This window comes from Aegilops tauschii, chromosome 3, assembly GCF_002575655.3.
Source record: "Aegilops tauschii subsp. strangulata cultivar AL8/78 chromosome 3, Aet v6.0, whole genome shotgun sequence".
NCBI classification, from domain to species: Eukaryota; Viridiplantae; Streptophyta; class Magnoliopsida; order Poales; family Poaceae; genus Aegilops; species Aegilops tauschii.
In genome coordinates this window covers 511,011,590-511,083,678 of record NC_053037.3, presented here as the reverse complement: position 1 = coordinate 511,083,678, position 72,089 = coordinate 511,011,590, and the positions used below count along the sequence as shown (strand labels likewise).

At 49.8% G+C, this 72,089-nt stretch overlaps 1 protein-coding gene across 1 annotated transcript; it reads right to left on the bottom strand.

The window, feature by feature from the left end:
- Positions 1–42,610: 42,610 nt before the first annotated feature.
- Positions 42,611–68,588, bottom strand: LOC109781102 (uncharacterized). The gene is made up of 4 exons (XM_073511982.1): positions 68,430–68,588; positions 44,107–44,536; positions 43,869–43,995; positions 42,611–43,027 (listed from the first exon to the last, which is right to left on the bottom strand). The coding sequence occupies exons 1-4, from the start codon at positions 68,586–68,588 to the stop codon at positions 42,889–42,891; spliced, it is 855 nt and encodes a 284-aa protein (XP_073368083.1). The 3' UTR covers positions 42,611–42,888.
- Positions 68,589–72,089: the final 3,501 nt, after the last annotated feature.

Genomic DNA, 72,089 nt, shown 5'->3' with positions numbered 1-72,089 from the left:
TTATTAAAGAAGAACGAAAGAGGAACATGCTAAAGAAGAGCAAGCAGATTTTGGATAATAAAATGTTCATTGCGCAGTGCCCACACATGATGAACCAGAGCGCATTAAGAAAGCAACTCACTGCTGTCTCTCTATATGTGGTGCACATGCTTTTTTGAAAGTAAAGTAGGAACATTAGCTGACCAATTAAATGTTATCTGTTTTAGTAATATCAGCATCATATCAGATTCGTACTTGAGCAACAAGTTTGGAATTATGACTGGCAAGTTGTTTAGCTTGATGGATTCAGGAGCAGTGCTAAGCAGGTACGATGATGGTACTGAATATAAAGGCATGTCTGCATCTGGGTCAGTCAACCATTTCAGGCTGTTGGATGAAGATCCTACGTCTCCTAACCCTTCTTCTTCCTCGTCTCATATTCTTCCCATACAGAACACCGCACGGGCCGCCGGCCGGACCATCGGCCCACACCGCCTGTGTTCCTCCGCCACCCCCACCCCTGCCCCCACCCGCGTCGAGTTTTCTTCGTTTGGCGAGGCCCCACCACTGCCCCCACACAACCAAAGTCCCCACCCGAACCCCTTCATTCACACCGGCAAACTCCGGCGAGATCTGAAAAATCGACTGACCCAATTTTGAAATTTAGTCTACTGTGATTTAACTAGTGTGGAATATAAAAGGGGAAAACCATAAGCATTCAAAGTATAGTGTTGAGCGTGCCATGGCGGATCTGAAGGTGCAAACCGGACAAAGGCAAGTTCGCAACCAATGTTTGATCTCAACTAGCAAGTAAGTGATGGACAAGAAATCAGAGTAAAGCAGTGGCGATCTATTTTCTTGCTGCGATAAATAAGTTGAGCAGATACGAAAGAGTACCGCCTCTGGTGCGGCGCCGTGTATGCATCTGCTGAGAATTTGATGGTGTTGCGGTAGCGATGGCTGTTAGTGGCGTGGAAGCAGATCTAGGAGGGTACACGGCGGCGGCGGGGCGCGGTGGACGAGACGGCCATAGGAGCGGCGTCGGCAAGGTGGACGACGGCGGGGATGAAGTGAGAGGACGGGATGCAAGGATCCCGGTCCGAAGCCGTGGATGAGAGAGGTCGATCTCTTGTAATGGATGGCGGCGTCGGGGTATCAGCTCCGGCATGGTGGAGGAGGACGGCGGTGGATGGGGTGGCGGACGGAGGAGGCTAAGTTGGAGAGGGTGTTTTGGCGCCCACGGAGTACGAATGGGAAATGGAGGTGTAGAGGAAGGGAGGAACCATGTCTTCACGGCGCGCTTGTCTCAAATGCGAGGAAATTTACAAACTTAGCCCCCGTTTCAAATTTCCTACATCACAGCAATATTAGTCGGTTGGGGACAGGACGGTAATCTCGCATACACCGAATATTTGCTGCCGAGAGTTTGTTTTTGGCTCCCACCATGTATGAATCGGGGAGGGAGTCGATTTCAGCCGACGACACACTGTGTTTTGGCGCCCACCGTGTATGAATCCAGGTGAGAGGCGGTTATGTCATGTTTGAGTGAAATTACAAACCTACCCCTATCGAAACCTATAGAAATCGAGCAGATAGGCTTTGCGTGGCAGGGATAGGCAGTAGTAATTTCCATCTCGCAGATTTTGGTTTTGGGCGGTTACTGTGAATTTCCCCGCTTCGTTCAAATTTTGCAGAGTGCACACGTTTACTGTGCCAACTCAATTCGAATCCCATTTGTATTCTATTTTTTTCGGGTGGGATCCATTTTTGATTGGAATAAAATTCTATATACATCAGTTTTTTATATATACTTTCAAAAGCACAACAAAGAATTCTGCTCCTTTATATGTATAATATGATTTACAAATACAGTGTCTCAAAATCATAAGGTTGAATTCAAAAAATTAAACCAAATTATGTTCTACTAAACTGTATGGATCAGTAATATCTACATATTAAATAACATAGATACGCGTGAATTCATATGAGTATGCATGTTTGATAGATCAATTTTGGTTCGAGTATGGATTACATGTATCATCATGTCGAATTCAAATATTTGAATCCCTTTTATGTTCACTCCTTTCATGGCCATCTCTCTCGCATGCATGCTCCTTCATGTAGCTATCACTCTCTTTTCTCCAGCTCACCCGCACGCTCACTTCATGTTTCTCCTATCCTCGCAAACATGGTCTCTCGACATCTCCCTTGAGAAGTGTCACACTCCCCCTATCATTATACATTCACGGTTTTCATTATCTCTCACGTCTCTACCATTCTCTCGTATCACTAGGTACCTAAGCTTTCTTTTTCACTGCCACACACACAGTCTCCACTCGTCTTTCACTTTGTGTTTCTCTCTATGGGATTCTCTCACACACCCTATATGTCTCTAGATATGACTCATAGCACTATCGCTATGGGATTCTCTCACTCATGCTTCCACTATCGCATACATGTCTCTCTCACTCATACATGACTCATACCACTATCGCATACATGACTCATACTATCGCTATGGGCTTCTCTCACTCATGCTTCCACTATCGCATATATGATTCTCTCTATGGGATTCTCTCACTCATGCTTCCACTATCGCATACATGCCTCTCTCCCGCTCCTTGTATCTATGTAGATTTTTCTTCCCTTCTTGAGACACGCCCTCTTGATCGTGCACACACACACTATCGCCTCATTTTAAGCTGATACCTGTTGCACAGACACTCTTTGTGTCTTTGTCACACATGCACTCCGTCCTCCTCCTCTCTCCCTCTCTCTCTCTCACACACATGGGCTTTTTCCAACAACTAGCAAGATGCCCATGCGTTGCACGGAACATGAAGATGCATTTGTATTAGTAGTTTATCTTGTGGGAGAAAAGGATGAACAAGGGAAGGCCTTATTTGCAAGTGTGGAGAGGGGTGTAGGTATCTTTTTGCAAAATTGCCATAGTTTCCTTCCTATCCGTCAGATGTAGATCGGACGGCCTATATTGCAGGATGGCAGGCACACGATCATCACCGACTATGCTTTTTATAAGAGTAGGGATAAAAAACAGAGTTGGTGATGATGGTGGGCCTGCCATCCTGCAATATAGGCCGTCCGATTTATATGTGACGGATAGGAAGGAAACTATGGCAATTTACCCGCACTCCTCTCCACATTTGCAGATAAGGCCTTCCCTCGTTCATCCTTTTCTCCCACAAGATCTTGATGTCTCGTGCAACGCACGGGCATCTTGCTAGTAAGAGTAGAAATTAGACATATACCACTTCTCGAATCTTGAAACCAACAACATTCCTCCCTTATCTCATCAAAACCGCCAAAGGAATAAATTTTGAGTGAAACATAACATTTTTTTAGTGATATACGTATTTCAAAACTAGACTTTTTTTCTATCAAATCAGTGAATATGTATTAATCTACTCTGATCGTGTGGCAATGCATTGGCACATTGCTAGTAGTTATTATAATCTTTTGGACACCATACAAACGGTGGAGTACATATACTAAGAGAAGAGGCGCACGCAAGCAGTCGGTCTCTCGATGTCTCGCACACATGAGTTATACGTAAAGGCAATGTTAACAAATAAACCCTAAAACCCTAGGTGCACGATTGCTGCATTCGCGGGTACCGGGTACGTGGTGGGGCGCACCTTTGTAGGAATACTCAGCTCGCGTGATAATTTGATCCGTAGGAGTTGATGGTCGGGACCACAGGTGAACGACTTGGAGGCGGTGGCTCGCCAGTTGCCACAGATCGAGTAGCCACATTTAAAATATCATTTTTAGCGGGGTTAAGGGTTCCGATTTTCAATGGCGCGTTATAAGTACTAAGTAGTTTTTAGAACGATTGGTATGGAGCGAAAATGGAATTCATAGTACTACGTACCTCCTTGGCGTATGGTTGTATGGGTTTATGTTGCGAGATGTTGAACCTGGTAGTTCTAGGGCAAATACTATGTTTAGATTTAGATGTTGGTTTTCAGTAATGAAAATCGGAAGGGGGAAACCCGTCTTTGATTAAAAAAAACTACTACCTCCGTTCGGGTTTACTAGTGCCCATCGTTTTTTGGGTCAAAGTTTGTCCACGAATTTTACTTGTAAAATGTGAATGGAAAACGAGATTTTGTTATACGCAAATAAAAAAGGACTGGAGGGAGTGATTGCTCTGACACGGACACGACCTCTCATAGCGTAGGCATTGAACCGGCGCGCTGTCCAAGAGGGCCCCACTCGCTGCAGGCCCGGCTGAACACGCCTCCTCGCCGCATGCAACCGGCTTCAGACTGCCCCGCCTGCCTTCATTGAATCCGCGCATGTGCCGGCAACACGTCCTTCCGCGAGCCGGCCAGCATTTTAGAACACAAAAAGTGACCAAAATATAATTAATTACGCATGGTCTTGACTTGTTGTGCTCGCACTGGTAGTAGGAACTAGAAGTTTTTCTTTATTCATAACTCTCCTCAATTTTTTTGGCTTTGAAGTGAATCATGGTTGTGGACATTATGTATGAATGTGGAGATATCTGTGAACATGAGTTTGATGTGGAAGTTGAACTTGGAATGTCGGGCTTGCGCGTGAACTATACCATGTCCAATGCTTCGTCTATTATTGTTTGGAAAGTAATTGCTGTTATTACATGACCCGAAAAAAATATTTTGTGCCACATCAGTAGATGCACGGACATCACAACAGGCATGCTGACTGGATAAACATTTGAACCTAGATACTCTGAAAGAAATTTTGTATTGACAACAGTTTTAGATAGCATGAGACGCCTAGCCTGCTCTGCCTCTGCTAGCTTATTTCTGGCTTCTTCCATCTCTTCTTTAGCATGGGTGAAGAGAGCATCTGATTGCTCTTTTCGCTCCTTCAGGAACTCAGCTACATTCTCAAGGGCTGCTGCATGCTTTCTTTCAGCCTTTACTAGAGCCACGAGGACACGAACAAATGACGACTCCACCTGGCTTGTGTGTAATCCAGCATCATCTGGGAATTTGCACCTTGTGTCTAATCTAGCATTATTAGGGAACTGGCACCTTGTGTGTAATCCAGCCTCATTCTGGAAACATGATCTCGAGGTTGACCATACTTCCCTCCTCGCAGGAACTACATCCTGACATGAAGTTACTTCTTTTTTAGATAATTACTCAGAGCAACCCAGATCCGTTTAGTAGAAGCCAGATAAACAGAACTAGGAGAAGTGAATTCAAAAGGGAAAAAATATAAAAACAGACTACAAGGTGAGAACACCCACTTCCTACATCAAGCTAAAAACGAAAGCATTAGGACGATTAAGACTCTTCTTATGACACATCAAAGAACACGAGGCTTAAGAGAAACAGAAACTACAACATATACACATCGAAGAACACGAGGCTAAACGAAAGTAATTGAAAGGGTGTTACTTACCAAAGCTCGTTTTACAGGTTCGGTGCAGCTCCTCTTTAACTTGCCACGCTCCTTGAAGATGTCCCCAATATCCCGTGTTTGGTCTTCATTGCTCCTCTGCATGTTCGCACTCGTGGTTTTAAAATCTCAACATGGCAAGAAAAATATACTACTAGTAATACTCTCGCATCTTGTGGGCAACATTAAAGCACTCGTCTGCCATGTTAGAGCATCTGCAACAGAATCGCAACGCGCAGCGCTTTAAAAAAGCGTTTACAGTGCTGAGATCGAGAAGTAGAGATAGAGAGTAGAGGATAGTTCTCAGCATAGATAGGTAAAAAATAGATTATTCAACTACTCCTCGTTGTCCGACTCCTCGTCGGTTATGTCCTCCTCCGACGTCTGACAGTAGGCGTGAAGATGCCGATCATCGTCGGATTCCCAGGGCAACGCTGCTCCTAGCCTCATGTTGAATTGAGCGTCCGCTTTTCGCCTACGCTTATGCTCGCGATAGGCGGCTCGCTCCGCCCTCCTTTGCTCGTAGAACTCATGCTCGTTGATGATGTCCTGCGGGAAGCGTTGGCGCCACAACGCCATGGCTTCCTCGTCCATCTCGGCGATGCCGAGACAGTGCTCCCGCCTCCGGTTGTCGAGACGATCCTCGTCGGTGATAAGCCGCGGCAGAGGCGCGAGCTCCTGTGCCCGCTCCCGCGTCGGCACGTTGGGAAAGTTCAATGTTCTATGAGGCCACCAGAGCCGCCACGCCGTCGCGTCGTACGCACGGGCGGCCTCGTTGGCGTTGTCGAAATTGCCGAGGCCGAGGCGCATCCCGCAGAACCGGATCTCGGCGGAGAAGCCGCCGGAGGGGCACGCGCGGACGCCGCGGTATCCCCAAGTTTCCCGGCGACGCGGCGGCATGGTGGCGCGGCGGCGGCGAGGCGAGAAAGAGCGGGGAGAGAGCGGTGGCGAGGCACAGAGCGGGGAGAGAGCGGTGGCAAGGCACAGAGCGGTGGGAGGGCGTTGGATTTTATAAAGCGCGCCGGACGCCGCGCGCCAAAACTAGCGCACGCCCGGACGCTTTTTCCCGCGTGCGCTCAATCCTTTCCCGACGTCTCTGCTATCTCTACTCTCTTCTCTACTGTTATATTTATTTTATATTCAATATGTATCTCTACTTCTCTGCTCTCTATTTTTTTCTCTACTTTTTCCCTACTCTTATTAAAACAGAGTTGGTGATGATGGTGTTCCTGCCATCCTGCAATATAGGCCATCCGATTTATATCTGACGGATAGGAAGGAAACTGTGGCAACTTTGCAAAAAGATACCCACACCCCTCTCCGCATTTGCAAATAAGGCATTCCCTCGTTCATCCTTTTCTCCCACAAGATAAACTACTCATAGAAATGCATCTTGATGCGTGCAACGCATGGGCATCTTGCTAGTTCTAAAAAACTATCCATCATTTGCCACACTACTGGTTGCACATGAAATACCCAAGCACAGCGCGATACAGGAGCGACGCACAATTACAAGCTGATATTCTGTTGGACAATGGAGGCTATAACCAATTACTTTTACGGGAACAATAGCACCCAGGAAATTTGAAGGGTAGGTATGAACAAAATTGGAACTACACATGTACTGCTAAGTGATTCAATACACACATTACCAATCGAGGAGGAGAACGATGGTCGCGGCGGCCTCTGTGAGTCATGGTCGGCAACGGCAGTCAGTTCATTGTCCACGCCGGTGGTGCTTCTGCGCTTGGCGTCGGCTTCCGGGAAGCAGATCCGAGACCGTGGAAGACGGTGCCGGGGAAGAGGCTCCGTGTACGACGACGACGGTGGACCGGCTCCAGTGCGGCGTACGAGGTCGTCGATGAGGCAGATGCGCTGCGGTGGCCGAGTGCGCCGATGTAGAAGGGGTGGAGCACGAAGGCTGTGGTGCCGTGGAGAAGTCTATTTTGCGGTGGGGATAGAAAATGGGGAGTATTCAGGTGTACTACTCTGGGTGCCAGGGTGGGATTGGCTGGGTAGGGTGAACCTGAAGTTACGAAAACAGCCCCCTACCAACCGTCATCCGTAGGCCTATTCCGAAGGCTATGATGGTAACTTCCCACTGCTCGAATCAGGGTCGCAGGAGATTTTCCCGCCGACCTCAAAATTTTGTGACACTGAACTCCCCGTGTGGCGTGTTGGGTGATTCGGCTAAGCAACTAGCGAGTAGTACTAGTAAACTCTGCATATTAGGTTTGACCGAAGTCAAACTTCCTAAAGTTTGACCAAGTTTATAGAAAAATATAAACATTTACCATAACAGATATGTATGATGTGAAAGTACATTCAATAATGAATCTAATGGTATTTATTTGTTATTGTATATGTTAATATTTTTTGTTATAAACTTTCTGAGAGTTTACAAAACTTGACTTTGACAAATGCTAATACGCAGACTTAAATAAAAATGGAGGGTGTACACATTTGTTTTCTTAGTATGTAGTGAATTAATCATTTGCTGAAATTGTGAAATAAATATATTAGGCTACTGATTTCGAATGTAATGGTCTATACAATTCAATAGTTACAATCATTGTTGAATTCCAAGATGTATACGAGGTCTATAGTACTTCACAACATGCTCAAACTCGCATAATCCCAGTCAAATGACAATCCAAATGCATTTCATAGTTATTACTTTGTAGGATGCAGCAAAACCAACAATAACTCTACATCAGCCATTATAAAAGCAACATTTTGAACATATCCCAATGTGTGAATGAAACGTGCAGAGAGAGCTTGCAAAGATGGAGCAGATAGGGCGGGAAAGATTGTATGTATGTGGACTCGGAGACAAACCTAACGAAACAGAGAGAGGGAGATAGAGAGAGAAAGAGAGAGAGGAAGAAGTTAGGTCTGTGAGAAAGATGGAGACATGTAATATACGTGAGATGCATGTGCATACGGATTCTGTACACGTGGAAGGAGAAGAGACAACAGGTTTGATGAGAGAGCTGGAAAAACATGGACGAGAGGGGAAGGATCTCGTGGGTTGAGGGATTGATAAATTTGTGCAGGGGAGGGAGGGATTGGTAATTTTGTGCGAGAGAGAGAGGGTGGGGGGAGGAGTCAGTCAGCCGTCGTCACATCATCCTGCTTCCAAATGGCCCCGCATTCTCTAGCATAGTGTGGTCGCCGTCTTTGATCTCCTCGACACCCTCTTTCAAGATTGAGGTGTTGTGCATGCTGGGGTGCAGAGAAGCACAAGCGAGAGTGGTCGCCATATAACCTTGGATGGGGATGAATTGTGTGCTTGGGGGAGGGTGTGTGTGTGTGCAGTGTGCTGTCTGTGTGTGTGTGTGTGTCAGATATTGAGAGAAAACAAACCTAAGGAGAGAAATGTGTGTGTATGTGACGGAAAGCTAATTGCTAAACAGGGTATTCACGAAGAGATTGTGCGTGTGAGATAGAGAGCGGTGTGCGGGCCTTGAGGTGTGTCGGAGTAAATGGCCACGGGTAGCCTAACCGACTCCCCCTGGCTCTTTGAAAAATTATCAGGCCGATCAGGCCTTCAAACATCCAAAACACAGGGCCGCCTTCCCCTGGTCGGCTATCTCACAGGCCGACTACCGGGGGCGACCCGACCTCAAAAAACCTCCCCGAAGATAACCATAAGCTGGCCGACTCCCAGAAGCCGGCCATGAGAAGACCGACTCCCAGAAGCCGGCCACAAGATGACCGACTCCCGGAAGCCAGCCATAAGAAGACCGACTCCCGGAAGCCGGCCAAGACTGCACCCACAAGGGCTGCACCCACATAACGGTGATGAGACGGGGCGTGGCCGCAGTACAGCCTGCCACCCCCGAATCCCGGAGCACGCATGGCCACAGTGCGCCGTACGGGTCAGCCATCCCCCGTCCGGCGCGGCACTGTTGCCATGTTGACCGTGACGCCACCCACGACAGGCGCCAGTACGGCCCACGGGCGGCGGGCCCCTTCAGCCAGAGAGACGCTCAAAGGCGGCCAGTCCTCCCCTAGTCGGCCTGGGGCGTAGCCGGCTCCCAATATCCGGCTACCTCCCTCCCTCGAAGTATGTGCATCATTAAGAAGACAAGATGAGGTAAGGCTACAGTGAGAGTCCGCCGGACGGCGGCACTGTAGCCATGCTTACCTCAACAAAGCCCTCGTCATCAGGGGCGAGGCTATAGTAACCAGTAGCCGGCGGGACCCACCAGTCGGCGGGCCCCAACGGTCGGCGGAGAAGCCGGCGAACACAGACACTGACGGCTGGGACCCGCGCCCAGCCGGATTACCATTGTATCCCTGGGGGGTAGGCCTATATAAACCCCCCCCCCAGGGCACCCATGCAAAGGGTTGATCTCTGAGATAGTTTTACACACCACGTAGAGGGAAGAGGAGAGCTAGCCTTGCCCTTCTTCTTCCTCTAGCCAAACCGCTCAAGGAGCACTTGTAGCTACTTGTGTTGATCTAGTGATCATGTGGAGACCCCGCAGAGCAGGACTAGGGGTGTTATCTCCACGTAGAGCCCCGAACCTGGGTAAGATTCGACGGCGTGCATGTCTTCGCCTTATCCCGTTTCCACGCACCGGCGATGTCTTACTGGCTCCCACAATGATAAGCCACCCGTTGGCATATGTCGCACCTACCACCCGACATTTGGCGCCCACCATGGGGCCAGGTGCACCGTCGTCCGGAGACCTGTTCTGGACGGGAACCCTTTTCCTCCCCCGCGAGCGTAGCCAGCCCGCTACGCCCGATGGCGCTTGCCCCGACGCGCTGCACGGCGTCGACGATGCCTGCGCGGTGAGCTGCCTCGCCGATCTTCTTGGCGAGGCTCGCATCTCCAACGAGCCTGCATCCGACGCGGGCACAGACTGCCCCGAGAGCCGCCTCGTCAGCCTCCTCGACCAGCTTCACGTCTCCAGCGAACTTGCTGTGAACTTGGAGTCGATCGGCTCCACCGACCCGATGCTGGTCGACTCCGACACGGCATCGGTTGACGCCTTCCCCACCAACATGGTGATCATCGACGACCCTCTCCCTCGAGCCGACAGTGGCAGCAGCGCTATCACTGAGGTGCTGGTCATCAACCACGGTGCCGTCTCAGGCGAGAACACCCACGACGCCCTACGAGCGGCGCTGCACGACTTGTCCGTCCCCATCCCGGCCGACGCCGACGCCGAGACACTGGAGGCACGCCGCCTCGCCCTCATCGCGGAGGGCCAGAAGATAGCATCCATGAGACGCCTAACAGAGGCTCACCAACGCGAAGTCGACCGCGCCGCCTTTGGTACGCCACCTCCTGGCGGGCCGAGCCAGGTCGGCATCGTCAAGAAGCGCGGCACGGCCATCGCCAGCATGCTGGGGGCAGACCGCCCATTCTACGCCACGCCACTCGAGAACCTACGTGCCGCTCAGGCGGCCGTAGACGAGCTGAACGGGCTGGGGGCCGACGAGCTCCCCTACATGACTAGACGCATCCAGCAGCTGATCGATGCGGCCGCAGAACGGCATGAAGCCGGCGCCCGTGCTGGAAGTCCTCCCCCACGCCGAGAGCACGGCGCGACATCCCGGACGCCGACTGCAAGCGGCGCCCGCGCAAGAAAAGACAAGGAGCCGGCTGCTAGCCGCAGTCGGACTCGGCTCACCATTGAGCGCGACGCAGAAGGCCGCCCCCGAGCGGTGGAACGACAAGGCAATCCGCCTCCTCCCCCGCCTCGTGAAGCAGTCGGCGAGAATGACGCCCGCCACCGGATCGACCGCCTAGCGCGATCCCTGGTGCTAGAAGAAGAAGATGATGTCGGCGCACCTTGCTTTGGCCCCCGCATCCGCGACGAGCCCTTCCCCAAAGGGTTCTCACTCCCAAGAGACACGCCAAAATACAACGGCTCCGTGAAGCCGGAAGACTGGTTGATCGACTACTCCACCGCAGTCAGCATAGCAAACGGCAACAGGCGCGTTGCCGTGAAGTACGTCCCGCTCATGCTTCAAGGCACGGCACGCACTTGGTTCAACGGCCTCAAGCCCTACAGCGTCAACAGCTGGCTAGACTTCATAGAAGTCTTCATCCGCAACTTCACCAGCACATACAAGCGGCCTCCCAAGCCCCGCCAGCTCTCCTTGTGCCTCCAAGGGCCCAGCGAATCAACTCGCGACTACCTCATGCGTTGGGCCGAGCTCCGCAACTCCTGCGAGGGGGTGCACGAGGTTCAAGCCATAGAGTACTTCACCGCCGGGTGCCGAGAGGGCACCCTCCTCAAGCACCGACTCCTCTGCGATGAGCCGACTACCCTCGACGAGCTGCTGATCATAGCAAACAAGTACGCCACGGCCGACTCTTCGATTAAGACTGAGCTTCGAGTGGACGCCTCTGGAAAGGTGCTCGCTCTGGCTCCCAAGACGCCGGCTGGTGACTCCAACCGACGCCCTTACCAGAATGACAAGAAGCGCAAGGCCCCTATGCCGCCTTCCACTAGTCGGCAAGTAGCCACCGTGGAAGACGAACAGCCCGAAGAGCGGCCCGCGCCCAAGAAGCAGAAGGGCGGCAGGCCGGTTGGCAGCCGGCTTTCTCCTACGAGCAAACTCTTGATGCCCCCTGCAAGTTCCACAGCGGCGCGAAGCCGTCCAACCACATGACCCGGAAGTGCCATTGGCTCACGCGGATCTCCAAGGGCGAAGGGCTGCTACCGCCTCCACCTCCTGGCCCGCCGCCTCTAGCCCCTCAGCAGCCGGCTGTTTGACCAACAGTCAGAGCCATTCAAGATGAGTTCCCAGATGAGCACGCCGCCTACGTTGTCTTCACAAACCAAATTGAAGACAAGCGCAGTCGGCGCCGACAGCACCAAGAAGTCAACGCGGTTGCCTCCAGTAGCCCCGAGTTTATGCATTGGTCTGAGAAGCCTATCAGCTGGAGCCGGGCCGATCACCCAGAGGTGATGCCGTCTCCCGGCTCCTATGCATTTGTGTTGGATGCCACCCTCGCGACAGAGAGGCGAGCTGCCCGTTTCTCCCGTGTGCTGATTGACGGTGGAAGCAGCATCAACATACTGTACCGCGACACCATGGAGTAGTTGAACCTCAAGACGAAGCAACTCATGCCAAGCCGGACTGTGTTCCATGGCATCGTACCCGGCCTGTCCTGTTCCCCAATCGGCAAGATCAATATGGATGTTCTCTTCGGAGACAAGAATCACTTCCGCCGAGAAGCGATCTGGTTTGAAGTAGTGGATCTAGAGAGCCCTTACCACACATTGCTTGGCCAACCTGCCCTGGCCAAGTTCATGGCTGTGCCCCACTACGCCTACCTCAAGATGAAGATGCCGAGTTCAAAGGGGATCATCACCATAGCCGGAGACTACAAGAAATCCTCCGAGTGTGCTGCAGCCAGCAGCTGGCTGGCCGAGTCCCTCGTGATTGCTGAAGAGAAGAAGATGCTGGACCGAGTCATGGCCATGGTCGGCAAGCAGCCGGCCCTATCCCCTAACCCCAAGGAATATGATGCTCAGGGCTCCTTCCAGCAGGCCAAGGAAACAAAGAAGATACCTCTGGACCCGGAGAACCCGGAGAGGTATGTTGTCATTGGTGCAAACCTGGACAGCAAATAGGAAGGCGAGCTCGTCGACTTCCTCCATGAGAATCGGGACATCTTTGCATGGTCCCCAAAGGACATGCCGGGTGTTCCGAAGGATTTCACCGAGCACAAGCTACACGTCCGAGCAGACGCAAAACCAGTCAAGCAACCTCTCCGCCGACTGTCAGAGGAGAAGAGAAGGATGGTAGGAGAAGAGATAGCCCGGCTCCTGGCAGCCGGCTTCATTATGGAGGTGTTTTTTCCAGAATGGCTTGCCAACCCGGTCCTGGTGTTGAAGAAGAACAATAAATGGCGTATGTGTATAGATTACACCAGCCTCAACAAAGCCTGCCCCAAAGATCTGTTTGCCTTACCAAGAATCGATCAAGTGATAGACTCCATAGCCGGATGCGAGCTGTTGAGTTTCTTGGATGCTTACTCAGGTTACCACCAGATCAAGTTGGATCTAGCCGACCGCCTGAAGACCGCCTTCATCACACCATTCGGAGCTTTCTGCTACCTGACTATGACATTCGGCTTGAGAAATGTCGGTGCCACTTTTCAGCATTGCATGCAGAAATGCCTCCTCAAGCAACTCGACAGAAATGCCCACGTCTATGTAGATGATATTGTGGTGAAGACGGAGAAGCGCGGCACCCTGCTGGAAGACCTCAGAGAAACATTTGCCAACTTGCACCGATTTCAGATCAAGCTCAACCCTGAGAAATGCGTGTTCAGAGTACCAGCTGGCCAGCTTCTAGGCTTTTTGGTCTCCGAACGCGGCATCGAGTGCAACCCAGTGAAGATCAAGGCCATAGAGAAAATGGAGATTCCCACCAAGCTGCGAGACGTTCAGAAGTTTACCGGGTGCCTGGCCTCCCTAAACCGCTTTATCAGCCGGCTAGGGGAGAAGGCTCTCCCCCTGTACCGACACATGAAGAAGTCCACCCACTTCGAGTGGAACGACCAAGCAGACCAAGCTTTCCACGAGTTGAAGAAGATGCTGACCACACCGCCTGTCCTGGCAGCGCCGACTGAGAAAGAGCCCATGCTCCTTTACATTGCCGCGACTAGCCGAGTGGTCAGTACAGTTATCGTGGTCCAGCGCCCAGAAGAAGGCCAGGCTCAGTTAGTCCAGAGGCCGGTATATTATTTGAGGGAAGTACTGTCCAGCTCGAAGCAAAACTACCCGCACTACCAGAAGATGTGCTATGGAGTGTACTTTGCCGCCAAGAAGCTGAAGCCCTACTTTCAAGAGCATCCCATCACGGTCGTATGCACTGCCCCGCTTGCCGAGATCATAGGCAGCCGGGATGCATCCGGCCGGGTGGCTAAGTGGGCCATTGCGCTGGCTCCTTACACGATCTTCTACCAGCCCCGCACCGCCATCAAGTCCCAAGCATTGGCCGATTCCTTGTCGACTGGGCCGAGACCCAGTACCTACCGCCGGCTCCCGACTCCACTCATTGGCGGACGCACTTCGATGGATCCAAGATAACTGTCGGCATCGTCCTCACCTCTCCCAAGGGCGACAAACTCAAATACACACTGCAAATTCATTTTGCCGCCTCCAACAATGTGGCTGAGTACGAGGCGCTCAGACACGGGCTCCGGCTAGCCAAAGAGCTCGGCATACGCCGGATCCTGTGCTATGGCGACTCGGATTTGGTAGTCCAGCAGTCATCCGACGACTGGGACGCCAAGGACGCAAACATGGCGAGCTATCGATTCCTCGTCCAGCAAATCAGCGGATACTTTGAAGGATGCGAGTTCCTCCACGTGCCACGGGCCGACAACGAGCAAGCAGATGCCCTGGCACGGATCGGCTCCACCCGACAAGCTATACCAACCGGCGTCTCTCTCCAATGCCTCCTCAAACCGTCTGTCAAGCCGTCTCCAGAATCCGACTCCATCTTCGTACCGCCTGCCCCTGATGCAGTCGGATCCGACTTGGGGAACCCAGCAGGCGGCTCGGGGACTTCGAAAGGCGGCTCGGGGACTGCCGTAGTCGCACCCGGCTCGGGGACTACAGCAGTCGGCCCGGGGACTGCAACGACACAACAGGCGGTGGCCGACTCCAACTCTTCACCACCCAACCCACCCACCAGGGTCACAGTAGCCGTATTGACAATAGAAGAATTCACAGCTCCATCATGGGCCCAACCCATCCTCAACTTCCTAGTAAACAGAGAGCTGCCGACTGATGAGATCTCGACAAGACTAGTTCAACGCCGAGACGGAGCATACACAATAATAAACAGAGAACTTGTCAAGCGTAGCGTCACTGGAGTCTTCCAGCGCTGCGTCGAGCTAGAGAAAGGCATAGCAATCCTCAAGGATATCCACCAAGGCGAATGCGGCCACCACGCGGCCTCAAGATCACTTGTCGCCAAAGCTTTCCGCCACGGTTTCTTCTGGCCGACTGCTTTGGAGGACGCCAAGGAATTAGTCAAATGCTGCAAAGGGTGCCAAGTCTTCAGCTCCAAGCAACACCTGCCGGCTTCTGCACTCAAGACCATCCCCCTCACCTGGCCCTTTGCCGTCTGGGGGCTGGACATGGTGGGCCCATTCAAGACGGCGCGCGGTGGCATGACACATCTGCTTGTCGCCGTGGACAAATTCACCAAGTGGATTGAAGCGAAGCCAATCAAGAAGCTGAACGGGCCGACTGCCGTGACATTCATCGCAGATATCACCACCCAGTATGGTATACCACACACCATCATCACCGACAACGGCATGAAATTTGCCAAGGGAGCACTGGCACGTTTCTGCGCGACACAGGGCATCCGACTGAACTTAGCGTCCGTTGCCCACCCGCGGTCAAACGGCCAGGTCGAGCGAGCAAACGGCCTCATCCTCTCCGGCATCAAGCCCCGACTGGTCGTACCACTGGAGCGTCCGGCCGGCTACTGGCTCGATGAGCTGCCGGGTGTCCTCTGGAGTCTGCGTACTACCCCGAACAAGTCAACCGGCTTCACTCCTTTCTTCCTTGTATATGGTGCCGAGGCTGTCAACCCAACTGACATCGAGTGCGACTCGCCTCGGGTCACCATGTACACGGAGGCGGAGGCCAAGGAAGCGCGAGAAGATGGTGTCGACCTGCTGGAAGAGGGCCAGCTGTTAGCACTCAGCCGTTCCGCCATCTACCAGCAGGGTTTGCGCCGTTACCACAACCGGAAGGTCAAGCCAAGATCCTTCCAAGAAGGCGATCTTGTGATGCGGCTGATCCAGCGAACAGCCGTCCAGCACAAGCTCTCGGCCCCTTGGGAAGGCCCATTCGTCATCGGCAAGGCCCTAGGCAATGACTCCTACTACCTGATCGACGCACAGAAGCCGAAGGCACGCAAGAGGAATGATTCCGGCAAGGAGTCGAAACGACCATGGAATGCCAATCTCCTGAGAAGATTTTACAGTTAAAAGCAGTATGTATCACGCTACCTTTTGTATTAAGTACAAGACAACGGGCCCCCCGAGGCGCACTCGGGGACTACCCTCTTTTATTTATGAATGACGAGTGTCATACCTATGAATGTACTATTACATTTGATTTTCTGTCCGGCACCGGGTTCGACCAGTCGGCCCGAGGACTTGCCGCCTTGAGTTATATTAAAGTTCTACCTGAAGTCAGACAAGTAGTGTGCCGGCACCCGAGCCCTCTCTTATTGAAAGTCGCAGCTCGAAGAACCGACTGTCCGACTGGCAAGAGCCATAGGCAGGAAAGGATGCCCACACGAAAAACGGCTAACGACTAACGAACCTATATAACACAAGCCGGCCTCCCACCACGCCTACCGGCTGACAGAACAGCCGGCTGGCCGGCTTCCCATTCACTTTGCTACAATCCAAGAAAGCTAGAGTACTCGCCCTCCCAACCGGCCAAGCACTTCTCCAGCCACAGACTGCAGAGCAGCTGTCTGGCTGGGAAGGCGGCGACCAAGGGAGGGCGGCAAAGGAAACAACCAAAGGATGAAAAGCAAGAACAATGGGAAGCCAAACACATGCATGATTATATTTACACAAAAGGCCTTCAACAGGCCGGCAGTCAACATAATTTGAATACACCCCCAGTGGGTGGAACTGCGCAAACTTAACAAAATATTGTTCGAAGAGCAATAAACAGGTAAGCAAAGGCGGCGGATCAGGCTAAGGGCGCAACAGGCGAGCCGGGCTGGTCGGTGGAGACGGCAGTACCGGCTGGAGGAGTGGTCGGCTGGCGAGTCTCGACTTGATCGACGCCGGCTGCAGGCGGCGCGCTCGCACGCGCTTCGTTGCTGGAGGCACGATCAAGTTGAGGCTGGCCGGTTGCTCCACCGTCTGGCACGACGTCTTCACCATCCTCTCCCTCCTCCTCTTCGCCCTCGTCGCTGGAGTCGATCTCCTCCGCCGAGTCCTCACCATCCGCCGGGTTCAGCCCGAACCACTCCTCCGGCTGAGCAATGCCGTCATCATCCACCTCAGGAGCAAAGGCGCTGGTCTCGATGTAGTCGGCGATTGCCGAGGCGCGCTGGATGATAGTCGGCCGCACCGCCTCCAACTCCTCGTCGGCCTCCTGCCGCCAGGTGGCCAGCTGGTCCAAGCTCAACTCGGGATACCAGGCTTTGACGAACTCCAGCGCCCGCCTGGCGCCTGACCGAGCTGCAGAAGCCTTCCAGGCCTCGAAGCGGCCAACCGCTACCTCCAGCCAGTGGGCAGTCCGACTGGGGGTACGGGGAATCGCCTCGCCGGGCCAGAGGGCGGCCAGCACTTGTGCCCCAACGCGTTGAAGACGGCGGAGCATGCGGTGAGCCGGCTGGAGGCGGGCTTGGATCGCCAGAAGCTGCTCCTCAAGCGACCGACGAGCATTCGGCGCGATCTCCACACCGGCTTGCCTTCGTGCCTCGCGGTGGGCCTCGATGACCTGGTTGGCGGCGGTAGAGTAACCAGGGAAGTACTCTGCACAAGAAAGAAAGAAAGAGAAAAAACACAAAGTCAGAGAATGGACCAAATGGCAAGCGGCAAGAAAGAAACGAAGAAGAAGGCGGCCTACCGTCAACCAAGTCTTCGATCTGGCCGTAGCCGCTGATCAGCGACTGCATTGCCTCGGCCCAGCTCGCCGCCTCAGTCTCGTACTCGGCCTGGAGGGCGGCCTCGCTGTCCTGCACCGCCTTCAGGGCCGCCTTGTGGCTCTCCTCCTGGTCGGCCAGCCTCTTGACCAAGCGGTCACGCTCCTGAACCAAGGCGTCGAACTCGGCTTCCTTGGCGCGAAGGGCGGTCTGGGTCCCACCCAGCTGCTCCCTCAGGCTGGCATTGGCCTCTGCAGATATGGCAAAGAACAAAAAAGAAATAAGAAAGAAGTCGCCAGGAAAGATCCGACCCGACTGCTCAGCAGTCGGCCCGAATCTCGGGGACTACACCCAGTGGGTGCGCTGACGCGCCCCCATGTGAGATAAAAGTTGAAGCACTTACTCCGGCTCACAGTTAGATCAGCGGTCTTCTGGGTCAGCTCCCGAGCCTGGTAGTTGAAGGCAGCCGCGCGGAGGTTATGGTAGTCCTGCAAGTCGGACAGAGAAGCGAACAAGAGCAAGATAAGCAATCAAAGTCTACTAAGAAGTTCCAAGCCGCCTGCTCAGAAGCCGACTCGGAACTCGGGGACTACACCCAGTGGGTGCGCTGACACGGCCCCACGGAAGAAATCAAGATCAAGAAACAGAAAAGCGGGAAGACTCACCCGAATGGCCGCCCGTGTCGCGAGGAACTCATCATTGTACTGCCTCAGCACGGCGGCCTGGGACTGAAGCCGGTTCCGAACTTCTTGCGCCGCCACGTTCACCACGGCCGTCCCACCACCCGGCGTCCACCCCGAGCTGGCGCTGGCTGTCTCCAGATCCTGGGTCGACGAGCTAGAGCCCGCGGCCTTCTGCGGGTCCAGCGTCGAAGTCGCCTTCCCCGCGCGCTGGCGTGATGGCGACCGGACCACCAGGTCCGTCTTCGCAACCGGCTCACCTCCAGCCGGCCGCACGGGCGGCGCGTCAAGCAGGCCGCCTCGGTCCGCCCCAGTCGGCGATGGCGGTGCCGCCTCCCTCTCCCAGACGACGGCGTCGTCCTCCTCCCTCTCCATCCCCGGCAGGTCGCCACCGGCTTCCTCCGGCGGGGGCTCCGGGATCTCGGGCGCCACAACGCGCAAGGGGGTGACAAGCAAGGCCCCCGCCGCTGTCGCTGTGGCTGCAGCCTCCTCCTGGGCCTTGGCCACCGTGTCGGCTTGTGCCTTCGCCGACTCCTCTGCCATCTCCTGCGCTGCCTTGGCAGCGGCCGCCCTCCTCCGCCTCCCGCTCCTCCCGCGCGTTCCGCTCCGTTGCCGCTTGAAGCTCGGCACAGGGGTCCACGCGGCGGGTGCTTGCTGATCCTCCCGCCGATCCAACAACGGAGGCGGCAGCGATCCGCTCAAGAGAGAGCGGAGCCCTGTTTGATAAGTCAAGACAAGGATTCAGAAATCGACAAGAAAAGAAGAAGAAATATGCAAGAGAATCGACACATATGCCGAAACCTTTTGCGGCTGCTTCACCATCTTGTGGAAGCGGGCCGCCTTCGCGGCCACCTCATCCCGCCTGGTCGTCGCCGCCCCGCTCTTGGGCTTCTTCGGCCGACTGCCGAACAAGCCCGACGCGGCCCGGCGCTTCTGTGCGCCGCCTCGAGCAGGCGACGCGGCGGATGAACCCGCGCCATGGTCGGGCGCCAGCTGGCGGCGTGGGACGATTTCCGCCTCGTCGTCTTCCGGCCAGTCGTCGAAGCTGGCTCCAAGCCCGGAGTCGCCTGCTTCGCCGCCTCCTGCCTCGGTGTTGTCGTCCATAGCGGCTGCCCCCAAGTCGGGGTCCTCCAAGTCATGCTCCGCCCGGTCGGGGATAAATTGGCGATCCGTCCCCGCTGACCCGGCCGCAGGTCGAAGGAGAGGGCTCTGCCAAGACATGCCGACTAGTCAGAGTCGGCCAAGAAAAACTTGGTGACAAAACTAAAGAAGAGAATATAAAGAAAGCATACCATAGGCGGGGGATTGGCACGGGAGTACGGCTCCTTGCCAAACTGCCACTCTGCGGAGAGCTTGCAGTTCGCGAGATAGTTCACCATGTGAGCCACCTCGTCATTAGGCATCTCCTTGGTGCACATCCGACTCGGATCAAGTTGGCTGCTCATTTGACAGATCAAATGAGGGCGGCCTTGAAGTGGGAGCACCCGGCGCACCACGAAGGCGGCCAGCAGGTCGGACCCAATCAGGCCCTCTGACTGGATCATTACCCGGAGTCGGGCGACGGCGGCGGCTCCAGCCGGCGACAGCGTCCTGGCCCGATAGGACCACTGGGGCCGCCTCCCAGCCGGCGGGCCGGCTACGTAAGCCGGCAAATTGACGTAGTCGCCTTGCGGGGCGACGTTCTTCACGTAGAAGTACGATTTCTACCAGAGCTTCACCGACTGGATCAGCGTGATGGCAGGGAATGGGTTGTCGGCTGCCGGCCTCCGCACCGCGATGAAAGCGCCGCTCTGAGCCGGCACGCCCTGCACGCGGGTGCCGAGCTTGGATTGGAAGAATTCCCCCCAGAGCTCGAGGGTGGGAAGGACGCCGAGGAAGCCCTCGCACAGAGTGACGAAAGCGGCCAGCAGCACCACCGTGTTTGGAGTGAGGTGGTGCGGCTGGAGCCGGTAGAATTCGAGGAAGGAGCGGAAGAAGGTACTCGCGGGCAGGCCGAGGCCGCGCAGGAAGTGCGAGCGGAAGATTACCCACTCGCCTTCCTCCGGTGCCGGCGAGATCTCCTTCTTCGGCGCAAGACGGACCCGCACCTGGTCCTCGCCGGGCAGCCGCCGCGTCTTGCGGAGGAAGTCGATGTGATCCTCGTGGACGTTGGAGCCGTCCCAGTCTCCGCGGTGCTGCATGACGGCTAGAAGCTGACGAGAAAGGGCGCGCTGACGACGAAACCACGGCCCCGCGGCGGCGAAGCTGCGGGGTAGTGCGAAGACTAGAGGGACAGCGCGGCAGCGAAGGGCTGCTGCGGCGGAGAAGGACAGGAAGAAAATAGCGGAGCGAGGGTGAGCGTGCGAGCACCTGCCGCTCCCCCTACTTATAGCCTCGTGCGGCGAAGCCGAGGAGGCGAGGCGTGGGGGGAACTTGGGATTAACTGCGCCCACTCCCCCACGTCCCGCGATTATTGCGCCCTAACGACGTGCAGAAACTGCCACCGGAAGGCGTGCGGCCCGCTTTGGGCCACAGAGAATCCGCGCCTGGACCTAGGCGTGGGAGTGGTGGGCCCCGGCCTGCGGCGGCGTCCCGTCGCGCGCGTGGGCTGGCAGGCTTTTTTTCAGCCGGAGGGTGCCACGTGGCGTGCGGGCGCGAGCGGCCGGCCCACAACCCGGCGTGCGCACCAGCCGACTCTCGCCTTCAGACTTCAAAATCTCTCCAAAACGGCGCACCCAACCGAAGCCGGCTCCTAGCTGCTTGCACTTCAAGATAGGAAGCTGACCGAGCTTCTCGTCCTCTTCTCAGCCTCAAAGCCCAACCAGCTTCGGGGACTACTGTCGGAGTAAATGGCCACGGGTAGCCTAACTGACTCCCCCTGGCTCTTTAAAAAATTATCAGGCCGATCGGGCCTTCAAGCATCCAAAACACAGGGCCGCCTTCCCCTGGTCGGCTATCTCAGAGGCCAACTACCGGGGGGCGACCCGACCTAAAAAAACCTCCCCGAAGATAACCATAAGCTGGCCGACTCCCAGAAGCCGGCCATGAGAAGACCGACTCTCAGAAGCCGGCCACAAGATGACCGACTCCCGGAAGCCAGCCATAAGAAGACCGACTCTCGGAAGCCGGCCAAGACTGCACCCACAAGGGCTGCACCCACATAACGGTGATGAGACAGGGCGTGGCCGCAGTACAACCTGCCACCCTCGAATCCCGGAGCACGCATGGCCACAGTGCGCCGTACGGGTCAGCCATCCCCCGTCCGGCGCGGCACTGTTGCCATGTTGACCGTGACGCCACCCACGACACGCGCCAGTACGGCCCGCGGGCGGCGGGCCCCTTCAGCCAGAGAGACGCTCGAAGGCGGCCAGGCCTCCCCTAGTCGGCCTGGGGCGTAGCCGGCTCCCAATAGCCGGCTACCTCCCTCCCTCGAAGTATGTGCATCATTCAAAAGACAAGACGAGGTAAGGCTACAGTGAGAGTCTGCTGGACGGCGGCACTGTAGCCATGCTTACCTCAACAAAGCCCTCGTCATCAGGGCGAGGCTACAGTAACCAGCAGCCGGCGGGCCCCAACGGTCGGCGGAGAAGCCGGCGAACACAGACACTGACGGCTGGGACCCGCGCCCAGCTGGATTACCATTGTATCCCTGGGGGTAGGCCTATATAAACCCCCCAGGGCACCCATGCAAAGGGTTGATCTCTGAGATAGTTTTACACACCACGTAGAGGGAAGAGGAGAGCTAGCCTTGCCCTTCTTCTTCCTCTAGCCAAACAGCTCAAGGAGCACTTGTAGCTACTTGTGTTGATCTAGTGATCATGCGGAGACCCCGTAGAGTAGGACTAGGGGTGTTATCTCCACGAAGAGCCCCGAACCTGGGTAAGATTTGCCGGCGTGCATGTCTTCGCCTTATCCCGTTTCCAGGCACCGGCGATGTCTTACTGGCTCCCACAATGATAAGCCACCCGTTGGCATATGTCGCACCTACCACCCGACAAGGTGGGCAGGGGCCGGGTGAGGGTGTCAAAATGTGCGCGTTGATGCATGTGTTACATGCGATCGTGCGAGGGACGGACGAATCGAGAGAGATGGTTGTTGTGTTACGGATGCTCCTCTCTCTCTCTCACACACACACAAGTAAAATAGAAGACCGTTCTCTCATGTATACACAACGTATCGGCATCTGTCTATGTCTCACTCATGCATGATCATTTGCACATTCACACCTCTCTATGTCTCTATCACACGCACACCGTCTCCACATTGCCCTTCCGCCACAACACACATATGGACACATACACACGTTCTCTCTCAGTCACACACACTTTGGACGCCAAACTTTGGCAAAAGTTGGCAAAAAATTGTCTCTATGACAAGTGGGCCATAGGGGCAATAAAGGGTGGCAAGCCAAAGTGTGGCAAAAACCAAACACATGCCAACTAAACTGTGGCTGCCAAATTTTGGCTTGGCAAACGGTGGCTGGGAACCAAACAGCCCCAAAATCAGTATTAAAAAAACTAGGGTGCACCTAAAACATCCAAATCCAAATAAACACGAACTGGAGCTAAATTCAAATATATGGAAATATTGTAGCATCAAGAACTTTTCCCGAAAAAAAAGTTGAGTAATATTCGGGGATTGTTTTCACACACATAAAAAGGTTCAGTGGATGTCCTTCGAGCGCGACACGGTGACGCACCGTTTGATCGACCGCGCGGCCGCGGTTCACGCGCTTGCACAAGATTCCGTGTCGTGGTTGTGGTAACTAATAAAAGCGCTGCCTAAGTCTAATGTTTACGTGTACTAGTACGGTTTTGTTTTAAGTTTGACCAACCCTATATAAAACTAAACTAAGCTCCCATATGCACACTCATCAATATGCCGCCGCCACCGTTGCGCATGCCGGCGCCCGCCTGCTCCGGCCAACAATTTCTCGCCCATCACCGCCGTGTCGCCGCCAAGCCGAAGGCTCGCCCGCTCACGTCGTCTGCAGTCCCTCCTCGTGATGCCGCCGCGCTGCCAAGCACGCGAGCAGCTGGTGGAGTCGCGTCTATGCACGCAGCATATTAAGAGGAGGACGAGCGCATGCTCCAGCACACCGGCGAGGAGGAACTAGCGTGTCATTGTCGTCTCCGCCCGCGCGGAGGAGGCGCGCATGGTGGCTGTCGTGGCGGAAGCCGGTCGCGCGCGCGTCGAGCCCGCAAACCGGGTGCAGACGTGGAATCTACCTTCGAGCCCTTGAATGCCACGTGGATCCTGCAATCTGAAGGAGCAATTTGGGTCAGTCGACTCTTGTGAGCCGTTTGATGCAACATGGATGGCTAGAAGGGTTTCTTGAACCTCCGAAATAGATGCACGGTTCATCTTCTCAGCCCGCCACACGCCTAACCGCCTGCCGCCGCCGCGCCCTCCCCTGAACCGCCTGCCACCGCCATGCTCCCCCCACCCCCGCCATCCGTTTAACCCCGGGCACGATCCATTTTTTTTTCCGGCGAACTGCATTCCACCCCCAACACTCATAAGATAGATCATGGGCACCTTGCCGTCTTCTTCCTTCACTCCATCGAACTTCTTTCACAAATCGACTGGCCCAAATTATACTACTAGTACGAACGTATTAACTACAGTAGGAACACGAAGATACGAGCAGTAGTACCAACTGCAAGAACAACAATAGTAAGACATAGTACTAGTACTACTGTATGTACTAAAGAGTTCAAATAACGAGAAAGAACGTAAACATAGTTCTGCTGGGGCCTCAGCACAACACACCCTTGAAAATAAACTAAGCAACTAGTCCGCTTGACACTACAGTAGAACCAGCATGAGCGACGGCACTGCCCCCTACTCGGAGTCCGAGTCCACGTCCTCGACTTCGTCCTCGTCCCTCTTCCTCTTCCTCTTCGCCGACGCTTCTTTGCTTGAACTGGACACTGGGCTCTGCTTCTTCATCCAACCCTTGTAGATATTTAAACAAAGGTAGGCATCCATTTCCGCGTACAGGATGTGATCTTCATCTAATGTCTTCGACTCCCATGTATGATGAAACTCGTGGTGAGGTTTCATCAGTTTAGCGTACGAACGATCAATCATGGTTGATGCCAGGGTCAGCATTGAAGGCTGAGAGGAGGACACCAGGCTTGCCTTCTGGAGATCGAAGGGATGGCCTACAACGAGACCTATCCGACCCAGGATTTCCTTGTCGTTCCTAAAGTCTACAGTAACGAATTTGACTCGGCCTCCCTTGAGGAACTTCTTAAATTCCTCGCACTCAACGTCGGCATGGCATATGTGGTAGACCAAGCATAAGTCATGCACACAAACCTGGATCACGACGGGCTTCTTCTTCTCTACCTCCTTTAGTTTCTTCTCGCTTCCCAGGACTGTGGTGTACTCAACATCTAGCCCACCGAGCCACTCATCATTTGAGTTTTCGAACATGCGTTTGAAGCGAGCAAGGCATTCGTTCACTGTTGCGGAAGAACGGGTGTAGATGACGTAGAACTCATCGCCGGTGATGGTTCTAACATTGCACTCACCGCCGATCATGGAGATTTGGGACGCCATGGATTTGGGAGGGGGTTTGGATTAGTGGAACTGCCGTAATGTGAAAGGACGGGACGACTGGGAGCGAACTGTTGTAAGGTACTGTACTCCCTCCGTTTCTTTTTAGTCCGCATATAAGGTTTGGTCAAAGTCAAGCTTTGTAAAGTTTGACTAACTTTATATTAAAAAATATAAACATTGACAATATGAAATCAACATTATCAGATGCACCACAAAATGTATTTTTATACTATATAGTTTTAACATTGTAGATGTTCACATTTTTATATATAAATTTGGTCAAACTTTATGTAGTTTGACTTTGATCAAATCTTATATGCGAAGTAAAAAGAAACGGAGGGAGTACTAGTAGAAGACGGGGACGAGTAGGGCGTGCGAACGGCGTGGGGTTGCTGGCTTGCCCTGTGGATAAACGACTGCAAGCCCCCAAAGAGTTCTCGAGAACTATGCGGGACCCACTAGATGTCATGTCTACTAGACCCATATCGTAGGCCTGACGGTATAGCTTCTGCATGTTCGCATGCCATGCCGGCGCGTGGGTAACACTAAAAGAAATATGTCAACTTGTGACCCTCACTATTGGCCGCTGAAAGGTCATAGTTTTTCATTTGCGACCTTTTTTGACCAAAAACAGAAGGTCGAAAGCTGGCAGTCATAAACTGAAATTAACGACCTTCTGTAAAAGGTCGTTGGTTCTTCAACCAAAATTTTGGTCACTAGCAGCCTCCCCAGACCACGTAGGATCTAGCGTGGCAAGCTGACGTGGATAAGAATCAGCCCGGTCCAGTTCGGTGTTTTACATGGGCCTAGCCCAACAATTCGGACATTTATATATATTTTTTCTTGATTAATTTTGGTCAGCTACATGGGCCAGCCCAACATTTTAGCCTTTTATTTTTGGGCCGTGGCCTTTTTAGTCCGTTGATTTTCTAGTTTCAGCCATTATATATTGGGGTACCACTAGTAAGCAAAGCCCCACATGTCATGCTTATCTCAAAATTTGTCCCACACGTCAGAAATTTCGAAATTTGTTAAACAACCATTATAACTTGGACCCTCTTGTCAGGTTTCCATTTCACGAGTATTCAAATCACATACACAATCATTATTTTGAACAGACCATAGAGCAAATGAAATTCGTCCAAAACAACTACATTAGTCTATTACAATTGTTACAGTATACTACAACCCAGATTTGCCTACAATTACAACACATAATATGCTACTCTTTGTTGATATGCTTCACAGCTTCGGCCTTGGATTCGCACTTCACCTGTGCAAAGAATAAGAATGAAAATATAAGAATAAGAATGTGTACAGAACATCAAACAGTAGCCAATGAGGGATCCAATAACTTATAAGCAAGAATTAATAGCAAATGCCATGTAGATAGATAGTATGACTAACACTAACCAGTATGTGTTCATCGAGTGACAAATGTTCTCACTAGCTAGGATTTTTTCGGTATATAGTATACTGACATGTGCAACTCTAACTAAATTGATCATAGAAATGAAAAGAACTGTAAGAATGAGTTCATTCAGAATCCAGGCATGTCAAATTTTAAGCACCAGCAGAACAGATCTAATAAACCAGACCATAATCAGCATGCATCAAGATTTATGGTTCTAGCAAAACAGTAAGGATACGGAGATACACGCATCAAGCATACCAGCTACTACGGTAAGAGGTCCAGATGCTCCAGGAACTATAGGGAGAATGCACCCCGGCAGTCGTGCAGTAGCTAGGGATTGAGGAGGATGAGCTTGCTCCCATTGTACCTGGATGGTAGACAAGAAAACAAGTTATGGCAGCAGAAGCATCATGCTGTATCCATTGTACCAGGGTCATATTTAGGTACACAATTAGCTAATATTTTGATAAAAAGTACTCAGTAGCTACAATGTATAGGTTACACGTATGAATGAAAGATTCAGCAAAAGCATGTTGATAAAACAGTGAAAACAATGGTATCCGGTATACCGCCATGCATGAGCACTTATTAATATTTATATTCATCATCACAGCAACCTATAACCACCTATGCTCATTGTTACAAATCTATGCATAGTTACAAAAAATAAACCTATGTATTTGAAACCAGAATAGATTTCTCACTCAAATCTGAATTCATTGGTTTCTCCTCCAAACTATTGAAATCTCAGGCCTCTAATTCGCTAGTTTCTTGGGCAACAAACATCATTGCAAATTTGCAATGCAGCATAGATAAACCAAATGTAACATCAGAAACAACAAGGTAGAATCATCTAGACCACATGTTTACCAGCAAAAAAATCTAGAACACATGTTCAACCGAAATGCACTACTCCATTCTCGTAATATGAACATAGAGGAACTGCGTGTATTTGTGACACCCAAAATTTTATTTTGGCTTTATCAAACTTTTATTTGATTTGAGGGAGGTTATTTAAATTTTTCTTCTAAAGGACTCTCCTTTTCAAAAACCTCCTTTTTATGACAAGTATTTTTGCTTGGTTTCATCCAAGACTTGATCTTTGGTCTTGGAGGTTTTTCATCTTGTGTTGGCTCAACACCAATGTTTTTCATTGGAAAAGTTTTTGAAAATCTTTTCTTTTTAAAAAAAAGCCCTATGGCTTATGGAGTGATCCTTTTCCCTTTCCAAACTCTCCTCTTGCCATGACCTAAGTGGAAATCCCCTCCCAAAGGCCATCTCCCCTCTTGGTGTCAAGATATACTTCAAGTCCAGCAAGTTGAACTCCCCCATGATTTTGTTTCCATTTATTTCTTATCAAAAACCTTTTCTGCCTTCTATTTTGATCCTTGGAGATTTACAATGGAACTACCCTTTCTCCTTTGAGTTTTGCCTCCAAACAAATTTTCCTGGCTAGTCCTTAGAACCCTCAACCAGGATCCATGAAGATCCACTGGTCTCCAGTTCAAATTTTTCAAAATGTGCTTGCTGCAAGTTTGGGCCATATTTGTCAAATTTGATGAAATTCATTTGTTTCCTTCTCCTAAAAATCTGAGAAAATTCAGGCAGCCTCTGGATGCATCGAGAGGTCACCTCACCAAGCCCCAGCTCCAGAAAAAAAATCCTCATGCCAAATCATTTCGTCGAACACCTGAAGGCCACTGTTACTGTCGAAGTTCAGAAAATTCAGAGAAACAGTTTCAGAAGCCGCTGTCGTTTTCTTCAGAACCCCTCCTCGATCTCGCCAGTAGCTGCAGTGGCACCTTGCACCCTGTGCCTCCTTCTTATCCCTGCGCCGCACGATCGCCTGGAAGCTTGCGGGCGTCGGCGACGAGCTGGCAGAGGTGCGCCTCCCCGTGAGTGGCAGCAGCAGCGCCCATTGCGGCTGCCAGAGAGGCGCAGCATTGGACGGCGCCGTCCAGCGCCGCCCAAGCCACCAGAGGCCACCGCGTGGCCGTCCACTCACCTGTGCACGCTGCAGGGCCGTCGTCGCGAACTGGGAGGCGCGGAGCGCGCTCCCTGCCGCCGTCATGCCCGTACGGCCGTTCCGTCGAGGGCCAGTGTATTACGCAAGCCCGACCGAGGTTTGGGCAGAGAAATGGTGCCAGTAATCCACCACGATGATGCCTAGCCACCTAAACCCCCTGCCCAACCTCTGCCTCGCCGTAATTTCTCGCCGGCGTTATCCCGTTCACGGCCACCTCCTCGGATCGCCTATAAAAGGAGGCCTCGAGCTCGAACTCGAACCCGCACCATCTCTACACACCTCAAGTACCACGCCAAGCCACTGGGCGGACCCCGAGGGAGTCTTCTCCCCCAGCTCCGGCCGCCTCGACCCGCTTCGGGATCCAGCACGATTCACTCCCGTGCGTGCACCCCTGCCTCTCAACTCTTGCCAGTAGCCTCCTAGTGCATCCACATCTCTGACCCGCGCGCCAATTTGAAGTTTGCAGCACCCACCGGAGAGCTCCACCCTCGCCCGAACCACCGTCCGCCGGAGATAGGGTCGCCGTCGACGTGGTGCTCACCGACGGCCAAGTCCACCACCCACCGAGGCGGAAGGACACCCTGAATCCATAGGTACCCTCCGATCACCCTACCTCACCGTGGATCGACGCCGGCGACCACCGCAGCCTTCGGGCGCCGGCGAGTCCTGTTCAGATTTTGAACCTGACGGGTGGGACCCCCCTCCCCCGGTCAGTCTCTCTTTCCTTTCCCTTCGAACCGTTTTCTGAAGGCGCCTTCGGGCAAAATGTGTTTTCTCTCTGGGCTAACGTATTTCTTACCGAAGCATTTTTAGCTTTTTCAAACAAGTCCCTGGATCTTTTCTGTTTCATCACAGATTAGTCCTTGGACTAAAACCCTTATATCTTTTTAACAGAAGATGCTTTTTGATTGATTCTTTTTTTGTCAGTCTTATATTTTTGTCTAGTTTTTTATAGTATTTATTTGGAAAAAATTTGGAACAAGTTTTATGCACGCAACGGTTTTCATGTTAGTATACGGTTTTGTTGTACCGTAGGTTCCGGAGGAGGTGACGGAGCCGCGAACTTCGCCGAGCTAGACTCCGACTTCTCTGAACCAGGCAAGCATGTTTGAACCTTTGATATGATGAGTGTTTTGCATGTTTTCTTGAATGGTTTGTGCATGGCATATGAGCATCGGTGAGTGTTACGTTGCATGCAAGGCAACTAACCGTGTGCTTCGAAGTTTACTGTGATCTCTTGATGAGAGGTGACCTGATCATGTGGTGACATGAGAGGTAGTAAGATGGTATTGTTGTAGCATGCCAGTCTTATGTCAACCGTTAAACTCCGACGTTAACGTGGACCGAGCCACGTTACCGTTCGTCCCCTTTTCGTACTGCCACATGTTTTCTGTAAAGAGTACGGTTTAGTAAGTTGGTAACCTCTTTCCTTGTACACACCAAATAGAGGGGCCGAGATGAGGGTTCCATGGCCCCGGATTAAAGCCGGTCATCCGGTCAGGGGGCATGGGTGTTTCCGGTTGGGACCGAGAGGGGGGCACCCCTTAGAGCGCGCGGTATAAATTTGATCCCATGCTACGCGAGGTTGTAGCCTCCCCGTCTCAAGGTTTTTCTTGCACGTTGCCTAGGGTGATTCCTAGCAACGGAATGTTGAATGGGTGTGTACTGGTTAGATGTGTTTCTCCTAAAATACCGTAAACGGAACTAGTCCCTTGTGACTACTGAAATCCGTTGGCTGTGGTTAAGAGTACAAACTCTGCAGAGTCAAACCTTCCGAGTCATCGTGTCCATGGTCAAAGACCGTGGCCAGCACATCCATATCTATGTCAGTCCCTGTGTCAGTCTCCGTGGAAATCCCCGGTAGACAAGTTTGAGTGGTAAACCCGGTTGAATGTTATTCCTGTGGATGGACTAACCGTTTTATTATTTCGTACCTGAATATTCCCTTGAAATGATTTAAATTCATGAGCTACTGAAATATCAAGTTATGAGATATAAGCCCTTTATGTGATGTCGCTCAGACGTCCAATTGTGGCACTCTTGTTATTTACTTTTGATATAAGCCCTTTATGCGATGTCGCTCAGACGTCCGACTGTGGCACGCTTGTTATTTACATTTTTATATAAGCCCTTTATGTGATGTCGCTCAGACGTCCGACTGTGGCATTCTTGTTATTTACTTTCGATATAAGCCCTTTACGTGATGTCGCTCAGACGTCCGACTGTGGCACGCACTGTCGTTCATATTCCATTATAAGCCCTTTATGTGGTGTCGCCCTGACGCCCGACTGTGGCATTTGTTAATTTATTCGTACCCCTTTTGAGGAGTCATTTCAGACACTCGATTGGCTTTCAGTATTACATTGGGATTTCGGGAGGACTACCGCCCGACTTCCTTTTTATTTCCCATGCATAGCTATTTTGTTATCTGAGTGCGCATTATTAATCGGTTCATATGCATCATGTTTGCATTTGTTATATCCTATGTCCAAACTGTCTTGCGAGTATTTTCATAGTGCTCACCTGGCTTGTTGATTTGGCCAGATGTTGACGAAGGCGATCTCATGGATGATGAGTTTGATAGCGAGTCTGACGCCTAGAGGAGACCCAGACAGTCCCGTGCGATCCTGGATTTGGTCACTTGTATTATATACGCTTCCGCTACCCACAATAAATAATCATCGAGCCTCACTCCGACGCTCGATGAGCTGTAAGATTTAGGAGTCCTGTCACCCACTTCATGGTGACATGCCCACCACCACTTTTTTTACGAGTCAGTAGTTATGCCACCCTACCCATTGTGTCATATCCGCCTTTATATATAATATCGGCGTGCTTGTAATAAATTGTTGAGCAGTCTCCGCTCAACCTTGTATTATATTTAGTACTCCTGGATTTTTCTGTAATCAAGAAATTGTCTACCAGTAAGAAGGATTTTCTCTACTGGTCCGTTAAGGAGATCGGTTTCTCAATAAATGTTCTATTGGAAAAACCGGTCGTGACAAGCTTGGTATCAGAGCCAGGCTGACTGTAGGAAGCCACTAGGTGCGATCGCTAATCGGTTATTAGCGTTTTTAGTGTTTTTTCAGCATTTTGCAAATGTAGCTATTTTCTGTTGGTCATCATAAATTTATGATTTGACTACTCAGAATTTTTGCCTACTTTTGTAGATGGCTGGCAGCGACTGCGAGACACGAGTGTTCACCAATGTGCCCGAGGGGTTTGTCAAACTTCTCGTCTCCATCACCAAGCTCACGATCGGGCCAGCGACTCGTCCGGAGTTCACGCTTTACCAGCACAAGCTCAGCGACGACGTGTCTATGCACCAGGCTGTGGTGCAATTTAAGGGAGGACGTTCTGCGTCTCGCCACTTCCGTTTTGTGAGAAGGGCCATGCCTTCGGAGAGGCATGCCATGCAGATGGCCGCCCGTGAGGCAATAGCTCGCCTTCGGGATATTCTTCCTGCAATGAAGACTCGTCGCTACCGCTACCTCCCATGCCATGTGCCATATACTTGTCACTACGCATTCGCCTGCCATAGGGGAGAAAGAGATGAAGCTATCGAGATGCTTGTTGAATATCTCAGAGCTCTGGAGGCTGCTTTCGACAACCTCGTGGACGATCTTGTGGCTGCCCGTATGGACTTAGTTCAGGGCTGTTCCGCCAACAGGAGGGAGCTTCTCCACATGGCTCCGCCACTGACCTTCGTCTCGTCCTCAGCATCCTATTCACCTGCCATTTTGGCCACCGCTCGCCGTCTGCCTACCACTGAGGAGTTCGACCAGGTCATTGCTCCCACTCCAGTCAGAGCTGCACCGCCTGCCGCACCCGCACCTACTCCTCAGCGCAGTGCTACGTGCCTGGAGCCTATTAGGGAGGAGGTGGAGGTTGAGTCCCCTGCACCGCTGGGTCTTACCCTCGGCAGGCAGAAGGACATCTTCACCATCTCCGACTGAGTGCGCCTAGTCGCCGCGCGATGTGCCTGCATGTATGATATGTTTTATATGTACATAGGTTGTAGTAGTCTGTGTGCGTATCATGTAGGATCCCGGAGGAGTGCGCTAGCCTAATAACATGTCAGGAATGTGTACGCGCATCCTGAGTGATGTATTGTATAATTTCTTATCGTGTGTAAGTTATGCTGAGCAGTCCTTCTCCGTGCGCAGTCAAGTATTTTCTTGAAAAATCTTAAGGTCTTTTAAATTCTCGCCCTTGCAAAAAAAAAATTCCTTGTGCCACACAGTTCTTCTCATGAGTTTTGCAAAATAATACCCCGGAGTGGAAAATGTCTCGACCCTGGACTCGTTCCATGCCTAACCCACCGGAAGAAATTTATGGAACACAGACAAGCAACAACTTCACACAGGGGCAGTCTAGTCAGCAGGACAGCGAGGCAGCATTATCTCAAGTATGCCACCTTTTCGAACAAAGCCAGCAACAGCATCAAGAAATGATGAATCACGTCATCAATATGGGAAATCACCGTGAGCCTTACCAACCGCATTCCAAGTTGTCTGAACTACAGAAGACACGTCCTCCAACGTTCGCTCACACTGATAGGCCGCTTGAGGCCGATGATTGGCTTCGTGACATCAAAAGGAAATTGATTATTGCTCAATGTTCAGATCATGAGAAGGTGCTTTATGCACCTCACTACCTCACTGGAGCAGCTGCCGCATGGTGGGAAAATTTCCTACACATGCATCCCAGTGAACATAACATCACCTGGGAAGAGTTTAAGGAGGGTTTTCGTGGGGCGCACATCCCCAGGAGCATTATAAAGATCAAGAAGAGGGAGTTTGATGACCTCAAGCAGAGGGGCATGACAGTGACTGAATACAACAGTCAGTTTACTCAACTATCTCGTTATGCCTACGATGAGCATAAGACTGAGGACAAAAGGATGGAAAAAAATTGGACGGCCTGGCGCCAGCACTAAAATGCCAACTGGTCGTACACACATTCCCAGATTTCAAAACACTGGTTGACAAGGCCATTACGTTGGAGAATGAGCGCCGCAGTCTGGAGGATATTCGCAAGCGAAAAAGGGACAAGACGACTCTTGCTCGCAACAACCGAAGCAAGACTGATGTTCAGAGGAATGAAGCGAGAAAATTCATGACTAGTGCTCTAAGGCCAACCAGACAGTTTCATTCAAGGGACAAGGACTTTACGTACTGCCCTGGTGTCACTTGCTATGCTTGTGGAGAGAAAGGGCACTATGCCAAGCAGTGCCCAAAGCCGAGGAACTCGGCCCCCAAGCCGAACAATGGTGGGAATAATCCAGCCCCCAGGCGTAACAATTTCAACCCTAACAACAATCACAAGAAGGGTCACCTGAACCATGTGACCAGGGAAGAAGCTCAGAATGCCCCAGACATCGTACTCGGTACGTTCCCTGTCAACGCAATACCTGCCACAGTTTTGTTTGATTCTGGAGCTTCTCATTCGTTCATTTCGAAGAGTTTTGTTTTGCAACATGGTTTTCCGATACTTCCTTTGGAAAAGTCCATGATCATCAAGTCCCCGGGAAATAAGCAAATCACACAGAGTTACTGCCAAGGTGTGATTATTGAGTTGAAAGGACTAAAGTTTCGGGCAAATCTCATCGTATTGGAAAATAAAGGCATGGATGTTATCCTGGGAATGGACTGGTTAACCACCAACAAGGGATTTATTGACTGCTTCAATCGGACTGTAATCCTCACTCACCATCACGGCAAGACAATAAAAGTTACAGCTCAAGAGAGACCATGGTCACGGCAACCCAAGTTGAACAAAGTGGACATTTCAGAATTGAGAAAAGTTCCAGTAGTGTGTGAGTTTCCCGACATATTTCCTGAAGAACTACCAGGCATGCCACCGGACCGAGAAATAGAGTTCAGCATTGAACTAGCACCTGGCACCACCCCCATTTACAAGAAACCTTATAGAATGGCACCTTCCGAGTTGGTAGAGTTAAAGGAGCAAATAAAGGAATTACTGGACAAAGGATTTATACGAGCCAGCTCCTCACCTTGGGGTTCACCAGTATTATTTGCCAAGAAGAAGGATGGGACGTTGAGATTGTGTATAGACTATCAAGCACTCAACATGGTCACCATCAAAAACAAATATCCGATGCCACGGATAAATGATCTATTTGACCAGCTCGCACAAGCCAAGGTGTTCTCAAAAATTGATTTAAGATCGGGATATCATCAGTTGAAGGTACGAACAGAAGATATCCCTAAGACAGCTTTCACCTCCAGATACGGATTATATGAGTTCACAGTAATGCCTTTTGGACTGACAAACGCCCCCGCATATTTCGTCCACCTCATGAACAAAGTGTTTATGAAATTTATGGACAAATTTGTTGTGGTGTTCATTGACGATATTCTGGTATACTCTAAGACACCGGAAGAACATACTGAGCATCTCAGGATTGTATTGGGAGAATTAAGGAAACACCAATTGTACGCCAAATTTAGCAAATGTGAATTTTGGCTAAGGCAAGTTGGTTTTCTAGGCCATATATTGACCCAAGAAGGCGTGGCCGTAGACCCAGAAAAAGTCAAAGCCATACTTGACTGGAAACCACCAGCCAACGTAACAGATGTACGGAGTTTCCTAGGAATGGCTGGGTATTACCGAAGGTTTATCGAAGGATTCTCCACCGTAGCAAAACCAATGACACAGTTGCTCAAGAAAGACAAGAAATTTGTATGGACTGAAGCATGCGAGAAAAGCTTCCAAGAACTTAAAAAGAAGTTAACAACAGCACCGGTTTTGGTTGTACCAGATATACACAAAAGTTTTGAAGTATATTGTGACGCATCCCGGAAAGGTCTCGGGTGCGTATTGATGCAGGACGGCAAAGTTGTCGCATATGCTTCCAGGCAACTGCGGAAGCATGAAGAAAATTATCCTACCCATGACTTGGAGCTAGCAGCAGTCATCCATGCACTCAAAGAGTGGAGGCACTTTTTGCTGGGAAATCGTTGTGAGATATATACGGATCATAAAAGCCTTAAATATATTTTCACACAACCAGAACTCAACTTGCGACAACGACGCTGGTTGGAATTGGTCAAGGACTATGATGTCGGCATTCACTACCATCCAGGGAAAGCAAATGTAGTGGCAGACGCCCTTAGTCGGAACCCCAGCTCGGGCAATGATAGTCTACAGAACTTGAGGCCTGAAATTCAGCAGGAGTTCGCCAAACTCAACATGGTGATAGTCGCTGAGGGCAGCGTATCGAATCTGGAGATACAGCCCACCCTAATGGAACAGATTAAGAAGGCTCAGCATGGACATCCCAGCATCGAAGGTATAAAGAGAAAAGTGAGCCTTGGCAAGGCTTCAGAGTTCCTCATAGACAATGAGGGAGTATTATGGTACGGGGACAGACTTTACGTACCAAACATTGAGGACCTTAAACGGTAAATCCTAACCGAAAGCCACACCGCTCCATATTCAATCCACCCTGGAGGAACCAAAATGTACAAAGACATTCAGGAAAGATTCTGGTGGCACGGTATGAAGAGGGATATAGCCACTTTCATTGCATGCTGTGATTCGTGTCAGCGCATTAAAGCCGAGCACAAAAAACCAGCAGGACTGCTACAGCCAAACAGGATACCTGAGTGGAAATGGGATGAAATTGGAATGGACTTCATCGTCGGACTACCTCGATCACAACGCGGAAATGATGCCATATGGGTCATCACAGATAGGCTAACCAAGGTAGCACATTTCATTCACGTGAAGACGACCTACTCCACTCAAAGGCTTGCTAAGCTTTATCTCTCCCGTATAGTTTGTCTGCATGGAGTCCCAAAGACCATAATATCCGACCGGGGCACTCAATTTGTCTCTAAATTTTGGGATCACTTACAGCAAGCTCTGGGCACGCAACTAGCATTTAGTACAGCGTACCACCCCCAGACTGATGGACAAACGGAACGCGTGAACCAAATCCTAGAAGACATGCTGAGAGCCTGTGTTCTCACCTATGGATCCAGTTGGGAAGAAAGCTTGCCGTATGCCGAGTTCGCATACAACAACAGTTACCAAGCCAGCCTACAAATGGCACCTTTTGAAGCATTGTACGGACGGAGGTGTCGTACCCCACTAAATTGGTCAGAAACAGGTGACAGTCGTATCTTCGGCCCAGACATGCTCAAGGAAGCCGAGGAGAATGTTAAACAGATCAGGGACAGACTCAAGACAGCTCAAAGCCGACAAAAGAGCTATTACGATCGAAAACATCGCGAGGTCAGCTTTGAACCCGGTGAATATGTATACCTACGAGTGTCTCCTATGAGGGGCATGCAGCGGTTCAAAATTAAAGGGAAGCTAGCCCCAAGATTTATTGGACCCTTCTGTATAGTTGCACGAAGAGGCACAGTAGCCTACCAGCTAGACCTACCCAAAGAGCTGTCAGACATCCACGACGTGTTCCACGTCTCACAGTTGAGTAAATGTGTGAGCAACCCAGAAAAGCATGTATCTCATGAGAGCATTGACGTGCAACCAGACCTCACCTACAGGGAGCGACCAATAAAAATATTGGAAGAGTCTGAAAGGAGGACCCGTCAAAAAACAATCAATTTTTTCAAGGTTCAGTGGAGCAATCACACCGAGGATGAAGCAACGTGGGAAAGAGAAGATTTTCTTCAGGCAGAGTACCCACATCTATTTGAGGATCAGCTGAAATCTCGGGGACGAGATTTTTCCTAAGGGGGTAGGTGTTGTGACACCCAAAATTTTATTTTGGCTTTATCAAACTTTTATTTGATTTGAGGGAGGTTATTTAAATTTTTCTTCTAAAGGACTCTCCTTTTCAAAAACCTCCTTTTTATGACAAGTATTTTTGCTTGGTTTCATCCAAGACTTGATCTTTGGTCTTGGAGGTTTTTCATCTTGTGTTGGCTCAACACCAATGTTTTTCATTGGAAAAGTTTTTGAAAATCTTTTCTTTTTTTAAAAAAAAAAAGCCCTATGGCTTATGGAGTGATCCTTTTCCTTTCCAAAATCTCCTCTTGCCATGACCTAAGTGGAAATCCCCTCCCAAAGGCCATCTCCCCTCTTGGTGTCAAGATATACTTCAAGTCCAGCAAGTTGAACTCCCCCATGATTTTGTTTCCATTTATTTCTTATCAAAAACCTTTTCTGCCTTCTATTTTGATCCTTGGAGATTTACAAAGGAACTACCCTTTCTCCTTTGAATTTTGCCTCCAAACAAATTTTCCTAGCTAGTCCTTAGAACCCTCAACCAGGATCCATGAAGATCCACTGGTCTCCAGTTCAAATTTTTCAAAATGTGCTTGCTGCAAGTTTGGGCCATATTTGTCAAATTTGATGAAATTCATTTGTTTCCTTCTCCTAAAAATCTGAGAAAATTCAGGCAGCCTCTGGATGCATCGAGAGGTCACCTCACCAAGCCCCAGCTCCAGAAAAAAAATTCCTCATGCCAAATCATTTTGTCGAACACCTGAAGGGCACTGTTACTGTCGAAGTTCGGAAAATTCAGAGAAACAGTTTCAGAAGCCGCTGTCGTTTTCTTCAGAACCCCTCCTCGATCTCGCCAGTAGCTGCAGTGGCACCTTGCGCCCTGTGCCTCCTTATCCCTGCGCCGCACGATCGCCTGGAAGCTTGCGGGCGTCGGCGACGAGCTGGCAGAGGTGCGCCTCCCCGTGAGTGGCAGCAGCAGCGCCCATTGCGGCTGCCAGAGAGGCGCAGCGTTGGACGGCGCCGTCCAGCGCCGCCCAAGCCACCAGAGGCCACCGCGTGGCCGTCCACTCACCTGTGCACGCTGCAGGGCCGTCGTCGCGAACTGGGAGGCGCGGAGCGCGCTCCCTGCCGCCGTCGTGCCCGTACGGCCGTTCCGTCGAGGGCCAGTGTATTACGCAAGCCCGACCGAGGTTTGGGCAGAGAAACGGTGCCAGTAATCCACCACGATGATGCCTAGCCACCTAAACCCCCTGCCCAACCTCTACCTCGCCGTAATTTCTCGCCGGCGTTATCCCGTTCACGGCCACCTCCTCGGATCGCCTATAAAAGGAGGCCTCGAGCTCGAACTCGAACCCGCACCATCTCTACACACCTCAAGTACCACGCCAAGCCACTGGGCGGACCCCGAGGGAGTCTTCTCCCCCAGCTCCGGCCGCCTCGACCCGCTTCGGGATCCAGCACGATTCACTCCCGTGCGTGCACCCCTGCCTCTCAACTCTTGCCAGTAGCCTCCTAGTGCATCCACATCTCTGACCCGTGCGCCAATTTGAAGTTTGCAGCACCCACCGGAGAGCTCCACCCTCGCCCGAACCACCGTCCGCCGGAGATAGGGTCGTCGTCGACGTGGTGCTCACCGACGGCCAAGTCCACCACCCATCGACGCGGAAGGACACCCTGAATCCGTAGGTACCCTCCGATCAACCTACCTCACCGTGGATCAACGCCGGCGACCACCGCAGCCTTCGGGCGCCGGCGAGTCCTGTTCAGATTTTGAACCTGACGGGTGGGACCCCCCCCCCCCGTCAGCCTCTCTTTCCTTTCCCTTCGAACCGTTTTCTGAAGGCGCCTTCGGGCAAAATGTGTTTTCTCTCTGGGCTAACGTATTTCTTATCGAAGCGTTTTCTGCTTTTTCAAACAAGTCCCTGGATCTTTTCTGTTTCATCACAGATTAGTCCTTGGACTAAAACCCTTATATCTTTTTAACAGAAGATGCTTTTTGATTGATTCTTTTTTTGTCAGTCTTATATTTTTGTCTAGTTTTTTATAGTATTTATTTGGAAAAAATTTGGAACAAGTTTTATGCACGCAACGGTTTTCACGTTAGTATACGGTTTCGTTGTACCGTAGGTTCCGGAGGAGGTGACGGAGCCGCGAACTTCGCCGAGCTAGACTCCGACTTCTCCGAACCAGGCAAGCATGTTTGAACCTTTGATATGATGAGTGTTTTGCATGTTTGCTTGAATGGTTTGTGCATGGCATATGAGCATCGGTGAGTGTTACGTTGCATGCAAGGCAACTAACCGTGTGCTTCGAAGTTTACTGTGATCTCTTGATGAGAGGTGACCTGATCATGTGGTGACATGAGAGGTAGTAAGATGGTATTGTTGTAGCATGCCAGTCTTATGTCAACCGTTAAACTCCGACGTTAACGTGGACCGAGCCACGTTACCGTTCGTCCCCTTTTCGTACTGCCACATGTTTTCTGTAAAGAGTACGGTTTAGTAAGTTGGTAACCTCTTTCCTTGTACACACCAAATAGAGGGGCCGAGATGAGGGTTCCATGGCCCCGGATTAAAGCCGGTCATCCGGTCAGGGGGCATGGGTGTTTCCGGTTGGGACCGAGAGGGGGGCACCCCTTAGAGCGCGCGGTATAAATTTGATCCCATGCTACGCGAGGTTGTAGCCTCCCCGTCTCAAGGTTTTTCTTGCACGTTGCCTAGGGTGATTCCTAGCAACGGAATGTTGAATGGGTGTGTACTGGTTAGATGTGTTTCTCCTAAAATACCGTAAACGGAACTAGTCCCTTGTGACTACTGAAATCCGTTGGCTATGGTTAAGAGTACAAACTCTTTAGAGTCAAACCTTCCGAGTCATCGTGTCCATGGTCAAAGACCGTGGCCAGCACATCCATATCTATGTCAGTCCCTGTGTCAGTCTCCGTGGAAATCCCCGGTAAACAAGTTTGAGTGGTAAACCCGGTTGAATGTTATTCCTGTGGATGGACTAACCGTTTTATTATTTCGTACCTGAATATTCCCTTGAAATGATTTAAATTCATGAGCTACTGAAATATCAAGTTATGAGATATAAGCCCTTTATGTGATGTCGCTCAGACGTCCAACTGTGGCACTCTTGTTATTTACTTTTGATATAAGCCCTTTATGCGATGTCGCTCAGACGTCCGACTGTGGCACGCTTGTTATTTACATTTTTATATAAGCCCTTTATGTGATGTCGCTCAGACGTCCGACTGTGGCATTCTTGTTATTTACTTTCGATATAAGCCCTTTACGTGATGTCGCTCAGACATCCGACTATGGCACGCACTGTCGTTCATATTCCATTATAAGCCCTTTATGTGGTGTCGCCCTGACGCCCGACTGTGGCATTTGTTAATTTATTCGTACCCCTTTTGAGGAGTCATTTCAGACACTCGATTGGCTTTCAGTATTACATTGGGATTTCGGGAGGACTACCGCCCGACTTCCTTTTTATTTCCCATGCGTAGCTATTTTGTTATCTGAGTGCGCATTATTAATCGGTTCATATGCATCATGTTTGCATTTGTTATATCCTATGTCCAAACTGTCTTGCGAGTACTTTCATAGTGCTCACCTGGCTTGTTGATTTGACCAGATGTTGACGAAGGCGATCTCATGGATGATGAGTTTGATAGCGAGTCCGACTAGAAGAGTCTCAGTCAGTCCCGTGCGATCCTGGATTTGGTCACTTGTATTATATACGCTTCCGCTACCCACAATAAATAATCATCGAGCCTCACTCCGACGCTCGATGAGCTGTAAGATTTAGGAGTTCTATCACCCACTTCATGGTGACATTCCCACCACCACTTTTTTTATTAGTCAGTAGTTATGCCACCCTACCCATTGTGTCATATCCGTCTTTATGTATAATATCGGCGTGCTTGTAATAAATTGTTGAGCAGTCTCCGCTCAACCTTGTATTATATTTAGTACTCCTGGATTTTTCTGTAATCAAGAAATTGTCTACCAGTAAGAAGGATTTTCTCTACTGGTCCGTTAAGGAGATCGGTTTCTCAATAATGTTTTATTGAAAAACCGGTCGTGACAGTATTAGACGATCTCCACAAGGACCAAGCATCCACACTGCACAAACAGCACGCTCGCATGCAGAGAAACAGAGCTCAGGCAGTAGCAAATAAACATTGATGGATTAGCCACCGTGCATAGACCAATCGGCAACAGCAGTAACAGTAGGTAGTAGAAGTAGAAGAGGGAGGGCGATATCGTGCACAGGGCCACGACCAGGAGTCGGGGAGGACGGGGCCGGAGTCAGTGAAGAGGCCATCATCCTCCTTGTGGTGCATGCCGTTGCCGTTGGAGTCAGGCATTTTGGGAACTCCTATAAATGAGATGGAAAACAGATTAGTCATAGGTAAACAATCACTGTTTGCATCAGTACATTGACACTTGCAAGTAATACATCATTCACTTAAAACAAGTAAGGTCAAATAGATACATGACATGACACAGGAGGCAGATGTTGCCAGTCAAAGATGGCACTTGTATAGACCTTTAAAAAAACCATACATGTCAGTGATGCTCCAACACAACACTCATGGACTAAAATAACAAGATACAAAGATGCTGCCAGACAAAGATGGCATTTGTATAGACCTTGAAAAAAAACATACAAGTCAGGGATGCATATTGTTTTTACTAATATGTTATAATTGTCTACTCTGGAGTTGCAGCATCACTTCACAACATGCTACACTCTTAGGTATGTTAAGCAGCGCCTATTTATCTGAGCTTAGTGTTGATAGAAAGTGTCTGCTGAATTCCATAGGGCAACATATGAAGTGAGGAGATTTATTCCTCATAACACTACAGGTAGATATCAACAACACAAACTAATAAGTATATATGCATGCTTAGGATGGAGCATACAGAACAAGCAGAATTTTTGTTGTATTAAGAAAAGGTCAGGACTGTAGTATTATAATCCATGGTATGCACAAAATTGATCTTTTCATAGTACTACATTCATTGTTGTCATCAGCATAAAAAACTATAGTATTGAAATGCTTGGTTTTTTCAGAAACTTCGCTTGCAATAGTCAAAGTAATTGTCATGTCAAATCTGTTCAACAAAATTGATAATCTAGAAGTCCATCATATGATGACTCGAAATACCTAGAGACAGAAAATTTAATCACCACTTTAGAGACCAGGACTCACTCATCAAGAAAACACCTTATTTATGCAACAGATCATACATAGTCTCATGTCTGTCATTTAACCACCACAGATTGTTCATACTTGAAATTTTAAGGATACACAACCATACTTAGATCTCCCTCTACATCACCACCAGGACTTGCATTAACTTGACCACCAGTAACTAAAAGCCATAGTAATTGGCAAGATTTGCATCTAGCCAAACTTACAGAGCTAGTACTGCTTGTTGGTCTTCTCGGCGACATGCCCAGCACTTGCAGTCGCGGCATCTTGGTCAGTCTCGGCGACATGCCCAACACTTGGCTCCGACACCGCTCCGATGCCGCCGACTGACGTACGAGGGCGACCACGGTCGGAACCTGCCTGGACTTGCTGGCCATCGCCTGATTTCGCTCCCCCACCCGCTGCTCCGCCTGCAGGTATATATACCAATAAAATGAGGTAAAATGAAAACCAACAGAGCACTTTCTGTATTACCAGAACAAAACTAAAATTCAAACAATAACATGGACCTTGGTATGGAAACAATTCTGCAGGTATATACCAATAAAATGAGGTGAAATGAGAACCAACGGCACAATGTCCAAAAAAGGCCAGCAGGATGAAGCTATAGCCAGCTAGCTATGCACCATCGGCTAACATAAGGAGCGACACAACAGTTGTTGTGCTACCACAAAAGAATTGGGATTCAAACCTAACGTAGCCCTTGTATCGAAATAAAAACGCTAGCAGAGTGATGCTTGCTGCTTGATCCTTGTTACTACATGGCGATTCGGTGTCATCGCCCGTCCTGAATCCTGAGTGCAAAGAGGACCCGCTGCTCTAGCGAGTGGACTAACGGAAAAGAGACGATTAAGGTTCTAATTACTGCCACACAAAACCCACAATGCTTTATTTCGGGTGGAGATGCTCTAATCATCCTTTTCCTCCTTTTACTAATGCTCTTGACCATGTACAACGCACGCATTCTACCATCAAAATGAAAATATAGCACCAACAAACATATTGCTAACCACCGACCACATATTGGACAAGAACGAACAGCAACCAAATCAAACAGATTTGCAAGCATACGACAGAACCGTATATATAGCAAGTAATGAAAGATGAGCCTATTTATTTCGAATCATCCCCTCTCAAGATCAGAATCCACTCAAATCTCAATCTGCTGCCAGCCAAGATCGGGTCAAGGTTCGCAGCACGCGAGGGAGGAGCTGAGGCGGGCAGAGGGGAGGGGAGGGGTTGGATTCATACCTTGACGGATTCATACGCACGGCCGATCTGCCGACGGCCTTGGCGAGGACGTAGAAGAGGGAGCCGACACTGCAGGCCGCCGCCACCCACAGGTACGCCGCGCCGCCCCCGCATGCCGTGTACGCGCCTGCACACACGGAAAAACAACGATCGATTAGTGACCAGGAAGGAAATCAGATGGCGATTCGAGATCAGGAAATTGGCGCGTAACACGGAGGGGGCAGGGCGGGGTGCTTACAGAGGATGAGGAGGGAGCGGGCGGCGGACACGGGCGGGAGGTCGACGAGGGAGGAGCGGAAGTGGAAGCCCCTGGCCTGGGCGAGGACGCTATGTGCGGAGGCGTGGTGGACGCCGGCGCGGAGGAAGTTGGAGAGGAGCGCGGGCGGGAGGAGCAGGTCGAGGAGGACGATGAGGAGCGTGAGTGGTATCTGGCTGTTGAGGTCGCTGCCGGGGTTGGGGGATAGCGATGGGGAGGGCGCCGCGGCCGAGAGGACGGGAGGCGGATGAGAGGGCCGAGCGGTGCGAGTGTGAGGGGAACGCCGGTGGACAGCATGGGAGGGAGTGGGGTGGGGGCGGCGGCGCGTCGAGATCCAGAGGGAGGGAGTGGGGTTGGGGACGGCGGCGCATCGAGATCCAGGAGGAAGTGCGGGGCTGAGAGGGTGAGAGCGCTAGGGTTCGCTGCACGGGGAGAGAGAGAGTATCTCGCGGTGGGTGGGTGAGAGGGTGAGGTGCCGGCCGTTGGATCCAGGAGCATCCGACGGTAATTTATCCACGATCCGCGTGAGAGGCCCCTGAACCAATCAGAACGCAGTATACACGTATGATATTTTGACCATTTAAATTGGTCGTAATCGACTAAAAGTAAGATGCTAAATCATGTTAGCTATTTTATTATGACCTGAAAAATTGAAAAAAAAAACTTCACATTGTGTCAGCAAATTTGACTATAGTTTACAGGAATAATCACAAATTGAAATAAGACAAATATTTTTTTAAAGAGTTATGAGAAATGAGTTCTTTTAAATCATTTTTTCATTTTTTGAGTGTCCAAAATGAGTTCTTTTGTGAAGGACCTACCATATATTTGTTACAAATTTGGACCAAATTAATTTTTTAAAATATTAGGACATATTTAATGCACAATTGACCAAATGGTTGGGTGTCAAAAGATTTGATCCACCTTTGGTCAAAAAAATAAATTTCAGCCGATTCAGTAGGAAGCGGGTAAAATTTGAACTGCAGCTGCCTCATAGTTTGCTCTTTATTTTTTCTAAAAATCATTTTTAGGTACATAAGTATCTATTTAATAAGAGAAACACAAAAGGTTTTCCAAGATTCAACCACTAGCTAGGAACGGTCATGCCCGCCGTTTTGACCGCATTTTGAAACGGGCATAAAAAATTCAAAAAAATCAAAAAATTGGGAAACCTTCGCATTGTATCATTATATGTGGCCAAGTTCCCAGGAAAAATAACAAACTTGTAATACGACAATTTTTTTAAAAAAGTGTTCTAAGAAACGAGCTATCACGTGTGGAGATCAATGGCTTTCAAGCCAAATGATCAATCTTATGGCCACATTCATGGCATAGTTTGTTCAAATGATCTCATCACAAGGGTGCATATTGGAATGGCAAACAATGTTGCCTAAGGAAGTTTTCATTTTCTTTGGAGGAAAAAACCATTTTCCATTTTTCGAGTGCCCAAAAGGAGGTTTTTTTGTGAAGGACCTCCCAAATAATTGTGGCAAAATTGGACCAAATCATTTTTATAAAATACTAGGCCATATTTAATGCACAATTGACCAAATGGTTGGGTGTAAAAAGTTTTGATCCACCTCCCGTGAAAAAGACAAATTTCCGCCGATTCAGTTGGAAGCGGGTCAAATTTAAACTGTAGCTGCCTTGTAGTTTGCTCTTTATTTTTTCCAAAAATCATTTCTAGGTACATAAGTATCTATTTAATCAGAGAAACACCAAAAAAATTCCAAGATTCAACCACTAGCTAGGAACGGTCATTCCCGCCGTTTTGACCGCATTTTGAAACGGGCATAAAAAATTCAAAAAAAACAAAAAAATGGGAAACCTTCGCATTGTGTCATTATATGTGGCCAAGTTCCCAGGAAAAATAACAAACTTGTAATACGGCAATTACTTTAAAAAAGTGTTCTCAGAAATGAGCTATCATGTGTGGAGATCAATGGCTTTCAAGCCAAATGATCAATCTTATGGCCACATTCATGGCATAGTTTGTCCAAATGATCTCATATTGTGCACAAGGGTGCATATTGGAATGGCAAACAATGTTGCCTAAGGAAGTTTTCATTTCCTTTGGACGAAAAAACCATTTTCCATTTTTCTAGTGCCCCAAAGGAGGTTTTTTTGTGAAGGACCTCCCAAATAATTGTTGCAAAATTGGACCAAATCAATTTTCTAAAATACTAGGACATATTTAATGCACAATTGAGAAAATGGTTGGGTGTAAAAAGTTTTGATCCACCTCTCGTGAAAAAGACAAATTTCCGCGATTCAGTTGGAAGCGGGTCAAATTTGAACTATAGCTGCCTTGTAGTTTGCTATTTATTTTTTCCAAAAATCATTTCTAAGTACATAAGTATCTATTTAATCAGAGAAACACCAAAAAAATTCCAAGATTCAACCATTAGCTAGGAACGGTCATTCCCGCCGTTTTGACCGCATTTTCAAACGGGCATAAAAATTCAAAAAAATCAAAAAATTGGGAAACCTTTGTATTATGTCATTATATGTGGCCAAGTTCCCAGGAAAAATAACAAACTTGTAATACGGCAATTATTTAAAAAAGTGTTCTCAGAAACGAGCTATCATGTGTGGAGATCAATGGCTTTCAAGCCAAATGATCAATCTTATGGCCACATTCATGGCATAGTTTGTTCAAATGATCTCATATTGTGCACAAGGGTGTATATTGGAATGGCAAACAATGTTGCCTAAGGAAGTTTTCATTTTCTTTGGACGAAAAACCATTTCCATTTTTCGAGTGCCCAAAAGGAGGTTTTTTTGTGAAGGACCTCCCAAATAATTGTTGCAAAATTGGACCAAATCAATTTTCTAAAATACTAGGACATATTTAATGCACAATTGACAAAATGGTTGGGTGTAAAAAGTTTTGATCAACCTCTCGTGAAAAAGACAAATTTCCATCGATTCAGCTGGAAGCGGGTCAAATTTGAACTGCAGTTGCCTCATAGTTTGCTATTTATTTTTTCCAAAAATCATTTCTAGTTACATAAGTACCTATTTAATAATAAATACATGGTTTGGTGGCGATGCGTCGAGGTTTGGGCGGTGGCCGAGGGCCCCAACTCTAGAGCGCGTAAACTCGCATGCCCGCCGCGTGGTCACCACGTGATCGTGACGTCGCCATGTGTTCTAGGCGGCCTAGGCATGTCTAGTGGGTTGGGCACTCCCCAGGTAGGTGCTAGGAAGAAAATTACAACATAAGATTCTCACGAGGAGACCGATCGATGCTCAAACATGAATTAACAGCCAAGTGTTTGATTAGCGGTACGGGAAATGTACATGGCTAATATGCGTGAGTTTTGGCTGAGGATGATCAGTTACTAAGAAGACCGTCTTCACAAATTTTCAGCTCAAAAGGAGGAGCCTAGGTGGTACTTGATTTGCAAAGTACCACACTGGACATAAATACGAATGTTGAAGCTGGGCTCAAAATAATGAATGGATTGAGTTGGCATTTGGTGGAGGATGGTTATTTGGGCATAAGAAAGCACTATAGAAAATGGATACTATTTGGACATGCCAAAGTGGTACTTCCTTCACAGAGTGTTATTCTGAACATAATAGGAAAATGAATATTGTTGAATTATTTTTGAACTAGGCAAGGAAGGTTTTTTACATATTTGACAAAGATATGACCCAAAGAATTTATGAGATTTTTTTGGGAATTTTGGGAATGACAGAAATATAGGTTGCTTCACAACCTGGGGCAAAAATTGCCACATGGACATGACACAGAGGCAAAATTGATGAGGTGGCGCCTAGTCATAGCAACCCACCACAATTTACAAGGTTATGACCATCTATATTGGTCATGATCAGCTAGAAATAAGGCAGCGGACCCGTGCTATCTGCTTTATGACCATTTCGTGTAAGGAAATTACGACCTTTCTGACCAAAATGGTCGTTATAGTTTAGGGTTTGGAGCCCCCCGAAAAACTTTTGACCAATTGGTCTGAAATGGTCATAGATCTATGACCAATTCTTCCAGGGTCACTGACAGAAGGTCACTAGTTGACATATTTCTTGTAGTGTAACTTCACTTAATTCCGTCAACCGTCGTGCCTCCCACGACCTTCGCCTCCCTCGCACGGTCGCGCCCTTTGAGACTTCGACCGGCTATAAATGAGCAATTTTTTGCCTACTCCGCATGCATGATACTCCCTCTGGTCCTTTTTACTTCCGTCAACCGTTTGCAAAGTGTTTGACCAAATTTATACTAAAAATATCAATATCTACAATACTGATTATAATGAGCATAAGAAATACTATTAGATGAGTTAGATGAGTTAAAGATTCTAATCCTGAACTAACCCTGAAGTAACTCTAGCGAAAGAGGTGTTTGGATGACAGGGTTAGATGGAGCGCGGATACGGCGAGGTGCCTTCATGGGCGGTGCGAGAGGGAGGGAGGGAGGGAGAGGACGAGAAGCTTCGAGGAAGTGGGGAGGGATCGGCTGCGGGGAGAGCGAGAGAAAAATGTGTTTTTTAGTGTCCCGAGAAGAACTACTAACCCAAATAAGCACCTCTCGGGTGGGTTAGATTTTTTTGGGTTAGTTGAGTTCAAACTAACCCAAACTAACTCTAACACATGGATCCAAATAGGGCCAAGGTTAGCTATTAGAGTACTACTACCTCCCTTCTAGTTTAAAGGGATCGATTCAAAAATTTCACCTACTCTTAGCAAGATAGTGGCAGTGGAATAGTTTTTGTAGTTCTTCACAAAAAAATGTGTTTACCAATGCATGCATGAACACTAATTACTCTAACCCCCCTCTCTTCTTTAATTCTTTGCCACATCAGCATGTTTGCTATTCCCGTGTGCATGATACCAGCTAAGATACCACCATTATGGCCAGCCTTAATCATCGCATGCAATAATTTAGTGCACCTTGAAATATGAACATGTGTGGGGCGTGTATGTTTTTAATGACTTGAGACTATACCTAGCCCGGCATGCAAGATGAGACTTATTATACACCGTTCCCCATACCTGCAGGAAGCCCGTTCGTCTCCAAATCTTTTCCTCTCCATGTGTGGAAACAATATGCCTGCCAGACTCTCCTTCTCCCTCCGGCGGTCCCACCACTCCACCCCGTGTGGAAAAAATCTGCATGCATGACTCTCCTCCCCCCGCGCACGTCCAATCTGTTGTGACCAGCAATATTTCCACCCCTTCCCTCCCCCGTAATTTACTCCAAGAAATATGCCCACGTAGCTGTTACTTAACTGCAGGTGCATTGGATCACTGACATATGGGCCCAACAGGGGTCTGGCCCACATGTCAGTGAGGCAACTGGACCTGCAGTTAAGTCAGTGCAGCTTAGTCCATATCTTACGTAGGTGTGCCATTGCTCGCTATAAATACTGCGCCTCCCACGACATCGCTATCTCCCCCCCCCTCACGTTCACGTTCATCGCTATCTCCTCCCCCTCCCTCTCACGCCGACCACCATGGCATCGCCCCTCCCAAGCCCTAGGCGCCCCTCGCTGCACCGCGCGGACGATCACGCATCGCCGTTCCGTTCCTCGCCGCCACTAGTCGAGGAGGACGCGTCGGCGTTCCGCTCCTCGCCGTGACGCGTCGAGGTGGACGCGTCGCTGTTCCATTCCTCGCCGCCACTAGTTGAGGAGGACGCGTCGGCGTTCCGCTCCTCGCCGCGACGCGTCGAGGTGGACGCGTCGGCGTTCCCAATCTTGCCAGCATGCGAGTCGGAGGACGCGTCGGCTCCCCGCTACGAGGAGAACGCCGCGCCGCCCGCTGAGCCCCCCAGCCTTGAGGAGCTTTGGAAAGAAATGGATGTCGCCTTGTGGGAGGCTTTGCCTCCAGCAGAGCGCGCCAAAATAGAGGCGGAGAAGAAGGCCGAGGAAGAGACGCGCACCACGGAACAAGCTGCCTGGGAGGCCTATGTCGCGTCCGAGAGAGTCAGGCAATTGGCTCTTTGGCAGAAGGCTCATGCGAGGGCCGTGAGGGTGGCGGAGGACGCCCGTGCCGACGTCCTGAGTGCAGTCGGGCCCAAGCGCCTCATCTACGCTTGGCGGTACGTGGACCAGGTGCACGCTTCCAGCGAGGAGGAGTACCTGTTGGCGCCGGATCACCACACCGGTGAGATCGCGCTCGCCCGCTGGCAAGCTGCCAATCAGCACCTCGCGAGTTGCGAGGCTGAGGAAGAGGCGTTGTGTCAGTGCGCTGGGAAACGGCCGCGCACCAGGGCACTCCTGGCGCGCCGCAAGCGCTCCTCCGAGCGTCGTGGCTTTTAGTAGGAGTATAATTTTTGTTTCGTAAGGCAATCTCATTAGTTTTGGGACGCAAATGACAAATCCCGAACGTTCAGGAATTATTAGCGTCCTTAATTAAGTATGTAAAAGGGAAAGTTTGGAAATCTTGTGTATTCGTACGCATTTTGCAAGTATGTGCATATAGCATAAACTTTACTATATACTATCGCACTACACGTCTCTCTCTATATATGCTTGCAGACTGTGCTACTCCCTCCGTCCAGGTCAATAAGTCATCTTTGGTTGTGCACCGTGACGAAGAAGGAGGGAAGACTTGTACACCTAGACGGAGAGAGTACTACTATTACTTATGTACGTGCAAATGCACGTTTTAACATTACGATGCGGTTTTTGTAAAAGTAGAAAAACAGCACTAGTCAAGCTTGTGAAATGATTCAATGCAAAACAAATGCAAAAATGCTCGTTTGATTGTTTACTTTTAGCTTCCTTATCTGTGGTTATTTCTCTGTCGTACTTTGTACGGAGTATCTCACTGGTCGGAAAGGCATGCAAATTCCCAAACCGCTTCCTACACCCTGTGTCGAATTTTTTGCCTAACAAGTTGTGCCGTGCAATTGGAATTCCAACTTGAGTACCACTACTAGAAGGAGTACCAGGGGCCAGTTCTTTTAGGCTTCTAGATTAGTAATCCCATAACTACTACCTCCGTCCTGGTTTATTGCTCCCCATTGTAATCTGTGTCAAATTTTGATCATAAATTTAACTAATGAAATGTTAGTGCATGTCACATGCACTAACATTTTATCAGTTAAATCTTTGGTCAAAATTTAGCACAAATTACAATGGTGAGGAATAATCCAGGACGGTGGTACTACTAGTAGTAGTTTAGAAGCCCAAATAAATGAGTGAGGTGCCTTAATTTTACTCTCCACTGTGACTAGTCTTATGGGAAAAGCTGGGGAAGCCGCCAAAAGAACTGGCCCTAGGAGTAGTAGCTAGGGATACTAGGAGTAGTAGCTAGGGATCGAGTGTGCGAGATGAACCGGAGAAAGTAAATGCAGAGAGATAAATGCAAAAAAGACGGAGGGATGTGATGGGTGCTTGTCCGTTTATTTTACCAGGCCATTTATTACTGGGAGTGGTTGGGTTTTGTGATATGACGGCTTTACTGCCGCGCCACGAGCGGGGTGAGACTCCCGTGCAGCGTCGCCCTCTACACTAGTACGACTACATCGGTCGTGGTTTATCCCCCATTGAGTTTGACTGAAGATTTAACTGACAAAATGTTAGTGCATGTCAACAAAAACAATATCGTTGGATTCATATTTGAACATAGTTTTCAATGATACTCCTATAATTTTAGGTGACATGCATCATCATTTATCGTACTATATATAATGTTAGTTCAATTTTTGGTCGTACTAATCTATAGTAAGGTGCCCATGCGTTGCACGGAAGAGTGAAATGCATTGATCGGGGAGTTGTTTATTTTGACAAATGATGTGGGGGTCATCTCATGTGTAACGGGTATCGATAGGTTTGTTCGGATATTATTTCATCACAAGAGCTCACAAACATCCGGGTGAAATAGATAAAAAAGTATCTTTTGCAAACAAAAGCGTTCAACTGTTCAACCTGCATCCAAAACTTGTAAAGAAATAACTCTTATTGTGCTTTGCATGAAATGATCTTCAAGAATTAGTTTTTGAGTATCCATTGTTATACATGTTGGCTACAGATGACATGGCACTTTCTTATAGTCGACAGTTGGATATACTATTTAAGTATTAACCATGCCCTTATACACCTAGACGGAGGGACTAAATCAGGATGACTTGGAAGGGGGCAGAGGATATGTAAGAAATGGTTCATCATAAGTCTTTCACCAGTATTGTAGTAAAAATTCATACATGGAAGATTCTAGACTAAACCATAAATGGATACACTTTTATTCATGCGTGATACTCCAATAGAGCAAGATCATGCATGGAAGTCTCCACATGCTTAGACAGCGGATTACATTGAGCGAAGACTAATGATCAACATTTAACTTGATAATGCAGATGTCCAGGTGAACCTCCTTGGAGTCCCCGTGCACATCGTTGGGGGTCAAATAATACCGTGCGTCTTCCATGTCCACATCGGCGGGAAGGTCCCAGCTCGGCAGAGTCCAAGTCAGCTTGACGTAGCCAGTGTCGCCGCCCACGTACCTCCGAGGGATAGTAATAGTGAGCACGCACCCGTACATCGGCCTCGTGTCAGTGTCAGCGGCGTCGCCCCTGACGCACACTACAGAGATGTGGCGGCGGCCAGCGCAGGCCTCACCGGTGGCCACGATCAAGAGGAAGACGCTGCCGTCCTCCTCCGAGACTAGCAGGCGGCGCTGATCCTCCAGCGACTCCGGCATTGTGAACGGGTAGCACGTCTCATACTTGATGTTCTTCGCCAAGGGCTAGTAGTGATCGCCGCACGCCCACGTCAGGTGATGCACGATGTCTGCCGGCGAGCCCCAAAACGGCACCGGGCACTCATAGAAGTAGACGAAGGGCTCCTTGGAGGCATCGACCAGGCCGTCCATGAAACGGGAGTGGCCGTAGGGGACGTTCCACCAGTTGAATATATGAGCAAGTTACTACGAGATTTACTACAAAATAAATCATGACGGCTATAACAGAGATTAAACTAATCATGCGGACTAGCATAGTAGATGAACAGATCGAATCTAGGACACAGACTAGAAACATGAATTCTACCACGATTTCGAACAGGAAGGACAGAAACACATACGATGCAGCGGGAGCAGCACCATTGGCGTTGAGGCTGTCGCCCATGTCGTTGAGGAAGAGGTTGCAAAGGTCGGGGAAGAAGTCGTCGTCGGTGAAGTCATCGCTGCTAGTAGTTGCGAGAGTGCGCTCCCCAAATTTCAACAGCGCCCGCCGAATGGAGCGCAGGAGGGAGTGGCTGTAGGGGATGTTGCGGCCGCTGAATGGAGCGCAGGAGTAGCCCACGAAGCAGTAGATGGTGCTCCTCCCTAGTCTCTATTCTTATCTCTATCTCTACTACTCTTCTTTGTTTTTTATAATATACTAGTTGTAGTTGTCAAATCGAATAGTACTGCGCCGTCCACTGCACGCCCGGCTAAACACGCCTCCTCGCCTACATCAAACCCCTCCGTTAAACCCGCATGCAAACCAAGAAACCTATTCCGGCCCGCGGGAGGAAATTTGCCGGTTGCCGTTGGAGAATAATAGAGTCACGTCCAATCCATTTGAGTTAATTGCGTGTATGATTCTCCCTCTATAAAAAGTTAATTGCATCCTTAATCTTGTATTCTAAGCACTCTGTGGGTTCCACTGTCAGTACAGTGTACATGACTTGCAGGCTGGCTACAGATTCGTACAGAAAGTTAAAAAGAAACAAATCCATGACTTGCAGGATTGGAGTTAGCACCGATGGCGGTTTGTAGTCGTTCCACGCTCGGGCATTGAAGTTTGTAACTATTTTAGATTAGAACATACTACTCCTCCGGTACTAGTAGTAGAGCAGAGTCCTACTCCACTACTCCTACTCTACTCAAGCAAGTTAGGGCATAGTAGCAGGTACTGTAGGGAGTACCAGTACTGTGATCATTGAAGCAAGTTGTCTGACTTCGATATGACCCTACGCTGCTGGTATGTGTCTCGTAAGTCAAGCGGCGTGCTGTAGTCATCATCACCTGTCCACTTCCCGCAGCACATATTCGCTTCTCCATCTTTGTCCGCTCTTCCATCCCCGCTAAGGCGCCTCCCCCCCCTCGTCCAATCTTCCATCCCCGCTAAGGTGCCTGCCCCCTCGTCCGAAACCCAAGCACTAACAATGGCAGAACTGAGTAGCGTCCGTCGAAAGAGTGGCTGGAATTCGCTCCCCACAGAGGTAATCAAGCTCATTGTTTCGCATGTGGACAATCTCAGTACCATGCCGCTCGCCGCGTGCTCGTCGGGGCTGTACCGTTTACTCAAAGCCCTCAGGTCGGAGCTTTTTAAGCCAGCTCCTTGCTTGCTGATGCCGCCTGATCTTAAGAAACTGCGTGTCATGCAGCATAACGATCATAGGGTGGCGAGCATCAACCCCCTTGAGTGTGATCCGATCCCCGTCACCCTCAACTACATTAACGGTATGTACTGGGTCGGCATGAACACGTCTTGGATGGTGCTCGTCGACGGTCGCGGCAGCTGGATACTCGTGGAGGTCTACACCCAGCGATTGATCCCCCTTCCTTCGATTAACACTGCACTGCTTTGGCACCGCGGCCCACAATACTTGGAATCTTACAGTATCCAACATTATACCAAGTTTGATTTGCTCAAGGTTGTAATCTGCCAAGCACCCACAAGATCTGCGAATTATAAAGACTTCAGGCTAATTGCGTTCTTCAACCACGGTCTCGCCTATCTGACAGGTCAGTGCGGTAAGTGGATAAATCTGCACGTCCATCGCAGGATCATACATCCTCCATGGTTCTCTGATGCCATTGAACACAAGGGCTTCATTTACGCTGTCGACTCCTTCTATGGCTGGACGTATTGCTGGCCTACCCCAGTTATCGCTACAAACGGCTGTTACAGCAGTATGTTACTTTCCTATGATATCATGATGGCTTGCTTATATTACCGTCAACATTTACTAAAAAAATATTCATGCTCATAACATGTTGTTCTTAAGATTGACTACATCAAGAGCCCTTTTTTTATTTGACTCCAACTTTTTTTTAGGGTTATTTGACTCCAACTTGATATGATGTTGTAGGCCGCCTGGTGTCCCTACCCTTCCTAATCCCATAACCTTTCAAAGAAAAGCCGCATGACAGTTGCAGGTGGTTCCTGGCTCGATCAGACGACGGCGAACAATTGATGATCGTTCGCACGTACCGGACATGTTGTTTCGCGGAATACAATCACAGTCACTGCAAGGTCTTTGAGCAGGATCCGAGCTTCTCTGGGCCTTCAGGAATTTTTGACTGGAGGTTGGTAAGTAGCCTTGGTACACGCTCTCTGTTTGCCGGACTGAATTATCCGATTAACCAGGAGATAACCGACGGCAAGGATCATGATGGCAGCGCGGTTTCGTTCATCAGGCAAAAAACTGTGTGTACACAGCGTACCATGCGTCTCTGCATGCACCATACCCTGATATGTGCCGCCACGCTCTGCAGCCCAAAGTAGGAGAGAGGGTCGCATGTATCAGACTTCGACCTGCTGGCTGGAGTTTCCCCCGTCAGGCACCCATTTGGTTCAAGCCGTCAGCCAATCTCCACAGCTTAATAAATAGTAACGTCTAACTGAGCCAGTTAGTTAGATGCGTACACTTTGTGTAGTAGGATCTCTATTTAGTTTGATGCACACACTTGTTCTTTTTTGGTAGCCCTTTTGTAATGATGGTTGATGTTTGGTTTGGAAGAGAGAGCTATGTCTTCACTCTTCTAGCCTGCTTACTGCTTCTGATGCACCCCCAGCCCTGGTTGCTGCTGCTGCTGCTGTTTTCAATGTACAATCAGTAGTATATTTCGTCTGTTGGTTGAATAAATGTGTTGTTAGAATGACAAACACAATGTTTTGGAAGTCGTTGCACGTTTCGACCCTTTAGTGCCCCGTACCGTACGTAGCGCATACTATTTTTGTACAAAACACATTTTCCACTTGTTGATAACATGCAACCCACTGATGAAGGCCCAATAGAGAAGCCCATAATTAACTGGAAGGGAGGCTCTCACATGAATCCGGCCCAGGTACATGCTCATGGTCCCCTAAACATAAATAAGTAAATAAATAAATAAAGCTAAATGCTCATGCACCAGTTCTTTAAATTCACGATTTAACAGGAAGATATTCTTTCCTATGATAGTGTCGTTACATTCAGTCGATATTATTCTTCGGCAAAGATAGCGACCAGTCTTGTTTCTCCTAGCATTTTCTTCCTGCAACCAGCGGACCCATGCAAATCGTAGTCAACGTCGTAAATAGATCCGGTCCATTTTTATTTTTCAATAAGAATGTCCAACCCAGCCCAGCACGTTGGCGACATCACTTTATCCTCCGCCTTGGTGCGCTCGCCGCGGCGCTGCCGTCTGGCCCTGTCAACATAGTTTTTTTTCGAAACGGTCCCTATCAACATAGTGAATCGGGAGAGGACTGTAGTTGTGAGTATGACAGTACGGACCCACCAGGTCCACTCCCGAACACAAGCAAGCGCCTCTTTTACTACTCAGATGAACCCCTCGTTTTTTTACTCTAATCCACCCTGCTGATATCTGGGACCCACATCATTTTCAACGTATAGTCAATTAACGACAGAATTGCACAACTTTTTTTAGTAGTAATTCGGAGGAGCAGGCAAACTGGGTTGTGCGGTCTCTGTGGCCCGTCTAGCAACATGACCGGCCCAGCAGTTTTTTCTTTGGGAAAATAGGTAGCCCATTATTTCTTTTTGAAGAATACCCAAGCTAGGCCTATTTGTTTTCTCCGACTTACTGTGCTGCAAATCTTTCAAGACGAGGAGGGATGCATTCCGGCCTGGCCAAAGAGTATGGTCAGTGTCTGTTAAAAGTAATATCAAAAGGGGTTGAAAATTCCAAAAAAATTATAGCAAATGGGATATTAGTTTCTTTTTTTGTTTTTGTTCTTCACTGATATCTTATACGTATTTCATTGGATTTAACATGACATAGTACTAATTTGTTTTTAAATTTGTTTTAGTATGGCTACTAATTTTTGGATTAAGAATATTTTGTTCCGCAGCAAAAATTTGCGTATTTTCAAAATTTCCCATGTATTTAGTTAATTTTTTTAACCCTGGTACTGACCAGAAAATGGGCAGCAATTCTAAAAATGGAAAATGGGCTGCAATAAATTCCATATGAATTAGAAAATGAGTAAAACTTATAAAAATAATAGCAAATGGGCTGTACACGCCACAGATTTCGAGGCTGACTTGTTTACGCAAGGCTTTGTTAGTCAACACACGATTCTAGCAGCACTGACTGTTGGATGTCCATCCAACGGCCGACGTGTTTCTTCAATCTCTTATCTTCCTGCTCCAGTCGCCTAAACTAGCGCCGGCGGGACTGCCTGCTCCCTCCTCTTGTGGCCCGTTGTGATGCCGCGCAGGCTTCCCCGGCCCACCCTACTCCCTCCGCTGGCCTGGCCGCACGCAATCAACTGCCCCCTTATTACGCGAAAAAATGATTCCTCCCACTGACATCTGAGGCGTACCGGTTGGGAGGCTGACCTGTGGGCCTACTAAGTTGACGCGTACGCAGGGCTTGTGAACTTAGTCAACAAACGATTCTAGCAGCAGTAACCGTTGGATTTGAATCGAACGGTCCTGCTGCTTCTTCAATCGCTGCTCTTCTTGCACCAGCCGCCCAAACCAGTGCCGGCGAGACCGCCTGCTCCTGCCTCCAGCGGCCGGATGTGCTGCCGTTGAGGCCTCATCGCCCCCTACTACTCCCACCGCTAGCCAGGCTCTGCGGCGACGGCAGCCTCACACCGCAGCCGAACTAGTGAACCCTCGTACTCCTCTCCACGTGGGCATCCACTGCCGCGTCTTCCCCGGCTCTGCGTCGTCCCCTTCCTAGGCCTCGCCGTCGTCCACAGCCTTGGTGCTCTCGGCGTGGCGTGGTCAATGCGGTCAACGACCGACTTCCATCGGAAGAGTACTGTACGCGGAGAGGCTGACAGCTGGGTCCACAGCCACAGCCCAGTTTTTTTGTGATTTGCCAATTAAGTCGCTTTGTCACGCCTGTTGGGCTGCAAATCTTTCAAGACAAGAAGAGCTTTCATTCGGCTGGCCGAGAAAATGGCCTATCAGTAATGAGAAATGGGCTGTACATTTTTAAAACACATCAAACCGGTAATTAGTTTCAATTTTTTTTTTCATTTTGAGATTTTAAATTGCATTGATTTTTATGCGTGGACAATTTGTTGGATTTTATATTTATATATATTTATTTTAAAAATCAGTTTGAACGTGACTCGAAATTTCGGGATTAAAAAACAGTTCAGACCGCACCGAAATATGCAAAATTTCGTATAATTTTTTAACCGTGGCCACAATATGGGCTGTAATGCTAACAAAAAGAATATGGGCTCCAAAAAACCCTTAAGAATTAGCAAATGGGCTGTAAATTATTAGAAATAATGGCAGATGGGCTGTATGATGTTTTCCACAGATTTGAGGCTTTCCTAAAAAAAAGGTTGACGCACAAGCAGTGACTGTTGGATGTCCATCCAACGGCCGTCGTGCTTCTTCAATCTCTGCTCTTCCTGCTCCAGCCGCTCAAACAAGCGCCGGCGGGACTGCCTGCTCTCTCCTCCCCGCAGCCGGCTGTGCTGCCGCGCAAGCCTCACCGCCCCACCGTACTCCCATCGCTGGCCTAGCCATCCCTCTACTCACCCACACTTGCTGTTATTCTCCGGCGACGGCAGACGAACCAGTAAACCCTCGTACAGTCGTACTCCCCTCCGCGTGGGAAACAACTGCCGAGTCTTCCTTGGCTCCGTGCCGTTCCCTTCCTAGGCCTCATCGTCGTCCACCGCCCTGGTGCCCTCGGCGCGGCCTGGTCAACATGGTCAATGACCGACATGCATCTGAACTGGATTGTACGTGGAGAGGCTGACAGCTGGGTCACGGCCACACGCAAGGAAATGCCTCCTTATTACGTGCAAAATAATGATTCCTCCACCTGACATCTGGGACCCACCGAAAGGGCCTCTGTATTTCGCGAAAAAAACGTTACCGCCGCTGACAGCTCGGACCCACTAGCTATATCTTCGCTCGCAAGGAAGTGCCTTCTTATTACCCACAAAAAATTGAATACTCCCCCTGCTAGCTAGGACCTAGTATAGTGGGAGGCTGATTTGTGGGCCTACTAAGTAGACGGGGACGGAGGGCTTTGTCAACTCAGTCAATATGCATGATTATAACTCCAGTAACCGTACGATGTCCATCCAACGACCGTAGTGCTTCTTCAACCTCTGGTCTTCTTGCTCCAGCCGCCCAAAGCAGCGCCGGCGTGCCGCATGCTCCTGCCTCCCGTGGCCGGCTGTGCTGCCGCGGAGGCCTCACCGCCCCCTACTATTCCCACCACTGGACAGGCCCTGCAGCGATGACAGCCTCACACCGCAGCCGAACCAGTGAACCCTTGTACTCCTCTCCGCGCGGGCTTCTACTGCCGCGTCTTCCCCGGCTCCGCGTCGTCCCCTTCCTAGGCCTCGCCGTCATCCACCGCCCTGGTGCTCTCAGCGCGGCGTGGTCAACGTGGTCAAGGAACGACTTCCATCGGAAGAGTACTGTACATGGAGAGGCTGACAGCTGGGTCCACGGCCGCAGCAAGGAAGTGCCTCCTTATTACGCGCAAAATAATTATTCCTCCACCTGACAGCGGGGACCCACCGGACATATTTCACAAAAAAAATGTCCCCCCCTGACTGCTGGACCCACCAGCTACATCTTCGCACGCAAGGAAGTGCGTCCGAAAAAAAAACGATTCGCCCCCCTGACTGCTGGGACCCACCAGCTACATCTTCGCACGCAAGGAAGTGCCTGACAGTCGGGACCCACCTGGTCGAAGCGTATGTAGCGTTGTCATTCTGGTCGCGAACGTGTACGTACATACTGGTCGATGTAGAGGCGCGCACCTGTCGTAGTAGAGGCGTGGACGTAGCATGTACACGTACGTACAGCGGCCAGGGTGCAAGAAAGTAAATACGACCACGTACGTACATACGGGCGGGGTCTCGAACGCCTACTCGCGCGTACGTACGGCCAGGGCTCGTGTACATGGTTGGGTCGGAACGGAGAAACATCGTCGTCGTCGTGTTCATGGGGAGCCTATCGGCTGGGTCGGAACGGAATGCGTCGTCGTGTTCATCGGGAGGGCTTGGATGGAACAGCCGATGGAAATGAGGCCTGGCGTACCGCAGAACAGAGGAAACGGCCTTGTGTTCGACCGACCATGTTTAAAACGGGATCCTGTTCATCGGGAGGGGTCTGGCGTACCGCAAAACGGAGGAAACGGACCTCCTACGGTCGAAACGGGGGTCCTGTTGATCGGGAGGGGTGTGGCGTACCGCAAAACGGAGGAAACGGACTTGTGTTGGAGCGCTACGATCGAAACGGGGGTCCTGTTGATCGGGAGGGGTGTGGCATACCGCAAAATGGAGGAAATGGACTTGTGTTGGAGCGCTACGATCGAAACGGGGGTCCTGTTCATCGGGAGGGGTGTGGCATACTGCAAAACGGGACTCCACAGGATACTGTTCATCTCCACCGTCGACCCCCTCCAGCCTCCACGGGCTACTGTTCATCCACCGTCGACCTCCTCCAGCCTCCACCTGCGACGGTTCATCCATGAGCTCCTGCTCATCCAACCTCCACCGCGCGCTACTCCACCGGCTACTGTTCAACCAACCCTCTCCACGGGCTCCTGTTCAACCACCCCTCCACGGGCTACTGTTCATCCAGCCCTCCACCGTCTACTGTTCATCCTGTCCTCCACGGGGTGGTCCTGTTCATCCTGCCCTCCACGAGGTCCTGTTCATCCAGCCCCAACAGGCTCGATCGATCGGGGTCCTGTTCATCAAGAGGCAATACCACGGGGTCCTGTTCATCCACCCCCACCGAGAACTGTTCATCCAAACCCCCCCAGCAACGCTCACTGTTCATCCAGAGGCAGCATCGATCGGCTTCAGTTAACAGCCATCGATCGATCGCTCGGGTTCAGTAACGCGTAGCTTGCAGTGCCATCGCTCGGGTTCAGTTAGCGCCCAACGCCTCGCTCGGGTTCAGTTAGAGCCCAACGCCTCGCACCCACGCGCGTGCGTGTACGAGATAAACGCGCATCGCTCGGCCCCGACCACCCACCGTAACCGGGAACACCCTGATATTTTCCTCGCCCTCGCTTCTACCACGGTTTCTTCCGTCATGGACGGCCCAAAGAATGTCATGTAGCTGCGTCTCCGGCCCGCCCAGGACGAAAAGCCCATTTTCTGTCATGATTTTTTGTCATAGAAGTAGGACCCCACCACATCTATGATGATACCGGGTTTTGTCACAATTATCGTCATAGAAGTATCATAAGTATGACATAATTTTTTTTCGTTCGGCCAAAAAGTTCACGGATGTGTCTTTTTTTGTAGTGGTGGGGGGAGCATGGCGGTGGCAGGCGGTTCAGGGGAGGGCGCGGCGGCGGCAGGCGGTTAGGCGTGTGTCGGGCTGAGAAGATGAACCGTGCGTCAATTTCGGAGGTTGAAGAAGCCCTTCTAAGCATCCATGTTGCATCAAATGGCTCACAAGAGTCGATTGACCCAAATTGCTCCTTCAGATTGCAGGATCCACGTGGCATTCAAGGTCTCGAAGGTAGATTCCGCGTCCGCACCCGGTTTGCGGGCTCGACGAGCGCGCGACCGGCTTCCGCCGCGATAGCCACCATGCGTGCCTCCTCCGCGCGGGCGGAGATGACAATGACACGCTAGTTCCTCCTCGCCGGCGTGCTGGAGCACGCGCTCGTCCTCCTCTTCGTACGCTGCGTGCATAGACGCGGCTCCACCAGCTGCTCACGTGCTTGGCAGTGCAGCGGCATCACGAGGAGGGACTGCAGACAACGTGAGCGGGCGAGCCTTCGGCTTCATGGCATAGGGATGGCGGCGACACGGCGGTGATGGGCGAGAAATTGTTGGCCAGAGCAGGCGGGCACCGGCATGCGCAACGGCGGCGGCGGCATATTGATGAGTGCGCGTATGGGAGCTTGGTTTAGTTTTATACAGGGTTGGTCAAACTTAAAATCAAACCGTACTAGTACATGTAAACATTAGACTTAGGCAGCGCTTTTATTAGTTACCACAGCCACGATACGGAATCCTGTGCAAGCGCATGAACCGCGGCCGCGCGGTCGATCGAACGGTGCATCGCCGTGTCGCGCTCGAAGGACATCCACCGAACCTTTTTGTGTGTGTGAAAACAATCCCCGAATATTACTCAACTTTTTTTTCCTAGAAAAGTTCTTGACGCTACAATATTTCCATATATTTGAATTTAGCTCCAGTTCGTGTTTATTTGGATTTGGACGTTTTAGGTGCGCCCTAGTTTTTTTAATACTGATTTTGTGTGTGTGACTGAGAGAGAACGTGTGTATGTGTCCATATGTGTGTTGTGGCGAAAGGGCAATATGGAGACGGTGTGCGTGTGATAGAGACATAGAGAGGTGTGAATGTGAAAATGATCATGCATGAGTGAGACATAGACGGATGTCGATACGTGTGTATACATGAGAGAACGTTCTTCTATTTTACTTGTGTGTGTGTGTGTGTGTGTGAGAGAGAGAGAGAGAGAGGAGCATCCGTAACACAGCAACTATCTCTCTCGATTCGTCCGTCCCTCGCACGATCGCATGTAACACATGCATCAACGCGCATATTTTGACACCCTCACCCGGCCCCTACCCACCTCAAGGCCCGCACATCGCTCTCTATCTCGCACGCACAATCTCTTCGTGAATACCCTGTTTAGCATGTAGCTTTCCGTCACATGCATACGCACACATTTCTCTCCTTAGGTTTGTTTTCTCTCAATATCTGACACACACACAGCACACACACACCCCCTCCCCCGAGCACACAATTCATCCCCATCCAAGATTATATGGCGACCACTCTCGCTTGTGCTTCTCTGCACCCCAGCATGCACAACACCTCAATCTTCAAAGAGGGCATCAAGGAGATCGAAGACGGTGACCACACTGCGCTACAGAACTCAGGGCTTTGGAAGCAGGATCATGTGACGACGGCTGACTGACTCCTCCCCCCACCCTCTCTCTCTCTTTCGCATTAAATTACCAATCCCTGTCTCCCCCGCACAAAATTATGAATCCCTCAACCCACGAGATCCTTCCCCTCTCGTCCATGTTTTTCCAGCTCTCTCATCAAACCTGTTGTCTCTTCTCCTTCCACGTGTACAGAATCCGGATGCACACGCATCTCACGTATATTACATGTCTCCATCTTTCTCCCAGACCTAACTTCTTCCTCTCTCTTTCTCTCTCTATCCCTCTCTGTTTCGTTAGGTTTGTCTCCTACTCTCTCGTCCACATACATACAATCTTTCCCGCCCTATCTGCTCCATCTTCGCAAGCTCTCTCTACATGTTTCATTCACACATTGTGATATGTTCAAAATGTTGCTTTTATAATGGGTGATGTAGAGTTATTGTTGGTTTTGTTGCATCCTACAAAGTAATAACTATGAAATGCATTTTGATTGTCATTTGACTGGGATTATGTGAGTTTGAGCATGTTGTGAAGTACTATAGACCTCGTATACATCTTGGAATTCGACAATGATTGTAACTATTGAATTGTATAGACCATTACATTCGAAGTCAGTAGCCTACTATATTTATTTCACAATTTCAACAAATGATTAATTCACTACATACTAAGAAAACAAATGTGTACTCCCTCCGTTTTCATTTAAGTCCGCGTATTAGCATTGGTCAAAGTCAAGTTTTGTAAACTCTCAGAAAGTTTATAACAAAAAATATTAACATATACAATAACAAATAAATACCATTAGATTCATTATTGAATGTACTTTCACATCATACATATTTGTTATGGTAAATGTTTATATTTTTCTATAAACTTGGTCAAACTTTAGGAAGTTTGACTTCGGTCAAACCTAATATGCAGAGTTTACTAGTACTACTCCCTAGTTGCTTAGCCGAATCACCCAACACGCCACACGGGGAGTTCAGTGTCACAAAATTTTGAGGTCGGCGGGAAAACCTCCCGCGACCCTGATTCGAGCAGTGGGAAGTTACCATCATAGCCTTCGGAACAGGCCTACGGATGACGGTTGGTAGGGGGCTGTTTTCGTAAATTCAGGTTCACCCTACCCAGCCAACCCCACCCCGGCACCCAGAGTAGTACACCTGAATACTCCCCATTTTCTATCCCCACCGCAAAATAGACTTCTCCACGGCACTGCAGCCTTCGTGCTCCTCCCCTTATACATCGGCGCACTCGTCCACCGCAGCGCATCTGCCTCATCGACGACCTCATACGCCGCACTGGAGCTGGTCCACCGTCGTCGTCGTACACGGAGCCTATTCCCCGGCACCGTCTTCCACGGTCTCGGATCTGCTTCCCGGAAGCCGCCGCCAAGCGCAGAAGCACCACCGTCGTGGACAATGAACTGACTCCCGTTGCCGACAATGTCTCACAGAGGCCGCCGCGACCATCGTTCTCCTCCTCGGTTGGTAATGTGTGTATCGAATCACTTAGCAGTACATGTGCAGTTCCAATTTTGTTCATACCTACCCTTCAAATTTCCTGGGTGCTATTGTTCCCGTAAAAGTAATTGGTTATAGCCTCCATTGTCCAACAGAATATCAGCTTGTAATTGTGCGTCGCTCCTGTATCACACTGTGCTTGGGTAGGTTTTTCATCTGCAACCAGTAGAGTGGCAAATGATGGAAAGTTTGTTAGAACTAGCAAGATGCCCATGCGTTGCATGCATCAAGATGCATTTGTATGAGTAGTTTATCTTGTGGGACAAAAGGATGAACAAGGGAATGCCTTATTTGCAAATTTGGAGAGGGGTGTGGGGTATATTTTTGCAAAATGGCCATTGTTTCCTTCCTATCTGTCAAATATAAATTGGACGGCCTATATTGCAGGATGGCAGGCACACCATCATCACCAACTCTGTTTTTTTATAAGATAAGAAAAAAAGTAGAGAGTAGAGAAGTAGAGATAAATATTAAATATGAAATAAATATAACAGTAGAGAAGAGACTAGAGATAGCAGAGACATCGGGAAAGGATTGCGCGCGCGGGGGAAAAAGTGGCCGGGCGTGCGCTAGTTTTGGCGCGCGGGTCCCGCGCTTTATAAAATCCAACGCCCTCCCACCGCTATGTGCCTTGCCATCGCTCTCTCCCCGCTCTGTGCCTCGCCACCGCTCTCTCCCCTCTCTTTCTCGCCTCGCCGCCGCCGCGCCACCATGCTGCCGCGTCGCCGGGAAACTTGGGGATACCGCGGTGTCCGCGCGCGCCCCTCCGGCGGCTTCTCTGCTGAGATCCAGTTCCGCGGGATGCGCCTCGGCCTCGGCAATTTTGACACCGCCAATGAGGCCGCCCGTGGGTACGACGCGGCAGCGTGGCGCCTCCAGTGGCCTCATAGAACATTGAACTTCCCCAACGTGCCGACGCGGGAGCGGGCACAGGAGCTCGCGCCTCTGCCGCGGCTTATCACCGACGAGGATCGTCACGACAACCAGAGGCGGGAGCACCGTCTCGGCATCGCCGAGATGGACGAGGAAGCCATGGCGCTGTGGCGCCAATGCTTCCCGCAGGACATCATCAACGAGCGCGAGTTCTACGCGCGAGGGCGGACAGGGATAAGAGGAGGGCGGAGTGAGCCGCCTATCGCGAGGACAAGCGTAGGCGAAAAGCGGACGCCCAATTCAACATGAGGCTAGGAGCAGCGTCGCCCTGGGAATCCGACGACGATCGGTATCTTCACGCCTACAGTCAGACTCGGAGGAGGACATCACCGAGGAGGAGTCGGACGACGAGGAGTAGTTGAATAATCTATTTTTTTATCTATGCTGAGAACTATCCTCTGCTCTCTAGTCACTACTCTCTATCTCTACTTCTCGATCTCGGCACTGTAAACGCTTTTTTAAAGCGCCGCGCGTTGCGATTCTGTTGGAGATGCTCTAACATGGCAGATGAGTGCTTTCATGTTGCCCACAAGATGCGCGAGTATTACTAGTAGTATATTTTTCTTGCCATGTTGAGATTTTAAAACGACGAGTGCGAACATGCAGAGGAGCAATGAAGACCAAACACGGGATATTGGGGACATCTTCAAGGAGCGTGGCAAGTTAAAGAGGAGCTGCACCGAACCTGTAAAACAAGCTTTGGTAAGTAACACCCTTTCAATTACTTTCGTTTAGCCTCGTGTTCTTTGATGTGTATATGTTGTAGTTTCTGTTTCTCTTAAGCCTCGTGTTCTTCGATGTGTAATAAGTAGAGTCTTAATCTTCCTAATGCTTTCGTTTTTAGCTTGATGTAGGAAGTGGGTGTTCTCACCTTGTAGTCTATTTTTATATTTTTTTCCTTTTGAATTCACTTCTCCGAGTTCTGTTTATCTGGCTTCTACTAAATGGATCTGGGTTTCTCTGAGTATTGATCTAAAAAAGAAGTAACTTCATGTCAGGATGCAGTTCCTGCGAGGAGGGAAGTATGGTCAACCTCGAGATAATGTTTCCAAAATGAGGCTGGATTACACACAAGGTGCCAGTTCCCTAATGATGTTGGATTAGACACAAGGTGCAAATTCCCAGATGATGCTGGATTACACACAAGCCTGTTGGAGTCATCAGCTGTTCGTGTCCTCGTGGCTCTAGTAAAGGCTGAAAGAAGCATGCAGCAGCCCTTGAGAATGTAGCTGAGTTCCTAAAGAAGCGAAAAGAGCAATCAGATGCTCTCTTCACCCATGCCAAAGAAGAGATGGAAGAAGCCAAAAAGAAGCTAGCAGAGGCAGAGCAGGCTAGGCGTCTCCTGCTATCTAAAACTGTTGTCAATACAAAATTTCCTTCATAATAGCTAGGTTCAAATTTTTATCTAGTCAGCATGCCTGTTGTGATGTCCGTGCATCTACTGATGTGGCACAAAATGTTTTTTTTCGGGTCATGTAATAACAATAATTACTTTCCAAACAATAACAGACGAAGCATTGGACATGGTATAGTTCACGCGCAAGCCCGACATTCCAAGTTCAACTTCCACATCAAACTCATGTTCACAGATATCTGCACATTCATACATAATGTCCACAACCATGATTCACTTCAAAGCCAAAAAAAATTGAGGAGAGTTATAAATAAAGAAAAACCTCTAGTCCCAGCTACTAGTGCGAGCACAACAAGTCAAGACCATGCGTAATTAATTATATTTTGGTCATTTTTTGTGTTCTAAAATGCCGGCCGGCTCGCGGAATTACGTGTTGCCGGCACACGCACGGATTCAATGAAGGCAGGCGGGACAGTCTGGAGCCAGTTGCATGCGGCGAGGAGGCGTGTTCAGCCGGGCCTGCAGCGAGTGGGCCCCTCTTGGCCGGCGCGTCGGTTCAATGCCTGCGCTATGAGAGGTCGCGTCCGTGTCAGAGCAATCACTCCCTCCAGTCCTTTTCTATTTGGGTATAACAAAATCTCGTTTTCCATTCACATTTTACAAGTAAAATTCGGGGACAAACTTTGACCCAAAATACGATGGGGACTAGTAAACCAGAACGGAGGTTGTAGTTTTTTTTATCAAAGAAGGGTTTCCCCTTCCGATTTTCATTACTGAAAACCAACATCTAAATCTAAACCATAGTATTTGCCCTAGAACTACCAGGTTCAACATCTCGCAACATAAACCCATACAACCATACGCCAATGAGGTACGTAGTACTATGAATTCCATTTTCGCTCCATACCAATCGTTCTAAAAACTACCACTACTGGAATCAGCAGATTTGCTGTCTGCCGACTCTTTGCCGTCAGCCAGTGGACGGCAAAGGAAGGCTTTGCCATCAGCCACCAGAAAGCGGACGGCAAAGAGGCAGCGGACGGCAAAGATAGGGTTTGCCATCAGCCGTATCTTTGCCGTCTGCTAGCTGACGGCAAAGAGGTGGGTGGCGGGCTTACGAGGACAACCTAATGGCCAGTTTCTTTGCCGTCTGCTCGCGGACGGCAAAAATTCTTTGCCGTCCACCAGCAACGGCAAAGAGAATGCACACCACGCGGATCGATCACACGGATCGATGACATGGCATGATCTGCTCCACACATGCATCTCCACAACGCAAAACTGATGCGGCCCATCCCACGCCCCCCACCCACTCTCTCTATCCCTTATCCTCCTGAGAGGCACCCCCACCACGATATGTCTCCCTTCTCTCTCATACGCCTCTGCTCCCCGCCTCTCATCGCCCCAGCCGGCCGCCGTCCCCTTTCGGCCACCACCTTGCCCGCCGGCACGGCCCCTTCTCTCTTCTCCCCCGACGCCGCCGTGCCCGACCCCGTCCCCGTTTGCCCCGCCGGCCCGGCCCCCATCGCCCCCTTCCAGCCACCACCTTGCCCGCCGGCGCAGGCCCCGTCTCTCTTCGCCCCCGACGCCGCCATGCCCGGCCCCGTCCCCTTTTGCCGCCGCCGGCCCCGGCCCCCATTGCCCCTTCCGGCGACCACCTCGCCCGCCGGCGCCGGCCCCTTCTCTCTTTGCCCATGACGCCGCCGTGCCTGGCCCGGTCCCCGTTTGCCCCTGCCACCTCGAGCAGCGGCGGCCTGCAGCAGCTCTGCCCGCAACCAAGGGTGCTGGGTGCTGGCCCTCATCGAAGGGAGGGGTCGCAACCGGATCCAGCGCCCGGATGAGCGTGGTGAGCTCCGGCGCAGCCGCGGGCGGATTGGAGCTCCTCGTTAAATCAAATCTCTTGTAATTTGTTTGTGTATACTGTAGTGTTTGTGGGTAATGTATTGTGAAATTCATTCGTCGATTCTTGGAGCAAGTGTTGATGGTACTGTAGTGTTTATCGTCGTCCGTTCATTCCTCTCGTCGGTTTGTATTATTGGAGTACTGCTCGCCGGCACCAGACACGCCAAACGCAGGACGCCGGACAGGCTGCTCACCGAATGTTTTTTTTAATATTTACTAAGTTCTTTGCCGTCCGTGATTTTACGAGGCTGACGGCAAAGATTGCGTTTGGCAGACGGCAAAGGGAGGGCATCTTTGCCGTCAGCCGCTGATGGCAAAGGCCCCTTTGCCGTCCGCTTCAGAAAGCAGACGGCAAAGAAGCTCTTTACCGTAGCCTACTTTGCCGGAGCCTTTTGCCGTCCGCCATCGGCAGACGGCAAAGTAGCTGATTCCTGTAGTGTACTTAGTACTTTAACGCGCCATTGAAAATCAAAACTCTTAACCCCGCTAAAAAATGATATTTTAAACGTGGCTACTCGATCTGTGGCAACTGGCGAGCCACCGCCTCCAAGTCATTCACCTGTGGTCCCGACCATCAACTCGTACGGATCAAATTATCACGCGAGCTGACTCTTCCTACAAAGGTGCGCTCCACCACGTACCCGGTACCTGCGAATGCAGCAATCGTGCACCTAGGGTTTTAGGGTTTATTTGTTAACGTTGCCTTTACATAACACTCATGTGTGCGAGACAGTGAGAGACCGACTGCGTGCGTGCGCCTCTTCTCTTCGTATATGTACTCCACCGTTTGTCTGGTGTCCAAAAAATTATAATAACTACTCGCAATGTGCCAATGCGTTGCCACACGATCAGAGTAGATTAATACATATTCACCGATTTGATAGAAAAAAAGTCTAGTTTTGAAATACGTATATCACTAAAAATATGTTATGTTTCACGCAAAATATATTCCTTTGGGGATTTTTATGAGATAAGGGAGGAATGTTGTTGGTTTCAAGATTCGAGAAGTGGTATATGTCTAATTTCTACTCTTACTAGCAAGATGCCCGTGCGTTGCACGGAACATCAAGATCTTGTGGGAGAAAAGGATGAACGAGGGAAGGCCTTATCTGCAAATGTGGAGAGGAGTGCGGGTAAATTGCCATAGTTTCCTTCCTATCCGTCAGATATAAATCGGACGGCCTATATTGCAGGATGGCAGGCCCACCATCATCACCAACTCTATTTTTTTATCCCTACTCTTATAAAAAGCATAGTCGGTGATGATCGTGTGCCTGCCATCATGCAATATAGGCCGTCTGATCTATATCTGACGGATAGGAAGGAAACTATGGCAATTCCGCAAAAAGATACCCACACCTCTCTGCACACTTGCAAATAAGGCCTTCCCTCGTTCATCCTTTTCTCCCACAAGATAAACTACTCATACAAATGCATCTTCATGTTCCGTGCAACTCATGGGCATCTTGCTAGTTGTTGGAAAAAGCCCATGTGTGTGTGAGAGAGAGGGAGAGAGGAGGACAGAGTGCATGTGTGACAAAGACACAAAGAGTGTGTGTGCGAGAGGTATCAGCTTAAAATGAGGCGATAGTGTGTGTGTGCACGATCGAGAGGGCGTGTCTCAAGAAGGGAAGAAAAATCTACATAGATACAAGGAGCGGGAGAGAGACATGTATGTGATAGTGGAAGCATGAGTGTGCGGGTGTATAAACCTATCAGAGGCTAGTCGATAAATGTTTGTGAGAGAAATACGAGTCGGGGGTGCGAAAGCGAGAGTTTTGTGTGTGTGAGAGAGAGACGGTAGTCGGGATGGGGAGTGGAAGTAGGAGTTGTGTGTGTGTGGGAGAGAGAGAGAGGGGGGAGTTTGTCTGATCGGTAAACAAATGAATAATGTCAGTCTGGGATGGAGACGAAAAGGAGACCGCAACAAATGTTGTGTCTACAGGAGAGAGAGAGAGAGTAATTTTAGTGGTATGAGTCATATCTAGAGACATATAGGGTGTGTGAGAGAATCCCATAGAGAGAAAGACAAAGTGAAAGACTAGTGGAGACTGTGTGTGTGGCGGTGAAAAAGAAAGCTTAGGTACCTAGTGATACGAGAGAACGGTAGAGACGTGAGAGATAACGAAAACCGTGTAATGTATAATGATAGGGAGAGTGTGACACTTCTCAAGGGAGACGTCGAGAGACCATGTTTGCGAGGATAGGAGAAACATGAAGTGAGTGTGCGGGTGAGCTGGAGAAAAGAGCGTGATAGCTACATGAAGGAGCATGCACGCGAGAGAGCTGGGCGTGAAAGGAGTGAACATAAAAGGGATTCAAATATTTGAATTCGAGATGATGATACATGTAATCCATACTCGAACCAAAATTGATCTATCAAACATGCATACTCATATGAAATCACGCGCATCTATGTTATTTAATATGTAGATATTACTGATCCATACATTTTAGTAGAACATAATTTGGTTTAATTTTTTTGAATTCAACCTTATGATTTTGAGATCATTGTATTTGTAAATCATATTATACATATAAAGGACCAGAATTCTTTGTTGTGCTTTTGAAAGTATATATAAAAATGGTGTATATAGAATTTTATTCCAATCGAAAATGGATCCCGCCCAAAAAAATAGAATACAAACAGGATTCGAATTGAGTTGCCACGGTAAACGTGCACTCTGCAAAATTTGAACGAAGCGGGGAAAGTCACAGTAACAGCCCGAAACCAAAATCTGCGAGATGGAAATTACTACTGCCTATCCCTGCCACGCAAAACCTATCTGCTCGATTTCTATAGGTTTCGATAGGGGTAGGTTTGTAATTTCACTCAAACGTGACATAACCGCCTCTCAACCGGATTCATACACGGTGGGGGCCAAAACACAGTGTGTCCTCGGCCGAAATCGACTCCCTCCCCGATTCATACACGGTGGGTCCCAAAAACAAACTCTTGCCGGCAAATATTCGGTGTATGCGAGATTACCGTCCTATCCCCAACTGACTAATATTGCTGTGATGTAGGAAATTTGAAATGGGGGCTAAGTTTATAAATTTCCTCGCATTTGAGACAAGCACGCCCTGAAGACATGGTTCCCCCCTTCCTCTCTACCTCCATTTCCCCATTCGTACTCCGTGGGCGCCAAAACACCCTCTCCACCCCAGCCTCCTCCGTCCGCCACCCTATCCAC

Bases quoted from the DNA above. Each gene is read 5' to 3' on its own strand.
- LOC109781102 (XM_073511982.1), bottom strand. From the start codon at position 68,588: ATGGCGGCGTCGGGGGCGAAGAGAGACGGGGCCTGCGCCGGCGGGCAA. The intron at 44,537-68,429 runs GTGGTGGCCGAA...AGCGAACCCTAG, and splicing joins GGGCCGTGCCGGCGGGCAAG to CGCTCTCACCCTCTCAGCCC. The intron at 43,028-43,868 runs GTATGAATCCAA...ATATACCTGCAG, and splicing joins GTGCGTATGAATCCGTCAAG to GCGGAGCAGCGGGTGGGGGA.